The sequence below is a fragment of the Adiantum capillus-veneris genome, chromosome 27, assembly GCF_014529385.1.
Source record: "Adiantum capillus-veneris isolate H3 chromosome 27, ASM1452938v2, whole genome shotgun sequence".
NCBI classification, from domain to species: Eukaryota; Viridiplantae; Streptophyta; class Polypodiopsida; order Polypodiales; family Pteridaceae; genus Adiantum; species Adiantum capillus-veneris.
The window spans coordinates 113,275,386-113,347,474 of NC_140957.1; positions in this window are offsets into that span (position 1 = coordinate 113,275,386).

Genomic DNA, 72,089 nt, shown 5'->3' on the forward strand with positions numbered 1-72,089 from the left:
TACAACTAGCTTGCTTGTTGGGTACTTATCTAGCTTAAGCTTCCTCATGCATCTGGGCAAAAGAAATGAAAGAGTACTACCACAATCTATAAGGAAATTAACTTGTTCACCTCTGAGAGATCCTGGCGTATGAATAACTGCGTATTGCTCGCAACCATTGGGATAGTCAATTGCAGCATGTAGGGTTGCTCTCTCCACTGCTTCGTCACCCAAAGTTGGTTGTACCACTACGGCATTCACTCTGGCAATAGCTCCATGCCCTCTCCCTCTGTTCATCCTTCCTCTTCCTCCTCTTCCATTAGCTTGGCCACGCCCACATGTATTCAAGGGTATGGCATTGGTGTTGGTTGCCTGAATGGTCCTGGGACAATTGGATCTGTAATGTCCATGCTCGCCGCAAACATAGCATCGAACATCAGGGAACTCCATGGTTGTAGTGGTAGCCACAATAGGGCGTTGGTTATATGCTTGGTTGGCTGGTCTGTTATCCCAAGCAGTGGTCCTTGCCCTCTTTGCCCAATGATTCCTCCTGTTCTGATTAGCCTTTTGTACTTCGAGAGCTAGAGGTTTGGCCCTTAACAAGGCATCCTGTAGCGTCGTCGGACTGAGATCTTCCAACCGAGTATTCAGGGGATCGATTAGACCTTGGCAGAACCTTGCCACCTATTGTTCCAAGGTCATCTTATTAGCATATCTCCGAAGAGTGACAAACTTTGCATAGTATTCTTCGACAGACGAATTCTGCTGCCGAAGTGAAAAGAAGTCATTCATCCTCAAGGTTCTGTAGGCAGGCGGTAAATAACGCCCCATTATCGCAGCTTTAATGTCTTCCCAGGACTGGGAAGATCCCTTAATGTCCATGTCCTTGCAATGTTGCTTCCACCATATCTTGGCATCACCAGTTAAGCGGAACATCGCAAGCATAGTCTGATTTACGGGTTGGGTCCCCGCAGCTTCAAAGTAATTGTCCATGGCTTCCATCCATACTTCCGCATCTCTCTCCACATTTGCCCCCTCGCCCTTAAAGATCGGAGGTTGGGCTTGCTTAAGGAGGAGCTTCTTCTCTTGCGATGCCGAGTACAAAGCAACAGGCAGTACCTACATGGGTTATACGAATTCTTGATACATTACTTGGATAGACACGAGACTTTAAATAAAATTCAAGATTCTACTTTATCAAGAGACAGAGATTCAGAGACAAAAAGCACTTTATTGATGAAAATTTATTAGAATTGAAACCCCTCAAGCTTTAGGATAACTGATGATCAACTTATTACATGGCTTTATGGATTGCGTATAAAATACGCCTAGGAGATGGTATTCACGAGATGCACTACTTCATTCATGTAATAGTTTCTATACTCATTCTTAAGTGGATAATAAACTAAGATATCAAGCCGGAGTTCTGCCTTCAGTAATCCAAAGGTTTTGACTCGGTTCGCTGGGATCACATTGGTGACCTTCTCCAAGAGCCAATCGTTGATGGTTTGATTGGAGTTGTCTGAAACAGTCTGGTCCAATCGTGTAGGCACCAAGTAGAATATCTCTATTACTCTCAACTCTTCTCCCCAACGTATCTTCTTCAAGTCGGTAGCCAGGCATCCTAGCTTCCGAGCGTTGATGTAGTAAACCCCTCCTGGAAATGTCCAATCAAGTTTCCATCCTCTATCAATGCGAGTGGAGTGTGGCGTATAAGCCTTCAACAGTATCTCCATGACATCTCGCCTGAACTGGTAAATTGGGGATCTTCGAGCTTGCTCATAAATAAGCTCAAACACTTGGAACTTCCGATATTCGAGCACGGGGTCTTCCTGCAACACCAATGCAAGGAATTCGGATCAACAACCTATATACTTTCAGTTCCTTTTAAATGTTCAAACAATACGACTTTATTTCCCAGCCTAACCTAGGCTTAGCTCTGATACCATGTGTGAGGTCCCCACCCAGTCGTTTAAACAACGGATCTGATGGTAAACCTAGTGGCCACTAGATCTATAGCGGAAGCAAACAAAGTGGTCTGGGTTCATCTAGCGGACGATCTCTCATCACAAAGTGAATTGAGTTCGAGCCTACTAGCAAGGAGATCTAGCTCCACCTCACAGGGGAAGTGTGATTTAATCTATGTAGCGATCCTAAGACCCACCTTCCAAAAGGAGAGAAACCTCGAGTGCCTTTTTCCCCATGTTTCGAGGCACGTACTCTTGAGATTTCACCACTCTAGGGGCAATGAGTATTACTAATATCGAAGTAAGCACAATGGGGACAGAGAGTTCCCGACCAATTGGGACCACCCATCTCGTAGGCATTGGCAACCTGAGCCAAGCCCCCACTTTCCACCCCCACACTCACACTTCCTTGTGTGACCTAATTACTACCACAAAGATTGTTCAACAAACATATTCCTTGTTTAATTCCGAATCACATTGTTCGTTAAGAAAGCCCTTCAACCAGTATTGCAAACAGCACCAAGACATAATTCTAGTAAAAATTCTACTCAAACTTATTCATAAAAGTTCCAATGTTCTGGAGGTACAACATCCCCCCTCCAGCGAGAGTTCACTCCTCCCGTTGTCGCCTAGCTGCCCATACAACTAGGTATGTCCACTGCATAGAAAGCACATCATGGACACACCCACCACATAGAAAGCAAGACGTGGGTTCCCACCGCATAGAAAGCAAGTCGTGGGTATCCACCGCATAGAAAGCAAGTCGTGGATTCAAGAGCCCTTAACGAGGAACTCTGCCCCCTGTGATCAGTAGGGGGGTCAGGACTGATTCAACATTGAAATTAAAATGAACATGTCGAGCTAAATTTACCCTAGCAGACATTCTTTCCTATTGCAAACAGCATACCCATCAAACATTACCTTCCTACTTTAGAACTTAATGTACAATGATTTCAATGCCGAGGTTTCCGTCGGATTTCTCCAACATGTTTGGGGATATGAGAATTCCTAACTAGCGTATGCAATGTTAATTTAAACAACTGAATAAAAATATGATCTACCTCTTCCACTTCTTCATCGATGGCCCGTATTTGTTCCTCCATAGGAGCTTTCCCCTTTCCGTTGACATTACTCCTTCCTGCCTCGCGATCATGGGCACCACCGAAGCGTGTCCTCTTAACCGGGGCCATTTCTCACTACTTTAAATGATTAGCTTGGAGAAAGAGCTAAGGTTCGCAAGCATCATAACAGTCCAATGGGTAGATTAGTGACATCAATTAATTTCTCCTATATGAGAGATCTAGATTTCTTTCATAAAGCAATCATTAAGGATGGCACATAATCCTATGGGAACCGGCTCTAAGATAATTATTCGGCTTACATGATTAAGAATAATTAGGATTTCACTATTGGAATTACCAGAGAATTGAATTAAGTATGATTAAACTATTTCCTGGCAAATAGACGATGCAAATTTACCTTAGGCATATGTGTGAGGAAAACCAATTCTTAGAATCTTAATGACAGATTAATTCCTCCTTAATTACATCTTAATGCATAAGAGAATGAATTTAATTAAGCTTCATTGTTAATGAGTGATTAAAAGGGTGATTCTCTTCAATCTACACAATTACTAGCTTACCGATTAATTACTATGCTACCTAGAGAGAGAAAATTCTGATAATTATGTTCTAATCATTAATCGAGAGTGATGAATGGCTGATAATTCAGCTATGGAATGATGATTACATAATAGAATATGGATAAGGAGAATTTAGAGAGTAATCATAGAGAATTACGACTAGGAATAAGCATAATAGACGAGAAATTTAGATGGTAATGAAAAAGGATTTGCAGAAAGCATTAATTAAACCGTGGTTACCGTGATTAAGGGCTGATAATCCTCTCAATTCTCTGATCTAATCGAGCTTCTTGAGGCGAGAATTTGACAGCACCTCCCTCCTTGCTTCCCCTTCAAAAGGTGTGTGTTCCGGCAGCACCGTCCCAGAGTGTGTGTAGGTGTGTGAGTGTGTGCACTGTGTGTGTGAGCATATGTGTGTGTGTGTTTGTAGGTCTTTAAATAGGCCTCCTCAAGCTGAAAATCGATCTGGGTTGCTAAATGCATCTGGGAGCTTCTCCAATTAAGCATGGCAAGTCCAATTCCCTGCCCACCAAGTGTCAGGTTGGCTTGGTTAACTGGTTCTGAGACTGAGCTGCTGGCTTGGAAACTCTCCTAGGACTCCCACACAGCAAGAGGGTGCCCCCTAGTTGCTAAAGCTGATCTAGAGTGGGTTGGAACCTGTTCCCACACAGTCCCGGCCCCCCGGTACCTCCCTGGGCAATTTTGAGAAAATTTGATTTTAGGCTAAAATGGGTCATACGAGTCGGATTTTGATGCCGAAAATTGCTATAGCAAGCTCTAACTAAGGCGTACTGGCCCGAGTACCTGCCATATTTAGCAGCCCCCGGGGTCCGAAAATGCATTTTTTTTCAAATTTGGGGTACGAGTGCAGTTTTTCGAGACGATCAAAACTGGACGGGTCGGGTGACCAAAAACTTATTATTTTTGGAAATTTTTTACAAAAATTATTTTAATTCACATTTCAAAGCTTTAAAACATTCTAAACATCATGGCACTGACAAAATTTGGAAAACTGCTAAAAATAGTAACTTATTTCATTATTTTCATTTCAAGATACAATGGTGTTGTTTTGGATCGGGATCGGAGACCATACACCCTTATAGTAATTGTAGCCTCAACAAATCTATACTTAGTAGCCGAAAATTTTTGGCCACTAAAGTTTCTCCTAATTCTATGTGCTCAAAATGGTATAACAAACGGGTGTGACTAGTACCTAAGGACTCTATCACAACACATCACTAGGAAACAGGTGCCAGTGTTAGTCGCAGAGACTCATATTCTCCACATGCAGAATATGTCTCATAAAATGATGTCAAAAAAATTGACATCGGCAAGTACGAGATGTACTTGTTTGTAGAGGTAATTGTAAACACTCAGTGACATGAGTGAGAGGGACCCTCGTTATCCTTACTCCAGACTCGCTAAACTGAACTCCTTAAGTTCCTAGACCATGTATCACACCTTGTGACTATCAAGATGTGCCAAAACAACACCTTACCATATAGGCCTATCATTGCAAAGTGCAAAACTTTCCTGGTACAATACTTTTTTAAAGTGTTTTGCTCCAACATGACCTTGTCATGTGTCTGCTGAGCAAAATATGGAAGTAGCATATACATGCCATTCTGGGAATACTTAATCAAAGCATATACAAACAATAAAAAACAAACAAAGTACATAGTGAGATTAAGTTAGAAACATATCGTGCAGTACCAAAGCCCTGCTTCAAGGGGCTTAGTAGTGACATAACATGTCCACTAAACATTGAAGAGAAATTAGTGAATAGACACAGACAACTACCTGATGATTATTGCCCTCGTCTTGCAATTTGAAACCCTTGGCAGATTCCAAATGATACGGCAATTACCCCTTGGTAGATGAGAAAATATTTCTTAAAAGTACAAGTGTGAAGGTTCCAAGAAATTGACCATCAACACTTAGTGAGTGATTTAGTAATTGAGAGCCGGGTCTTACCCAAAAATTGTCCTCCTATAGACACTCTCAATGCTATAGACAAAGTAGGAGATCCACAGAATTTGGAATAATATTCACAACTAGATCTTTGGTAGACTTGAAAGTCCATAGCCTTGGGTTCTTTATGGATAGTCGTGTTGCCTTGAATACTGGCTTCATCTATACACCTTGGTAGAGATAATCCTTTATGAGTTTAAGACTTTCAAAAACTCAACTTGGTCTTCACACTAAAAGTATGTAGTACTAAAGTAAGAACCAGAATATCATTAATGGCAAGGCTCTTACTTGTCTGTTAACATTGGTGGGTACTCCACTAGGTATATCTGAATGATCTTAAGAACAATCACCCATGGACTAAAAATATTCGGCTCTTAGTCCATTGAAAACAGATGGCTCTTAGCCTTTGTGCCTCTTAGCTTTTATGCCAATTTGAAATTAGTATTTAGTCTACTGACCATTGAATAATTATTTTTGTGGTATCATTTCCACTTTCTTGGTGAGAATCAGAGCACCCTGGCTCATGACTATACACAACCAAAACATGTATCAAAATCCTACTTAGAAGGTTATCATTAGTCCTTGAGAGAAATAGAAAAGATAAAGAGAATGTTGAGATGAGTAGCATTCCTTAAGTTACTATAGTGTGTACCCTTTTCATATGATGTTGTGCATCATATTCCTGGCTGGTAGATTATTTTATAAGCATACAATAGTTTGCTTGTATGATGCTCTCGTAGAGAGAGGTAGCATAAGACACATCTTGAAGATCAAAACATAGAAAAAAAAAAGAAATTGTCGTTCTGTTGTAGCCAATTGTCTTGAAATTTTGAATGAAGAACTTGCTCAAAGCTAGATCATAGCCATATCTGTTGCATGAGAGAGAGTTGTTGTATGCACCATATACGCCATCTTGGCACGTAATGAAATAGCCTGCATAGACATTGCCAAGTTCTCCCCAAGTTTGTATGCTCATAGCATATTCCAAACGTGGGAAGTCTCAATGCAAGATGCCTAAATTGAATCCTTGCTTCACATAAGTACTTTTGTGCTTATAGCCAATGGATGCTATTGTCAACATATAGATATCATGGAAAAAGAGAATCGACCGTGTCAAACCCTTTCAATTAAAACTGGCTAATAGTGCCACATGGTAAGTATTCTCTATCGGCTTCTAGAAGCGGTGACAAGTAGGCGGCCATGCTGAGAAACTTTTCACCCTTCATCAAGTCTAGAAATAGGTCGTGCCAATCTCCTTGAGATGCTTAGTATGTTACCTTTGCAAACTAATCATTGGTCCTTTGTCAACAATGTATGAAAAAAAAATTAATTCTTATGATAACTGTCATAAGTCGTGCTTGTGCTTGGAGTGCTTAAAGTGTACTCACCTCTGTTGCATGACACGGCTATGGAGCATGTTTTGAAAAACTTGTCAAACAAACCAAAAATTTATGCATACCTTATTAATCACTCAACTTGATTCACCGTATCAATCTCCTATAATCCTATCTTTGCCTTTGCAAGCCCCAAGGCTTACATACAGAGACTTTTCCAAACATGCCTCATGATTTCTTTCCATCACCGGGTCTTGTATGTATTCAACATGGATTATGTAATTGTCGTCCAATTTTTTGCTTGCTTCAAGTTTCGCCATCCTTAAGAGATTGTCCATACATGGTGGTGCTTTTTGAACATGTTTACAATCCATTGTCACCACAAGTGGAGCCAAGACCAAGGCACTGTCTTTACATGATCTCGGAGTTCTGTACAACATGTCAAAATTTTCAAAATTGCAAAGATTTTGTACTACAAAGAGGTATGTTCTTGGTATGTTTTCCTTTATTGCCTCAATTGTTGATGCTTGCATGCTTTCCATGTGCTTTGACAATCGTCACCCTCCTCACATGGCTCCTTGCCTTAGCCAAATTTTCCAACTCTGCAGACTTGGACCGTATACATCCCTTTGCCAAATTCTACTATGCTGCCGACCCGCCCTTGTGCCAAATCGACCCCCTTGCTGACTGTGACAGTGGGCGACTACCCTTAGTTGGGCAGGGTGACCAACTTAGGGCACCCACTAGTTGCTAAAAAAAATAACAATTTCATCACATGTAGCGATGTAGCTGTCGACTATGTGAGCATAGAACCTTACCTCCACATCCCATTTACAAGCCTCTAGCTATACATGGTGATGATGAAACATGTTGTCCATCCTAGGGTGATCCCATCAAGCCCATCCTCACTTGATTTTATGCAGGCCAAAAACAAGGCTCTTTACATGTAGGATATCGTTCCCACGGCCCGCCTTGGCCTACCCAAGGGACCATGCCCATGGCCTTCATGTCGTATCTCAGGCTTCTTTGCAAGAACTTGCCCACAGCCTCACGACTCCAACTCAAATCTAAGTTTACAATCCAAGCCCACCAAGATATATATATATATATATATATTTGTATATGTGGTTGGGAGGTGAGCCCATTACGTGTCTATGAGTGAGTTCGGCTTGCGGCATGCCCTGTGTGTAGGATTTTCCTGGTTTTATAATTGCAAATATTGTTGAGGATATCAATTCCAAATAAGGAAGAAGCAATACGTCCCTAGAAATTAGGATGGTGCATGCAGTATGCCCGGTCAGGGTGACCCTATAAGTAAGACTTGTGTCTCATTTATGATCCTAGACATTAGTATGGGTGCATGCAGTATGCCTGGTCAGGGTGACCCTATAAGTAAGACTTGTGTCTCATTTTCAATTGTCTTGTGTGATCGCCACACTTGGAATCTACATCGATGGTGGATCTGCCTGCACACCCATACCGGTGTGGAATCGTTGGTATAAGACACCGGATCTTGTGGTAGAGGCTAGCCCACTAGCTATAGGCCCTCAAGCTTGGGGGTGAGCCCATATTGTCTCTATGGTTGGGAGGTGAGCCTGATGTCCATCCATTACATGTCTAGGAGTGAGTTCAGCTTGCGTCATGGCATGTGTGTAGGATTTTCCCGGTTTTATAACCATGAACATTGTCGAGGACATCAATTGAAAATAAGAGGATAAATGTGACATTCCTAGACATCAGGATGGGTGCCTACAATATTTCTAGTCAATAGTGTGACCCTATAAGTAAGACTTGTGTCCCATTTGTGATTGTATTGTGTGGTCACCACACTTGGACTCTACACCGATGGCGGATCTACCTGCACACACGTACTAGTGTGGGCTTGTTGGTATGGGACATTGGTTCTTGCGGCACAGGCTATCCCACTGACTGCAAGCCCTCACGCTCAGGGGTGAGCCCATATTGACTCTATGGTTGGGAGGTGAGCCTGATGTCCGTCCATTACTTGTCTAGGAGTGAGTTCGTCTTGTGGTATGCCATGAGTGCAGGATTTTCCCGATTTTATAATCGTGAATACTATTGAGGATAGCAATTCAAAATAAGGGGAGAAGTGTTACATCCCCAAACCTGAGGATGGGTGCCTGCTGTATGTCCAATCAACAATGTGACCCTATAAGTAAGATTTGAGTCTCATTTGCGCTCGTCTTGTGTGATCACCACACTTGGACTCTACACCAATGGAGGCTCTACCCGCACACCCATACTGGTGTGGGCTCGTTGGTATGGGACATTGGCTCTTGTGGTAAAGGCTAGCCCTATGGCTGTAGGCTCTTAGGCTTGGGGGTGAGCCCATATTGGCTCTCTGGTTGGGAGGTGAACATGATGTCCACTCATTACGTGTCTAGGAATGAGTTCGGCTTGCGACATGCCATGTGTGCAAGATTTTCCAAAATATAAAACCATGAATATTGTTGAGGACAGCAATTCAAAATAAGGGGAGAAGCATTATGTCCCTAGACATTAGGGTGGGTGCCTGCAGTATGTCCTATACATGGAAGTGCACTTCATTGTGTTTCTCACCCGGTAGGTTGGTATGAGGTGGGCACCCATTCCTAGGGTTACTGGTGTGAAAGTCTCTATCTCTCTATAGTTCTGCTACTAGGTATGCATCAAAGGTCTCTTTCAATGAGTTTACATATTTATTGGAGTTTGGGACATTTCTCTCTCTCTAGCATTTTTTGTTGTGCTAGTGTTTTGCATGCTCCAGCGTTTTCCCTCTATATTGACCTTGACGGATAGGAGATCCGATCAACGTGATAGATACGAGATCTATTGGCTACCCATTACGTAGACTTGCTCATGGTTGTAGACTAGTTTCTCATCCAATTCACCCCTTTTTGTTGCACCTTTGACATGGTATCAAAGCCACAACCTACTCTTGAATTGGATTGGTGATTTGGGCGAGATTGTGGCGCTGAATTTTCATGACAAAAAGAGATGGTTTGATTTTTTTTTGTGCATTTTTCACTCTTTTGGGGTTGATTTTGGCTGTAGTGGACATATTTGTAGTTGGCTAAAACTCTCTCTCTCTCTCTCTCTCTCTCTCTCTCTCTCTCTCTCTCTCTCTCTCTCTCTCTCTCTCTCTCTCTCTCTCTCTCCGAGGGATATTGACACTATGATCCAGAGAAGAGGGATGTTGCACTCATCCATGATGTTATCTTCGACGAGATTTTACCTTCAGAGGGGGCTTCCACTCCCAAGTCTTTCACAATGACTCTCGACTTACCGATACTTAGAGACACTAGCTTTGATTTTCCTCTTGATGATAGTGATTCTCATCATAGTGCTGAGGTAGAACCCGATATACCAGTAGCGCCTCCCACGGGGATCAAGTCAGACAAGTTCCCCAAGTGGATATTGGAGACTTTCCAAGATTCAGCAAACTCAAATTTTCCACCCGATTAGTCTGAAACCCATACTACACGATGCTCTCAATGACTTCATATTTCTCAGGAAGATGGGACTTTTGCACTGACCGCACGTATCATGACCATTTGGATTGTTTTTGCCCTTGATTTTTAGATGGTTGTTGTTTTGGCTCTCTCTCTCTCTCTCTCTCTCTCTCTCTCTCTCTCTCTCTCTCTCTCTCTCTCTCTCTCTCTCTCTCTCTCTCTCTCTCTCTCTCTCTCTCTCTCTCATTCATTGCATTTGCAGCTAGGGAGATCAAGATGCCCACAATTGAGGAGAGGAGTTTCACAACATCAACGGAGACTACAACAGAGGATTCGAGCCATACTATCTTGACATCCAAAGTACATATGACGGTATATTCATCGCCCATCTTATCTCTCTCTTGTATTGGGAACCCATTGAATTAGTGATCGCACATAGCCAACACAGTTCTAGCTAGTAACACTTCTAGATTCAATTTAGTATCTCTTTTTTGTACTAAGATATGGTATTAGATTCAGTAATTTGTGACAGATTGGTCTCATAGGTCACTTTGGCCTTTTGAAGACGTAAATATATCATTTCATTTCTCTCATGGCTTCATTATAGAATTAGGACTATGTGACAACATGGGAGATGCCTAGTATGACTATTTACAGAGGTGGATATTGATGAAGCTCTTCAATGACCGATGCATTACTTTCTCATACAACAATCAATGACAAGCATCCTTGGGAATTGACGAGGATAATGCTGATGATTTTAGTTTTTCACGTTACTTCATTTCTTTTCTTTGTACCCAGACATTGTATTAGATCCACCAAGATTGTATCAGTTTGGTCTCATAGGTCATTTTGGCCTTTTAAAGATGTTCGATAGAACATTTCATCTCTCTCTCTCTCTCTCTCTCTCTATATATATATATATATATATATATATATATAAAGCTAATTATTATCTATGGATTGTCTCATCTGTGTTGTAATAGCTTGGCCATTTGTTGCTTGACTTTTTTTGGCCCCATCCCTTTCCAAACTTGCATTGTAGCTGAGCAATCACAAACTTTTTGTCGATATCTAGCTGATCTTTGGATTACAAGAAGATAGATTAGAATAAGTGAATAGTTATAAAACATTTAAAACAACACATAAATATGTATTACCAAAGTATGTGGAGTCGAGGCATGTACAGCTCCAACAGCTACCCTATGTGCTACCAAAACTGCCCGCGTCCATCCACGTCAATGTTGCAAAGGTGACATCATAAGAGCCGACACAAGTCCAAAATGATCCCTAGTGTGTCTCAGAACTAGGTTCTGGCAAGGGCGTGGCAAACGGGTGGGACCCCAACCAAGAGGGTGTCCGTGTCGATGTTGGGATTCGACAAGGTCTTGAGGTACGTCTTTGGACTCATTGAGAAGGGACACTACACGCATAAATTAACAAAAAGGTAATTAGATCAATGTGTATGGAAATATTATACTTCTATAATTGAATACGAAACTAATAACATGTGTCGTAGTTCTACTGTGTGACCTCGTCATCGTGAGTAGTCTGTAGTGGAGGTTGAGCAGTGGTAGCTAGCTCTAGAAGAGGGGTTCTGCTATTATCACGAATGTATCATGTTTTGGTGAGACAAAATGATATACTTAGGTGTACAATATATATATACATACAAACATACTTTATATAAAAAGAGATTCAACAGGTGTGCTACTCTTGCTAAAGGGTCTTGAGAAGAGCACTCGTCTTGACGTACAAGTCTCAAGACCTCCTATAGCTGGCTTATTGTTGCCTCCAACTCCTCCTCGTCGGGGAGTTTCTCGTACTCTATGATGTCCTCTTCTATCTTCTCCCTTAGAACTTTGGCAGCTCATAACATGCTCTTCAGTGCCATTAGTAACCCCACTCGACCTGAGGTGGGAGCCATCGAAATGATCTATTTGAAAATTTTAGGTTTTAGTCAAAGGTAAAACAATCCATAGAGCTTCTCTAAAGACATTTTTTCTCTTATCAAAGAAAAAGAGAGAGGCTTTACAATTCCACAAATCTTTACTTCTTTCCTTGATTCAATGATTGGTTTTAGCATGAATGATGGTTCCTTTTACTTTTTGTGAAGAGAGGGAATGAGAAAGAGCGATAGAGATTTGTAGAGGGAGAGAGAGAGAGAGAGAGAGAGAGAGAGAGAGAGAGAGAGAGAGAGAGAGAGAGAGAGAGAGAGAGAGAGAGAGAGAGAGAGAAGAGGAGAATGACACTCAATGGGGTCTCAACCAACCCTCTCAAGGACTCCCCACACCATTTATGATATGGTATTTTATTTTGATTGCATAAATGGAATGTCGTTTTGGTAACTCCCCACAAATAGGCACCTCCGGGCTGTTTTGATGCACCGTTGGATCCATCTCAATGTGGGATTGTTGATGGTCAGCAAGGAGTAGATCTAGGTTTGCGTGTTTTCCATGAGGTCCTGCCCTCGGACGTAGAGGTACCCAAAGAGTTGATTTGGGGGATCATAGCTCTATACAAGTTAATGGTGGGGAATGTACACACTCTAGAGGGGATTTTCGATTTGGTTTGGGCCATGAGCTACTCAACAACTCCCTCATCACTCCTCTTGTATAACCTAAAAATGTTTGGGCCGGGAGATATAGAGGCCTTTTACAACCAAATGCCCCCATGCTGTGTCATTTGGAGGTTTTCAAGTGCTCCCTAGACATCTCGTCTGCGTCGTTTGGAGGTTTTCTAGCATACAACAAAATGCTCCTCAGACATCTTGTCTTTGTCATTTGGAGGTTTTCAAGCATACAATGAAACAATTCCCAAATATCCTATCTGTGTCATTCCAAGGTTTAGACAATACCAAAACAACATTTCTCACTACTCCACTTTGGAGTAAATCATCAAGCATTGAAACCAATATTAAAACCAGAGTCAAACAATTCAAATTGGCACTAAGGCAGCTTTAAAACAGATACCATCCATTTGAAACAAATTCCAAACAGGATCACCAAACAAGTTCTCAAACAAAATTCAAAAAACTTCTAAATCAAGCTGAAAAAGAATTCTCGACATCATTCGAGCTCAAATATTGGCAGGGCTTCTACATGTACCAAAATTGGGGTTCCATTTCTTCCATAAATTTGTAGCCGATTGTAGCATGGTCCATAAGCTCTTGAATAGTCAAAAAAAGCCTCAACAGATAGTGTAAATTTTATCGAAATGATGGTAGCCCCAAGACATAGCAATCACACTAGATGGGTATGATTTCAGAAAAGCACACGCCTAAAGCTTTGATACCACTGTCACGGGGATGGGCACCACGTGCCAACAAAAAAGAACAGATTGAACAACTTTAAGCACTTCAAATAACAACGGAATTGAAAGCGATAGACACTCGAGACAGGGAGTGGCAGAGTTCCACCCCCAGAGAGCACCGGTCCCAAACATTGGTGCCCCTTTTGGTATTTTTTTATATTTCTTGAACTGAGTACATTGCCAATACTCCTTCCTCTGCACCTCCACATAAGAGAGTGCCAAAGAATGAGCCCTTGGCTCATACTTAAAGGCCCTTTGCCTCTCATAAGCAGTTACATGGAAAGCTTCAAGTTCTAAACGCATCTCATCCCAAACCAGCACAAAGCATGGAAAATCCATACACCATGCCACATCATCAAGAAAAATGCAAAAGTCCGTACATGCTACCACATCATCACCACAGATCATGAGTGTTCGTACAACTACCACATCATCAATTTTTTATGTAGGTTTGTGTGTGTGAAGTCCTGCTTTATTTTATTGTCTTTAGGTCCCTTGGAACCCATTAGATGGGGTCCCATAATTTGGTGGGAATTACTCTTTAAAAATAGGCCACTCGGCAAGACTTTGTAAGTTGGTAAAACTTCTTGTGGTGCTTCTACTTCTTCAACTGATTCTTCTTAGGGTTTAGGCCCCTCGATCGGGATTTGCATGTTGGTCCGTTCTTTAATGGCTTGACATGTCAGTAGTTTGTGACAGATAGATATGCTCAGCTAGCCCTTGAGTCATCTCAACAGCTAGCACCACAGGGAGGGACACATCGCATCTTCTCCAACTACTAGAAGATGGATATGTCATCGGACTGGCCTATATGGACACTCATTTATCTTATGGGATACAATGTGCTATTAGTCAGATGCACACATCCTTGCATCAGCTAGAGATTGAGACTCACAGATTTATGAGAGTACCAGCAAAGGACAGGATATGCCAGTTGTGTCATATATAGCCAAAGATAGAGTTACATCACATCTGTCATTATCTGTCGCTTTCACTATCTATTCAGAAAGGGCTTTGGACCATTGGCTAGAGTCAAGAGATATCAAGATCAAAGATGACTCAAGTTGTTTTTGATAGTGCTACGTAGACACAGGGAGAGTTTCTTGAGGAGATCAAACAATGGGTGACATTCAAAGAGGGAGATTACTGATTTCTTTAGAGCAAGGACTCAGTAGTCAGCTGAGCCTGCTTCACAGCAAACTTCAAAGTGCACTTATACCAAAGGTATATTAGTTGACAGAGCCATTGAGCTTGGGAGAGCTAGACGTCACGTTACAAGGGTAACCACAACATCGATGGAGGCTCCATCAAAGGATCGGGACTATTCTAGCACAACATGGGAGACTCCCAGTATAATTTTTTACAAAGGCAGACATTCACAAAGCTCTTCAACAACCGATGCACTAATTTCTTGAACAACACCAAATGTCGGGCATCCTTGGGCACAGATGATGATGATGATGATGATGATGATGATTTTAGTATTTCACTTTACTTCACTTCATTGTTTTTATTTTTGTACCCAGACATTGCATTAGATCCACCAAGATTGTGTCAGTTTGGTCTCATATGTCATTTTGACCTTTTGAAGACGTTTACCATAACATTTCATTTCATTTCTCTCTCTCTCTCTCTCTCTCTCTCTCTCTCTCTCTCTCTCTCTCTCTCTCTCTCTTTGTGCATTTAGGATTTCAAAGTAGGACCAAGACTGGTGGGTGTAGTAGTGGATCATGCTCTCTTGACTCTTTTCCTCTCCTTTCAATATACTGCAACCCTAGTGTCAAGAGGGAGGACACATATATGCTATACATTTACACAAGAGACTGACTCTGTTTATGCAGAGGAGATCTATAGTCATCTATGTACAACAGCCAGACCAAGAATCTCAATGAAGGAGACACCACTTTACTGATTGAGACATTGCATGATGCAGTAGCAGAGGCTTACCCACACACCCAATCTAATCGGAGATGTCATTGTGGGACCATGCCTCAAAACAGTTGGTATGATGAGGAGTGTAGAGAGATGAGAGCACAGCTTTGGAGGGATCTTCTCCTAGAAGTCATCAATCAAAAATAGTTGGATAGCCTTCAAGTGCCTTGGGTGACAGAAGAAGCAAACACTCCTAGCTCAAATGGAACAAGACTTATACCAGTTTTTCTTGAGTAGAGACTCAAGAGAGGCATCGTGTTTCTTTCATGAGCACTCCCCTCCTCTAGTGATTACTTCTCCTAATGTGTGGGTAAGTATGAAACATCCGTATATAGGCTCCTTGTACAAACACCCCTTCCAGATCCTCCTAAACCATGCCCATTTACGAGTACCTTCTTTACCATTGAGATGGTAAAGATGGCCATTGACAGGACGAAGACCCGGATGGCATATGATCATGATGGTCTAGTAGCATATCACTTTATACATGCTAGAGATATGTTGGTAGAGGTTCTTGTAGTTCTATTCAATCATGTCATGTGTGAGGGTCTACGTGATACTTGGATACTGTCTACTATTGTGCCTATCTTCAAGGCAGGTGATCTTACAAACTTGTGAGGAAACTACCATACATTATGGTTGGACACACGTTGTAATGGTTGTATACATCTATCCGTGAGTAGTAGTTGAGCGGATGGGTAGAGAGTGAGGGCATACGAGCAGCGAGACATGTTGTTTTTAGAAGAGGATTCTCCACTCTTGACCATATTCTGACACTCAGAGCCATCATTGAGGAGGGTAGGGCACATGGGAGATGGATTTATTGTATCTTTGTGGATTGTACAAATTATTTGACATGGTTCCCAAATCTAGATTGATGCACAAACTACAGGAGATGGGAGTGCCCATTGAGTTGATTTGGGGGATCATGGCTCTATACAGATTAGTGATGGGACATGTACGCACTCCAAAGGGGATATCTAATTTAGTTCACTCCATTATTGGAGTGAAACAAGGTTGTCCATTGTTTCCTACTCTTTTTGATATGTATATAGATGAGGTTTTTTATTACATTGACATAGAGGGTGACAAAGGTGCCTAGCTGGTAGGGACATGGATTCGATTGTTGCTACATGATAATGATATTTTTTTGATCTCTAACTCACCGGAGGGTATGCGATGACATTTGGATGAATTACATAGCTTTTCAAAGGACAATGGATTGTCTATAAACCTTGGTAAAACCAATGTTATGGTGTTTAACACCACTCCATAGTGGATCAAGAGATGAGAACCCGCATTCACTTATGGTCAAGAGACTGTGAAGTAAACATATGTATAGACTTATCTTAAGGTAGTCTTCACTAGGCCAAAGTTTTCTTTGAAGAGAGAAAAAAAGGCCAAATTGACTAGAGCGTATGCAGCCTTGGGAGGATTGGAGAGGATGTGTTCATAGGTGAAGTTCCAAGAACCCCGAACAAACCTCTGTCTCTTTGATACCTTGGTAGCTTTAGATATGCTCTATGGGGTTCAGATTTGTGGACCGTCTATGGGTCAGGATGGGTGGAGAGGTACAGAGAGTCCCTTGGTATGTATGATATCTCAATTGATTAGAGCCAAGGCCTCTATGCCACATGAGATCATTAGAGTAGAGCTAGAGTTCCACCCTATGGAGATAGAGGTGCTTACCATATTTGTCTTCTTTATACACAACTTGTGGGATACTACCAAAGATAGATATTCTAGATTGACCCTTGAGTCCTCCAGACAATTAGCTTTATAGGGGGACACATCATGCAAATGATGTGCATATGTCATCATGGTTTCAAATACATGGCTTCCGTATGGATAGCTTGCCTCCCTTCCAGTACTCCCTTGATGAACCATCATTGTCTCTTACACAGGTGGATATTACTAGACGCATTAGTCAAGACTTGACCCAATTGGACACTAGGAGGATATGGATAGAGCCAACACAGGAGTTGGGCACAAAGATGGATTTCTATAGAGATCATCTTCTCCAACTCACATGAGATGGGTTTGTGATTTGACCCACCTACATCGATACACATCTATCTCATGGGTTACGGTGTGCCATTGGTCAGATATACGAACATTTTCACACCAACTTGAGATTGAGATTGTTAGATTCTTGGATTGTATCTACTTGAGTCACATAGACGAAGAGATATTTTATTGAGGAGATCTGGAGAGAGACAATCCCGGAGACAGATTATTGATTTCTTCACACCAGTCACCATTGCAAAGAACAACTCATACTCACACCCACGGTACTCTCATTGATCGAGCATTGGAGATAGGGAGATTGTGATGCGCGCCCACTATTGAGGAGAGGAGCTTCACAGCAACAATGGAGACTACAACAGAGGATTCAAGACATACTATCTCAACATCCAGAGTACAGATGAGGATAGATTCATCACCCATTGTATCTCTCTCTTGTATTGGACACACATTGTATCAATGATCACACATACCCTACAAAGTTCCATCTAGTAATGCTTCTAGATTCAATTGAGTATCTCTTTTTTTGTACTTAGACATGGTACCAAACTCACCAATATGTAACAGATTGGTCTCATAGGTCATTTTGGCCTTTTGAAGATGTTAATATATGATTTGATTTCATTACATTTTCTCTCTCTCTCTCTCTCTATATATATATATATATATATATATATATATATCATGTTGGTATGCACAAATTTCATCATTGTTTCAAATACATGGCTACTTCGAAAGACATTGAGACCATATTGCAGAGACCCATGAGTGAGCTCATGGGATGATCATCATTGTCTACTTCCCCCATTGTGCACCTCATTAGCCCTCATGTATCCACTCCCCATATGTTTTGAGCTGATGTACTATGTGATGGGGACGGATGATGATGAGGATATAGGTTAGGCTTGCATACCTGCCCACTCTAGGTACCCTAATTTATTTTTATCTTTATTTTCCCCTGACATTGTACGAGAGTCACACATGGTTGTAACCTTTTGGTCTAATAGGTCATTTTGGCCTTTTGAAGACCTTTATATTCCATTTCATTTCATCTCTCTCTCTCTCTCTCTCTCTCTCTCTCTCTCTCTCTCTCTCTCTCTCTCTTCAGAGAGATCTTTAAGGTCTCTTAGGATAGTTTCCTATACCGTTTAAATATTCTTCTTCTTCTTCTTCTTCTTCTTCTTCTTCTTCTTCTTCTTCTTCTTCTTCTTCTTCTTCTATGTGTGTGTGTGTGTGTGTGTGTGTGTGTGTGTGTGTGTGTGTGTGTGTGTGTGTGTAGGTGCAAAACAGCCTTTGCTCTATGAGCCAAAGGGCAAGTGTTTAGTGAGTGTGTAGGTGCAAACTATAGGGTATAACAAAGGTGGGAGATGCATGTACAATAGCAGGGTAGATATATATCCGCGATGAGGAGATGGTGCATTTAAACCTCCCTTTGTGGGTATTCCAACGAGTTTAGGTGCCATCCTAAATTCGATTCTATGTGCATGTGGTAGCACTCATATCATTCCCAAAAAATACAACTAAAAATAGAATTACTGGTTGTGATTCACTGTAAAAAAAAAAACCATATATTCTCCATTCAAAATGCACATAAACTACATTGTTGGACACCATAAAATCTTTACCATTATGAGGGAAAAAGGAAGAGGTAAAATGCATTAAAAGCTCAAGGTCTACAAGCCAAAATCTTTAGAATCATACCGTTTTAGGTCCAATTATTTAGAATAAAGAAGGGGGGTTTCGTTACTTTATAGCATGAACACATTCTCTCCACTGGACTGAAAAATTCTCTTACTTTTTCCCCAGAGAAGTAATATTGTTGATGGAGTTTTTACTTATTGAGATCTAGTTTCTCTGCAATATGTATCAGTCAATCAATAGTCTGTGGTGATTACCCCTATAAAAAGAACAGATTTTATTATTGTGTTGTATGGTTTTCATATTCATCGGGGTTTTGTATAAGTGATGGGTCAACCAAAGTAAGAAAAGTGTGTGTGTGTGTGCGCGTGTGTGTTTTAGTTATTTACTTATATTACCCACAGAGAGACATATACACGTTCAAAGACCAAGGTACCCAGATAAATACAAGGTTATTGTACAAAACAAACTTAGATAGTGTTAAGGCGGTTATGCCGCTAGCGGAAGCTAAATAGCGAGAACTCAACCAACAACAGAATTTGTCAGACGAGGACGGAGCTTGACCCGCAGGCGCATGGAAACAACTAGGTGGGTGTCAAATCACCTACTCGACCTTCTAATGACAATCACTACTAAGGAAATCAAATCTAAGTTCTAAAATACGCAAGTGACTGAAATCCTTACTACGAACGAATGCTATACGAAACAGGATCTAGAATCATTGAATCGATCTCAAACTCAAGGGGAAGTCTATACACTAGGTAAGAACAACACCCTAAAGACTTGAACTGCAAAATCAACCTATAACCACTTTGTGCGGCAAACGCGTATGAAGACAGGCCGAAAAATACAGGTGACCGAAACTTGACCCCGATGGTACTAATGCGTAGCTCTACTCGTTGTGGTTCTATAGATATGTTGCACGCTCCATTCCGACACACGAGTTGGAAGAAAACTCACACCGAAGCTCGTAGGAACTTACCACACATAGAAGCCGATAGCGCGCACTCTTGGTATCTGTGCGTAGCTCTCGCCGTTGCTAACACAATGGCGGTGTCGCTTCTCCAATGGCGGCTCCGTAGCTCGCGTAGCAAGTAGATAAGACTCTCTCTCTCTCTCTCTCTCTCTCTCTCTCTCTCTCTCTCTCTCTCTCTCTCTCTCTCAGACACAGTCACGGCGCTCCAAAAACTCACTTTGATTAAAAACTCCCCTTTAGGTTACAAAACTTTGGCTTATATACCTCAGCCTTGGAGGTGAGAACATCTCTAACTAATTACATCAGCAAGTGAAATTACTTCGGAATTACAAGCTGGAAACTCAATTGAGTCCCGTTACTTAATGAATGGCTCCAATCAAAGTCAATGTCGGAAAGACATTTATTACAATCAATGGTTACAAAAATGATGAGTGTGAGCAAAAATGTGGGTGTGATCCTCTGCTAGCTCAACACTCCCCCCCTCTGCGTTCATGTCGTCCCTGACATGACTTTTATGCTTGGTCAATAAAGTCCTGTCGTCTTGAGCATCTGCAAATGTGATTCGTATCGTAGGTTGCCGATGGTCAAGGTTGGGCCGAATATTTTGCTTTCGTGGGTGAAAAAGCCGGTGTAGAAAGCTTCTTCGAATGTTTGCATGTGGAAGCTAGGCAAAAACATAATCCTTTGGTATAGGAGGTGCAACACTTTTGGAGAAGGCTGCAATGAAAGATCATATATCATATCAGTCACTGTGTCGGCCGTCGATAGTAGGCTCGAGGTCGTGGCTTTATCTGGCGCGAACACTTCAATGCAAGCTAAGAGAGTCCTGCAGATTTTCTTGAGCATCTGACACGAAAGGTCAGGAGAGCCAGTAAAGAGCTTGATGGTGCCCGTTAGGGTTTTCACCATGTAGGCTTTACCTATTCTCTCTCCTGCCTTTGGTCCTGGCATCCTGGGATAATTAAGCCAATTTGGCTTCTTTTCTGCAATCTTGCCATGCTCTTTCCAGTTTCTGACTCTTGGCACCGGGCAGAAGGTTGCATTCTCCCGAATCTCCTTTGGTGCCTCCACCAAGTAGATGAGGTAGGCTGGGTATTTGTTCAGCCAACCTTTCCTCCATCTAGGTTGTGAATCTACTATCTTCTTTGACTGTTCCTCCTTTGTGATGTCGCCTTCATAAAGAGCGACATACTGCTCCTCCTCTATTCTCTTTTTCTTCTTTAGCACTTCAAATTTCATCAAAGGAAAAGGCAGGCTGGGTTGCATCCACTCTTCATGGAGCACTTTTGTGTCTAATCCCTGAAGTCTAATGGAGATGAGGAGTCTCCTCTCCCATTCCATTTCCGCCTTGGCACTCTCCTCTGCTGACTTTTCTATTTGGTCATGGAGCCTTTGTTCTTCTTCTTCAGAGATTCCTGAAGTCGAGACCACCTCTTGAGCTGGGGCTGGATCTTCAATTGTGGTTGCCTCTCCAGTTTCTGGTAGCTCTATGGCTGCTCCACCTGATTCTTCGTATGGTGTCTCTGTCTCTCCTCTTTGTTGCTCTTGTAGATCTTGGAGTTGTTTGCGAAGGGCCTCATTCTCTGTCCATAGTGTTTGATTTTCTAATGTGAGCCTCTCCTCTGCGGCCAATGATCCCTCCGCAATGTGCAACCTTTGCACTTGCTCTAATCTCATCTCTCTTTGTAAGCTTCGGATCTGGTCTTCTAAAGCTAGTATGAGAGTTCCTTCTTGTTCGGTTCCTGCTCTGCTAGCTCTAGGGGTAGTCCTAAGTCTAGTGATTGTTCTTTCTTGGAGCTCGACTCTTTCCCTTAGCTCAATGAGCTCATCCTTGGCTGCCTCCAACTCATCTTCTATCCGCTCCTTTGCTTCCTGTGCACTTGTTAAGTCTCTTGAAGCCTCGGCTAGCTGGAGTATCAAGCCGTCTCTCTCGTTTTCCGCATCATAGAGTGATGCTTTATGACTTTCAGATTCAGTCATAGCATTCTCTAATTTCCTCTGCAACTCCGCTTCCCTTTGTTTGGCTGTCTCAATCTCTACTTCCTTTGCCCTAGATCTTTCTTTGATCTTGCCTAGCAGTTCATGCACCATGTGCATGTCCTTTTCATCTTCATCTGTCAACTCTAAAGCTCTTTCTGCCACCACCTCCACTGGCTTCGGCTCTTCTAGTACGTTCTGTTCGTCCAGTTTCTCTTCACTTTCTTTTGTACTCTTTGTTTTTTCCTCCGTCCCTCTCCGATCATCTTGTTTTTGTAGGGTGATCCCATAAACTGCCTCAAGGGCCTCTGCTTCAGTGTATCCTATCGCTACCAGATCCTCATAATCATTTCTCTTTTGCTGAACTGGATCTATCTCCTTTTCTTTGGTCTCGGCCTTCGACTTTTCCAAATCATCTGTGTCCATCTCTATTGTGGTCTCTTCCACGATATTTTTCGTCTTCTTCGGGCTTGGTACATCAGTCATAGAGGGGTATCTGTCCTCAACTTCCTTGGCTTTGCCCTTGTCGGCTTGCCCGTCTTTCTCTTGAGATTTAGTAGACTCATCTACTTTCCCTTTGTCGTCCTTTTTCACCACAGCTTTTAAAAGCTGTACCTCCTCTTCAGTGTATGGCTCGACAGGTTGCTGCTCCAGTATAGCCTCTGACTCCTCATAAGATTTAATATATTGATCGTATTGATCAACATGTGGCCTGGCTGAGCTAGTTCCAACTTTGGTGGGGTCTGGCACCCACTTTTCTTCAAAGTCACCCTTTAGAGCTCTTTCTGCTCTAAACTGCTCCACTAGTCTTTCCATTCTTGCCACTTTCTGACTTTTGGTTTGCTTGGGAGAAACCTTCTTCTTTACTTTCTTCATAAGCGGCTCGTCCACCTCCTCTTCAGGTTCTGAAACTATTTCTAGTTTCCGGCGTGCTCTTGTGGACGCCCTCTTGGATACTTCGGGCTGTTCTTCCTCCTCGTCGGCTTCTCTAAGCCACTCATTCTGGGAGGGAACCTTTGGCCACTGATCTCTAGCTCCAATAGCTTCATAAGCTATTCTTGTCAGAATTTCCGCTCCTCCTATGTACTTTGGCTTCTCGTTGTGCATGGCAATTACTTGCTCGTGGATGTGTTGAGCGTAATTCACCTCTTTTGGCATATTGCTCTTTAATGCCCATGTGATGGTGGTCGCAATGGCATGGGGCGGTGTCGTATACTTTTGCGGTCTTTTACTGCAAACATGGAGAAACTGGTTGTACAGTCGGCAAAGGGTTGCCGCTCTTTGGTCCGCCATATCTCCATAGGTTGCATTCTGTTTCTTGGATCCATAGACCTCTATGGCCTCCCTTCTTTCCCTGACAGAGCTCCCTTTGCTATGCAACTTCAATGCGTCTGCAATGAGCTGTGGAGTGATCTGTACTTCTACTTTCTCTCCATCCATGGCTGTCAATGTGGCTTTCCCATCCTTCTGAATGGATGTTGCCAACTCGTACACTCTTCTTGTATCCACACCTGATGGTCTCGAGGTGAAGAAACTATGCAAGTCTGCCCTTTCCAGGTACCTGCTGATGTCTTCTGACCTGCTATAATCTACCAATTCCTGTGGGATCATCGGTACATCCACCGCTTGCCCTTGAGGATCTCTGAAAGTCCCCTGGTAGATCTTTATTCCCTCTTTCTCCAATACTGCTTCCTCCACCCAAGTTTTGGTTGGCTTGAGGGTTTCTACTGGAATTTCAAAGGGTTCCGCTTCTGCAAGAGCATCTTTGATTGTCGGTCTTTTTCTCTTCGTTGCCGATAACTTGGTGGAATCCATGGATCCTGTAACTCTAATTTCAGAAGTTAGCGTCTTTTTAGTACTGAAAGCCGAAATGAAGCTTTTAACTATCCAAATGACTTGAAAATTGAAACATGAGCTATTCAGGGCCTAAGGATGCAAGGTAGGTGAAAAAATATGCAAAATGGGCTCAAAATCATGCTGGAGACATCATACGTGTATGATGTCTTTTGTGTCAAAATGACTTCATATTGGTTGTGCTTGTAGCTGATAGTGTATACATGATTATCATATGCTTGGATTTGAGTTTGGATCCCATTTGGTCAAGTTTTGGGCAGTTTAGTCCAGTTCTGACTCTTGGCAAAATTTTGAAAGGGAATTGGATTTTATGATCCAAATTGGATAAAACTTGGTGGTTCACTTTCAAATGGCATGTAGATCACTTCTGTTTGGTGGTTGAAGCCCTGAGGTGCCAAAATCACATAGTGAGACATCATACGCGTATGATGTCTTTTAGTGTATTTTTCGACCAAATTTCTCTATAAGCTTGGATTTGGCTTTAGATAGGCTTATTCAGTGGATTTATGAAGTTTGGATAGATTTTGGACTAAAAATGGCTCTGGAGACATCATACGCGTATGATGTCTTTTTTCATCAATTTTGCATTGGATTGGTTCTATGGACTCCCCATGTACTAGTGAAGGACTATATCTACTCAAATCTTGGTTTGGACTTGAGTATAATGGATTTGGGCCAAAAATAGGCTTTAGGTGAAAGATTTTCCCTCAATTGGGCTAATGGGGTGATCCTCTTGACCAAATGGTTCCAAATTTCATATGTAGCATGTATTAGATATATATAATGGATGTATGATGACAAATGAGCAGTTTTGGCTCTGTAAGGGCAAATAGACATCATACGCGTATGATGTCTTTTGGGTCAAAATGGTGCTTTTTGGTTCCAGATAGCTTGTAGATGTGTTAATCAACAATCCTACAAAGTTTCAATGAGTTTGGAGTTATTTTGACAAAATTAGGACCAAAAATCAATTTTATGGCCTACTTTGCATCTTTTTGGTTTTCCTTGGGTTTTCTAACTCCAATTCTCATGATACTTGGTTCATAGGATGTGATTAACATGTGGAATGAGGCTATGCACTCAAATGTTGAAATGGATGTGAAATTCATGCTGTGAGACATCATACGCGTATGATGTCTTTTCTTGAAATGTTGGTCTTTTTGTGCAAAGAATGCTTTGTGCTAGTGCCCTAAGCCCTGCTAACTAGTTTTCAACTTAAAAAGTCATTAGTTCAGCTAAAAAGCCCCCTTATAGGCATTTCAGTCTCCGAAGTCGTCTTTTTGCCTTGGAGTTGAATTTCTTCAACTTTTCTTCTCGAGAGTTGCATTTCCAGCTCATTGGATATGTTGTGAAACCATCTATTTGGTTGAACTTGACTTTGGCTTCCCGTTCTCCATCTTTCTCCTTTTGGTTGCCCGAAAGCGTCTTTTTCACCATCGGTAAGTGAATCAGCTTTCTTTTGGGTTTTGCTTGCAAACATAAGTCATCCATGTATATTTGAAGCTGCTTGTGAAGTTTCATTTAATTCGGTCGTCAATTTCAACCGTTATGCCAAAATGACGCTTTGTGTGTCCGCAGCCGAATCGGTTGTTCCGACCTACTTTTGGTGGTCCAAACCTGGAGATACTCCATGGTTGCATTGCCCTCGATGTTGTTAAGCTTCCTGAGAAGTTTTGTGTCGTTTCGACAACTTTTTCCTGTTTGCCTCTTGCAGGCTCTGTTGACCTAGGGTTTTTCTAGTCGTTCTTTCTCGAGCTTTGAGTGTTAGAAACCCATCTTCTATACTAGGGTAACCCACCTATAAGTTCTTGCAAGGTTTGATTAGGCGGTTGTGCCACTACCTAGCATTCTACCGCATTCCCCGTCTGCTCTTGTTTCTTGGTTTTGGTCAGTTTTCGTGACAAAAGTTAATGATAAGCATCAAAATATTATGGCAACGAGTCTACCTCTCATGTCTGGTGTCCTCTGAGCTCTCGTAGCAGTCGTAGAAGGCTGTAGAAGGTTGGATGCTCCTGCGTGCTCTTTGCTCTCTCCAAGAAGGTAATAGTGGAAATGAGCTTGAAAGTGAAGTGAAAAATACTTAACTTCGGACTTCCTGGATCACTTGTTACCAAATTTGACATGTGCTCCTATCTCGTCGTGAAATGCACTTTAGGATTTGAAATTTCTCAATTTGGACTCCGTTTGACCTGTTTCTGAGAAATCTGTCCGCTTTGCCAAAATTCTGTCATTTCGGGCTTTCCGCAACTTCTCCCGAATTGTACTCAATTTTTACCATGGGTTGCCCTTGTCATTAGGATCATCACCATCTATTCTTTTCTTTTTTTTGATCTCATTTCACCTGCTTTTTTATTTTTCTTTTACTTTTATTAAGAAAATCATAAAAAATAAAGAAAAATAGCAAATTGAAGCCAAAAATTTCCAAACATACACAATAAATAGCTGGTAACCCTGTGTATATGAATATACACTTATTTGTGATTTCTGGACTTGGATTACCACTTTTTAGCTCCAAACACACTCTTATTTAGTGATATTTACACGTCTAGAGACCCAAATTCATCATTTGATCTCTTCTTGTTGCAAAACAAGGTATATAAGGGCATAAATATTATCAATATCCGCAATCAAACATAAAAATTGCAAAATCATGTAAGACACTGCCCTTGTAATATAATTTTTGTTTTTCTTTGTTTTTGGCGCTTGTAGCTGCTTTGTAAATCCTGTATACCTGTATACCTCCCCCCCTCCTAGTCTGAGTCCTCCCGGACGACTATGAAGTGTCTGTGGGCGAAGCATTGTAGTTGTTTTGGTCATAAGTTCCCAATGCAATTGTAGAGCGATGATACAACAGTCTTTCCAATAAAGCTGCTCTTTGTTTGATTGAAGGATTGGTGGTCGGGTTTTGGGTTGGTTTTGGCACTTCGGTAGTAGAATCAGTAGATGGATTCTTCTTTGCTTTGTTGTTCTTTTTTACAATCCAAATCTGCTTCCGCTTCACTTGTGCTTGCCACAAACTCTTTGCGACCCAAACCTGCTTTGTTCTTTCTGTTGATTTCCTCGACTTGAAATACCTAGGAGTTTCCGTTGATTGTACTGAAGGGAGTTCCTGTTTACAAATCTTTGGGATCCAAATTTGCTTGCTATAGCTTTGTGCCGTCATGAACTTCTTTGGAATCCAGATCTGTTTCACTGTCCTTGATTTTTTGGAATCACTCTGTTGTCTGGTATTGAAGACTCTGTTTTCCACCTTTGTGTTCTCTGGCACAACCTTTTTTGGTCTCCATACCAACTTTGACTCCGTTTTTTCCCAAGGTTGAGCTGTTATATTATTGCTTGTCTTCTTTATCCACTGTTGAGAATTCCTCGTCGAAGAGTAATCCGGTTGTACAGAAACTTTTGGTTGCCATTGCTTCTTCTTTTTCTCTGGTTGTTGTTTACCTTTGCCTTTGGATTCGTCCTTTGGAGTTGGCTCTTCTCCTTTGGTGAACTTAACTGATTGACTTTCACCTTTGTATTTGATAAGCACTGATTTAGAACTCCAGTCAATCATTGCATTGTATTGCTTCTGCCATGGTTGCCCTAGCAATAATGGATGTTGTGTAGCTTGGTCTTCAACCACGTAAAACATATGAGGATACACATACTGGTTAATCTGTATATGTAAAACTGTGCATCCGACAGTTTTGATTGAATTCTCAGAGTAACTCTTTAACTCTTGCTTGGCAGTTTGTAGTTTAGTGTCATTTGTCAATTGTCTATACAAACTGAGTGAAAGTAGGTTAGTTTGAGCTCCTGAATCCAATAGTGCTCTGGCTTTGATTTGTTTGGTTCCTACTTTGCATTCAATGATGGGTTCTTCTTTGTCATTATCCATTTCTGTTATACAGGCTGCGTTTATTCGTATTGCTCCTTCATTGCGCTGTTTCTCACGCAGTAGTCTTCTTTTCTCCATTCTTTCCTTCGCCTCGGCTTGCGCTTCCTCCACAATCTTTTTCTTTTTCTGGACACGCAGCTTTTCTTGATGTATTTTGAGAAGCATGTCTTGGGTTAGCGGCAAAAGATACTTTTTCACTCTGCATCCACTAATCCAATTGGGCATTTCTTCTCCGTCTAATGTAGCAAGCTTGACGGCTCCACTTGGTGATAGATCTTTAATCACCAGAGGTCCCATCCCTCGCTTTTTAAGCTTCTTAGCATGCTGTTTCAGAGTGTAAACTAGGACATAGTCCCCAACCTTAAACTCTTTAGTCCGCACATGCTTATCAAAAAATTCCTTTTGTCGCCTTTTTTGAGCATAGATAGAAGCTACTGCTTTTAGGCGAAGCTCGTCTAGCTTTTCCAGGTCATCTATTCTATCAGAAAGCTCGTGCCCTATCCACTCTAGATCCTTAGCCACCCTTAAGGTTGAAATCAAGAATTCTATTGGTAAGATAGCATTTAGCCCAAAAACCATGTTATATGGGGTCGTTCCTATTGATGTTTTATATGCTACCCTATATGCCCATAATGTTGAATGCAACTTCTGGTCCCAGTCAGTTCTCGACTCAGATACAATCTTCGTAAGGACCGTGCATATGGTTTTGTTTGTTGCTTCAGCTTGTCCGTTTGCTTGTGGATGATACGGGGCTGATTTCCTATGGATTACCATGAATTCATCTAGAAGGATCTTTATCACTTCATTTATAAAATGTGTGCCTCGATCACTCACAATTTCTATTGGCAGTCCATATCGTACAAAGATGTATTCATATAGAAATTGTGTCGTGGTCCTGGCATCCGCTTTTTGAGTTGCCTTTGCTTCGACCCACTTTGTTAGATAGTCTGTAGCCACAACGATGTATTGTGCATGAGTCTTATATGCAGGAGATGAAATGGGTCCGACATAATCAATCCCCCATTTTGCAAAATCTCTTGCCCCCATCATTGGTCTAAGCGGCATATCATCTCTTTTAAGTGGTACTTTGGTCCGCTGACAGTCATCACACCGTTTAACGTATTCCTCAGCGTCCATATGTAATGTTGGCCACCATATTCCTGCGGCTAAGACAAGTTTTTTTGTCTTATCACCTGAGAAATGGCCTCCACCTACTCCTCCATGAGCTTGCTCCAGGATTATCATATACTCAGACTCTGATGCGCAAATCTAAGCTGGTTGTCTTTACCTCTCTTATAGAGTTGATCTCCTATTAAAGCGTAATCTCTAGCTTCTGTCTCTACAGATTTCTGACGAGCTTTTGACGTTCCTTATGGGAAAGTTCTATTTGTGAGATATTCAACAATATACTGACTCCATTCCGGAGCTATCATTATCTGATATAATGTCGAATACTCTGCTGGCGGTTTTGATGAACATACAATACATACAGTGACATATTCATGTACGCTTTCTTTCATTCCTGGCCAATAGACTCCCAATTGTAACAAATTCCTATATGTGTTCCTTCTTGAACAATGAAATGCACATTCCTGAACATGTGCTTCGTGCAGATATATATTATATTCCTCAGGATTGATGCATAGTCGTAAAACATGATCATTTCCCAATTGATACAACCTTCCTGCAACCAATTGAAGATTCTTGGATTGCTGAATAGCAATATGTTTCTGGTTGTATTCTCTTCTATCAAACTATCCTCCATAGGTTAATACGCTAACGACATTTTGAGACCACTTCGGTATCATTTCTATGTTGAACAAGTACGCGTCTGGCATGTCGTCATCTACTCCTATAGGGTCTTCCCCATTCGTCAATCGCAAAAGATGATCAGCTCTAAGATGCGTTTTTCCTTTCTTTACTACTACTGTGAAGTCGAATTCGAGTAAGATAATTAACAATCTCACTATTCTCCCAGTATTGCATGGTTTATTCACTAGGTAGAGCAAGGCTTGGTGATCCGTAAAAAACACAAACTTGTTGGCTAGAAGATAATGCCGAAATTTCTTCACAGCATATATCATTCCTAACCCTTCTCGCTCTGTTGTGGTGTTATTCTTCTCTGCATTGTTGAGCTGTCGACTGGCGTAACAGATAGGAAAATCCATGTTTCCTTCTTCTGGCTGAGCCAGAATGCATCCTATTGCATATGCCGAAGCATCTATATGCACATGGAATATCTTCTCCCAATCTGATGATTTCAAGATTGGAGCAGTAATGAGAGCCTCTTTTAATTTCTTGAACGATTCCTCACACTCCTCTGTCCATTCAAAGTTCACTATTAGCTTGTAAAGTGGTTGGCCTATTATAGCGTACATGTAAATGAATCGTCTATAATGTCCGCAATGTCCCATAAAGCTCTGTACTTGTTTCGCATTGGTTGGTCTAGGCATATCCACTATAACTTTTATCTTCTCTAAATCCGTGGATATTCCGTTTTGTGAGACAATATGTCCCAGAATTCTGCCCTGTCGGACCATAAACACACATTTCTCAGGATTGAGACAAATGCGATATGTCCTACATTTCTCAAATACTTTTCTTAGGTATTCTAGATGCTCATCTCTCAGAAGAGAATGTACACATAAGTCATCCATGTATATTTCTAGAAACAACCTTAAGTATTCTTTGAAAGCATGTGTCATCAGCCTCTGGAAGGTTGCGGGAGCATTGGTTAGACCAAAAGGCATAACCCGATAAGCATAAATTCCCCACTCCGTTGCAAAAGTTGTTTTATGTTGATCTTCCAATGCTATGGCTAGCTGGTTATATCCTGAAAAACCATCAAGAAAAGAGTATGCTGTTTTCCCTGATACACGCTCTAGAACACGATCAGTTATCGGCAGGGGATAATTGTCCCTGATTGTTGCAACATTCACTTTCTTTAAGTTGACACACACTCGGAGTTTTCCGTTCTTTTTGGGTACTACCACAATCGGAGATACCCAATCGGTCTGTTCGATCTCGTATATGAATTCAGCTTCCATTAGCTTATCTATCTCTTCTTTGATTCGCTTAGCAAATGTATCATTATATCTGTATGGTCTCTGTCTGCTAGGCTTTGCATCTTGTTTTAGTGGGATTGTGTGTTGGCATATCGATGGGTCAACTCCCTTTAAGTCCTTATAAGACCATGCAAACACATCCCTATACTCTCTGAGAAGACTCAAAAGTCTCTCTTCCTCGCCTGGAGACAAATCTGTGGCTATGTACACCGGTCTAGGTGTCTCACCTGGAGCTGCTAAATCAACTTTTTTTGCATCCTCCGGTCCGTCATAAGATTCGTTCTCCCTTCTCTCTCGAATAGGTTGGGTTAATACCACCTTCCTATCCTCTATTGTGAATTTCCTATAGTGAGAGGGAACATCCATGTTTTCCTTGATTTTGGCGTTTTCGTCCTCTCCACTCTCAAATTCTGTCATCCAAAATTCTTTCAGAGTTTTTTTGAGCTCTCTGTACTTGTTTCTACGTTCTAACTTGGACTCCGTGTGTTCTCTGCTGCGCTTGTTCTTTTCTGATTTTTCTGTTTCTGTTTTCATTCCATTCCTTTGAACTTGATTTCTTGAGCCTCTTTTGTCTTTTCGTAAGCTCTTTTGATCATTGCCTCTCATTCTTCCAGAAATCTTGTCCTTAACACATTCTTCCGCCTTTACTAGCATTAGGAATTGATTTTTTTCTCTTATTCTAGGCATCGGATTGGTTCTAACCCCCTTTGTTTTTCTCTTTGCTCTATAGCGTTTCTGGCGTTGTTTAGTTTGGTTCGGAAAATCATAAAATCGGACATCCGTTATAGTTTCTTCGTTTCCGCTTGAATTGTCCGTTGACTCGTTGTCTGCTTCATTTCCCCACTCAGGATGATCGGGAATGTCGTGAAACACCTCCTCTTCATCTTCCTTTTCTAGTGTATCGTTCTTTTCAGTTTCTTTTTCGAGTACAGTTCTCAACATGAAGTACGGAACCACGTCGTACTCGTCCTTGTCGCAAAATTTCGTTGTGGGACCATCCGGAATTGCACAAACATCTAGGGTTGCTAGAATGTGTGTCCATTTTAATGGTTCAAGCGTGTCCTTTGGAAAGGGTTCTCCTATATAAGCTTCGTCTTCGATAGCCCTTTCTAAAACACATTCTTCTCGCCTCAGACTTCCACATTTCGAGGCTCCACACATCCATAACTCCTTGGGCTTACCTAACCAGGCCGGAAATTTGGATCCCGCCAAAGTAGTTGAATCAAACTCCTCTACCGGTGTTCGGTTCACATCTTTGTAGCTATGGTCTTTCAGGTTCACACGTGTAGTGGTTTCCATATTTCTCAGGTATATGTGATCGTAGCCCCAATCCTGGACCATTTTCAAATGTCCCATGAATGGTCTTCCCACTATGATATCATAGTTATTCTCCTTGCCAAAATCGACAATAGCAAAAGTATGTTCGTATTCAATGCCGCAAGAAGTCACTACGAATTTCTCTAATAACCCCATAGGTTTCTCCATGTGTCCATCTACTAATTGGAGTTTCAACCTAGTCTTCCTTATTGCTGGTTTCCCCCATTTTTTCCAGATTTCTTTTGTAGCAATGGCTACCCCAGCTCTCCTGTCTAGTATTGCCATTGTGTTCACTCCTTGGAATTCAACTGGTAAGGTTGTATTCCCCTCTTCACCTTCGCAATACTCTCCGACCTTGTTTAAGGGTACAGGCTTAGCGTTCTTTTGTGGTTTGCTCAGCTCTTGTATTCCCTCTTGCAGTCTCGTTAGCACACCATTTCAGTGGTTTTGGCAATGGTTTTTGGTATGGTGCCATCCTTTTTAGAGCCTCTTCTATCATTTGCTCTACATTTGGCATGGTTGTTGTTTGAACATTCTTTTTAGTGGTGGTCTCGCTCACTACGGAGGAAGAGCTACTGGATACAAAATCTGTATCCGCTGACACCTCTCCATAAACCGTACAGTTATCCACTAAGTACAATGCTTCTCTCGTTACTTGCTCGAAACTTGTACAAGCTTTCAAGTGCAAGTCCTTCTTGAGAGTGTCGTTTCTCAGTCCCTCAATAAAGAGAACGGATAGTCTGTCATCTTGTGGTCGTTCACGTACTGGACATCTCTCAATGTATTGTTTGAAGCGAAGTGAAACTTCCTTCACTTTTTCGTGTTCTCTCTGTTTAAAAGCATATATTTGTGAGACCGTATTGTGCTTAATCCCTCGTTTTGAGAATTCCTCAGCAAACTCTCTTAGCAAATGGTCAATGTCATGGAATCCCCCTATGTTCAGTGGTTGAAACCATGTCAATGCCGTACCTTCTAGAGTAAGACCAAATTCCTCGTATTGTGTATGGAAATCTATTATCTGCTCAGCTCTTAAGACTTGCTTAAAGAGTGACACATGTGCATACGGATCTCCTGAACCACCATACTTCTTTGGCATACACTTGGCTACTTGAGATGGTCTCATACATCTATGGTCTGCTACCAATCTCATTGCTCCTGTGTCCCGGCTAAAGCTTTCTCTAGCATCATGGACTTCATGGGTTACCCTTGTCAGTTCCCCTGCCCCGAATCTACTACTAGGAGGTAAATGTGATGGTTCCGCTTCAAACCTTGGACCTGGAGTGGTATATGTGGGGATTGGAACTGTACTACCTCGATTCGTATCCATTGACTCTCTGGAATGTAATGATCCCATTGGTCCGGGCTTCCAGTACTGAGGTTGACTGAAAGAGTCAGCAACCTGAGTTCTTTGTCCTCCTGTTGTCATTGGGTTTTGCACTCCATTTGTTGGTGCTGGTCTTTGTGACCTAGAAGTAACATAATACTGATGTAGTGGTCCCCCAAAGTATGTATATCCTTCTAATTCTTTCTTGCCCATTGTTGAGTATTGTCTCCCATACTTGTCGTAAGCGGCAATTTTCACTTCCGATCCCTCTGTGTAGGTAAAGACATAAAGTCTTTTTTGGTCTGTCAACTCTCCGGTGTAGGGTTCTTCACATCTATAATAGAGATCTTGCTCCCCATTATTATATGTGTATAGCCCCACATAGATGTTATCAGTGTTGATCCTTGTAGTTTCATTCTCTCTTCTTAACCTCGCATCAGGTAAGTTCATTATTGGTGCTTTCTCCTCAAGTTCTTCATCTACTTTGGCTTTGGTGCCCATCAATCTCCACTTGTCCACAATGTTAGGGTTTAGGACTACCAAGTACATGGTACCCTCGTCATCTAGATATCTATCTCCGCTATAGCTCACAGGCACTAAGTCCTTGAACTCACTAGGTCTCTCTTCTATCTTTACACAATAGCGGTCCATTCCATCTTTGTAGATCTTGGCCCCTTGCTCATTGTCGTACTGGTATTTTATGAACAATAGCTTCATTGTGGCGGAAGGGTTTGATGATCCTGCTGCCATATTTTCTCTGTTGTTCAGGTTCAAGTGTTCCAAGTGTTCGGTGAAAATCTCGTAAGATCTCTCCGAAGAAGTATCAGAAACACTTCCTTCAAAGATCGGCCCTAATGGTTGCACCCAACTTTGGTTTACACTTCCCTCGGTTGATATGACACTTGCTTGTTCCCTTTGTTTTGGTTGGTTATTCTGGAGATTCCTGCCCGATCTCAAATTCATCAATTCCCCTAAAAGACTTTAACTTCTCCGTCTTGGCAATTTGTTTTCCCAAGTTTTTGTGGTCAGAATTGATCCAAATTGATTGATACTTGGTCAATTGTTTAATCTTGTCAGTTGGACAACTTCTGTTTCATCAGGTGAGAATTTTGTTGCAGTTATGCTGAAAAAGACATTATACACGTATGATGTCTTTTTTCACAGATTTGGACTATTTTGGTTATGCTCACTCTCAGTAGCCCCCTTATGCTCTGTCCACTCACAAAATTCAGTTTGAACTCTGTTTGAGCAAGTTATGGCTAATTTAGGCTTTTCTTGGCAATTTTCTGCTTTTGACTTGTTTTGGGTCAATTGTGATCCAAATGGGATGAAACTTGAAATATAACCTCTAGACAGCTATTACAATGGATCTGTGTTGGCAAAGTATCAAAATATGTCCAAAATTAGGTCAAAGACATCATACGCGTATGATGTCTTTTTCCTCAATTTGGGTCAAGACTTGATATTTATGCTTTCTACAGTGTTTGTAACAATCTTGTCAGGTCAGATATCAAAATTAAGCAGTGGATGTGCTAAAAGACATTATACGCGTATGATGTCTTTTGTCCCAGATTTTGACTATTTTTGGTTTTAAGCCTTCTCCAATGTTTATAATTGAGTTTCAAGTGTTTTTGTCAGGTTTGAATGTAAAAACAAGATATGAATCCAAAATTTCCTATTCTTTGCGTTTCTTGGACTTCGACTTGTCTTTTTGGGTTTCTTTGAGTGTTAATGCTCTTGTTTTAAGTTGAAATTAGGGTATAACTCCCCTTTTGAACACTCTGGTAAAGTCAAAATTTTTGTTTTGGTCTCTGTTTGGTCATTTAGACATCATACGCGTATGATGTCTAAAGTTGCAGATTTCCAGTTTTTTGGCACAGAATCCTTCCTAAAGCTTTCTCAAGTGCTCAGCAACTCCCAGATACACAGAAAATTTCTCTGAATTTTGTTTATTGCAAGTTTCACTACTAACTCGACGGTTTAGTGATCTAACATGCAATCAACCATATCAAGCAAATACTCCAATGATTACTAGCTCTAGATTAGGATCAAATGAAGTCCTACCTAAGCTATTCCTAATCATAAAATGGGTTTGGTAATTGTAATTTTAAGGAGATCCACTGCCACTCACGAACTAGCAAATTCTTCTTCTATCAACAACTACTCAACACCAACAAAACAACAAACAAATCTAAGCTAATCTAAAAATATTGTCAACACGGAAGACCCAGGAATACCCCACTTCCTAGTATCTCTCGAGATCTTCGGAGTCCACCACTCCTAGATCTTTTCTAACTAAAGTATACAAAGTAGTTTATACGACTCACCTCGTAGGATTAGTCTAAGGTCACCTACTTAGGGCTCTCGTCCCCGGCAGCGGCGCCAAATGTTAAGGCGGTTATGCCGCTAGCGGAAGCTAAATAGCGAGAACTCAACCAACAACAGAATTTGTCAGACGAGGACAGAGCTTGACCCGCAGGCGCATGGAAACAACTAGGTGGGTGTCAAATCACCTACTCGACCTTCTAATGACAATCACTACTAAGGAAATCAAATCTAAGTTCTAAAATACGCAAGTGACTGAAATCCTTACTACGAACGAATGCTGTACGAAACAGGATCTAGAATCATTGAATCGATCTCAAACTCAAGGGGAAGTCTATACACTAGCTAAGAACAACACCCTAAAGACTTGAACTGCAAAATCAACCTATAACCACTCCGTGCGGCAAACGCGTATGAAGACAGGCCGAAAAATACAGGTGACGGAAACTTGACCCCGATGGTACTAATGCGTAGCTCTACTCGTTGTGGTTCTATAGATATGCTGCACGCTCCATTCCGACACACGAGTTGGAAGAAAACTCACACCGAAGCTCGTAGGAACTTACCACACATAGAAGCCGATAGCGTGCACTCTTGGTATCTGTGCGTAGCTCTCGCCGTTGCTAACACAATGGCGGTGTCGTTTCTCCAGTGGCGGCTCCGTAGCTCGCGTAGCAAGTAGATAAGACTCTCTCTCTCTCTCTCTCTCTCTCTCTCTCTCTCTCAGACACAGTCACGGCGCTCCAAAAACTCACTTTGATTAAAAACTCCCCTTTAGGTTACAAAACTTTGGCTTATATACCTCAGCCTTAGAGGTGAGAACATCTCTAACTAATTACATCAGCAAGTGAAATTACTTCGGAATTACAAGCTGGAAACTCAATTGAGTCCCGTTACTTAATGAATGGCTCCAATCAAAGTCAATGTCGGAAAGACATTTATTATAATCAATGGTTACAAAAATGATGAGTGTAAGCAAAAATGTGGGTGTGATCCTCTACTGGCTCAACAGATAGCAAGATTTTGTACAAATGAATAACATCAGGTTGGTACAAGTCACCATCCTAAAAAGGTAGAAAATTGTTCACAAACTTTGAACCAGCAGCCAATCTTCTAAACAGTAAAGCAATCAAAAAGCTAAACCAAAGAGAGTAGCCCTCACCTGCACCCAAAGAAACAACACAACATTCTATTAGCATTGGCTTTGTATGCAGGTGATGCATGGGCATCCTAGTTGTTATCCATGTCACAAAGGTACAACTTTTTTGTGAAAGTAAACTATCATTGAAAGAGAAATTTCAAGAGACTTTGGTAGCCAATTACACCATCATAGACAAAACTTCAACAACCTATTGATGCATACTTACATACAAACTGCCAATGATTAGCATTAGAAGTAATCTTTGCTAAATTTCTTTATAATTTATCTCCAGATTCTTGCAAGTCATATTAGGAAAGGCTCTCTTCCTAGTACACGCCATGTTCTTCGCCACAAAAGAGGCCACATAATCTACCCTAGCCACTTTAAGCTTTGCCAAGATCTGTGCACTCTTGATAGGATCGGCTACAGTACTCATCCGAGCAGTCAGCTTATACATTGGTATATCCTGGTAAAAATAGACAAATCATTTTTTCTTTATTACTATTGAAACCCTCATATACACACTCTTGTATACAAGAAAAACCGTGACAATTTTTGCCTATAATCGTGAGCAACACCAGCAAGTAAATGGATGGATTCCAACAAACCTCCAAGGAGCCCAAGATTCTCACTAATCAGAAGCTATACGTAGTAATCATATAAGCTAAGGTATGATGTAACATGCAGAGACAATAAAGAACCAACCAAACCGGTTTTTCAGGTCCTACAAAAGTGACTCCCTCTTACTTCTTGTAGTAGTAAAGGATACCAGGAGACAAGGCAAACCTTCAAACACCCAGATCATGTCCATGTTCCTAGACATAATGATCGTGTCAAAAATAACTAGATAATGTAATAAACCAGGCGTTTTTAGGGAATAATCCTCCAAGAAAAAATAGCCCAGATAATTTCTAAAAAACTCTTGTCAGATAATACCTACATATCTAAGAAAACATGCATAGATTATCCTTATAAGATATTGTAACCATACCCCATCTTTTGTCAAGAATTCATCTAAACTAGCTGAACTGGATCTGTTCTCTACCAAAGTCATCACATTGGTTGGACATCTGCATTTTTTCCCCAAAGGAGGTTATATTCGGAAATAGGTATTTCTATAGAGTCTTGCAAAGAACATGTAACCCTATCAACCCAGCCATGCCTTCCACTATTTTGAGGAGTCATTAGTTAGCAGAATTTCATCAATCATTCGTAAACAAGAACATAAGAAACCATTCATGCTAAGGTATACACCATCAGCCAAGAGAACCAAATGTTGAGTTATATCTGCTAAACTAGAAGGCTAAACACCATGCTATTAGTACTAACCAAAGGTGGCTCCATATCAGCAGCATAATTGGTAGAGGTACCTTATACCAGGTTAATTGAGCCTTAGGTCGTATCCCAAATGGAGAAAAGGAGTTTATTGTAAAACCCATGCCAGCCCAAGAGGAAGCCAAAAGAGTGGTCACAGCAGCATACCATCCAAAAGTACTCATCTGAAACGGAACAACTCAGCATATCAGCCCAAGGTATCCCTCAAAAAAACAACTCAGGCAACTTTGATTAGACCAGCATATGTACATGAAGCCAGGTTTTTATAACATATTCCTTCATGCATGATATCAAACAAACCAGTGAGAAGTTTTTCCATACTAAGCAACCCACCAACCAATTCTCAATAAATTGTCTTCAATTGATATAAGCTCTAGCCCCTTAAGGTAGTTACACACATCCATATTCACTTTATCTTGAAAAAACATAACTAGACCAGAGTCGCCCAACAACACCACAAGCAAACCCATGCCATAAGCATATCTCCACACATTTAGAATTGTCGGGTTATGCTCTCAATTATCAATCAAAGAGGTATTAACTTCAAAACTTAACCCATCAAGCCAAACAACTCCACTGAGAAGAAGAATTCAGAGAATGCAGCTCCAAAGCTTGTTGCTTATCTTTCCCTTTATACATAGCGTAACACACACAAAGTAATGTCACTCAAACAAGGCTACCTCACCACATCAACTACTAACAAAATGTACATAAGCCTGTTAAGTGAGGGAAAAATCTCATCTTTAAATAGGGTTGAATGATCAAAGATGAGGGTAAACCACAACTCCTTCATGCGAATGCACGTCCACCGCACCTCCACGACCAACCACCAGTTGGATGGCATTTTGCATTGAATGGGGCCATGTGCAATGCTAGCAAAAGCACTCCAGAATAGGGAAGAATCAACCCACTTGTAGATCCAGCTCGTCACGCATAATTATGGAGGCAAGAAAAAACAACCAGTTTTGAAAATCATACTCTACTTTAACTAAGAGTCAGAAGTTAAAAACCATTAAGTGAGGTCAAAATAATGTATACCCAAAAAGGACCCATACCCATGTGGCCATGAAAAAGGTCTAGGGCCGGCCAAAAACTCAATGTAAGTACAAGTTGCAAAAGGTGTGAGCTAAGCAAGCCCATGACTTGGGTTTATTAATAAGAGAAGCTCCCATGTGTCCTAGCATTGCGTTCAAAATGTAGCAAAACATCATTTTTTTATAGTAAGTGAGTGTACCTGGTCTTTAGAATTTGAGTATTCAAGTGCTGTAGGAGTATCTCCATAGTTTCTTACTTGTAGATGCCATACTGCTTGGTGTGTGTGTGTAATCTTCTTCAATTGTTCCTTACTTTTTGGGGGGTTTGAGTAAGGTTTTGATTGTGTTAAATACTGGTGTATTGTGCAGCTTTTGAAGGAGTGAAGTCCCTCGTGTGTATAGGACCAGTCCTTTGACTGCTTCCAGCATGTGCTCATGAAAATGATTGTGCGCATCTGTCACACGTGTCAAAGAAAGGGACTTGCCGTACACTGCGTGCGAGCGGCAAATGGCTACAAGCATACAACCAATTAATCTAGCAATCTCAAGAGAGCGAGGGTGTGTCACTCACCACCCTACGCTTGCCTTTGTGGAGGATTCCTCGTCGCGAAAAAGAGGGAGCTATCGCCATGCCACGCTCAACTACCCGCCGCCATGCCATCGCAATGCTAGATCTCTCTCTCTCTCTCTCTCTCTCTCTCTCTCTCTCTCTCTCTCTCTTATACACACACACACACAAGGAGATGAAGAAGAAGATGGAGATGGAGCAAGAGCACTCTTCAATTGCACAAATGAGAGAATGAGTGATTTTTAGGTTTAGGTGACCTCTATATGAGCTCGCCTATTCACACTTGGGCGCCCACGCTTATCCAACTAACCCTTGAATGTTCCAGTTAGAGTGCATCTCTCATCACTGATCACTCTTACCCTTTTCCTATTGGACCAACAAGCACGGCCCATGACTACTAGAAGTGGACACCGGTGGATAACATGCCCCCCTTCCTGATGTAGATTCTGCCCTCGGAATATAACAGTGCAGCATTGGGATTGAAAGCTCAAAGGCAGCATGTGCATGCATGCAATAAGTGAGATGCATACATAATATTCTAGGAAATGCCAAAAAAAAATCATGAATTGTAACATTGCCAACTAGAAAAAGCGTAGTACCTCAATAAAATACAATTGAGTTAAGGCTTGTTAGATTGACTCTAAGAGAAGTACACAAGAGATCGGGCTAAAATAAGTACTAGATTGACCAACGTTAATTAAAAAAATGTCAACTAAAGAGTAGTTAACCCTAAATGCTCGTTGGGGTCTTAAGACTAGTGACCTTGTCACTTATACCACTTAAGTGTGATCAACATAGAATACAAGGATGTTTGTGCTATTTTCTTTCTCTTTTCTCTTTTTTTAAATTTTATTTTTTTTGTTGTCATAGTTGCTACAAGTAGCTGGGGGACTTGAGGTCTAAAATACCAGCAGTTGGGAGACTTGAGGTCTCAAATACCAACTTGAGCATAAACTAACCGGGAGACTCGAGGTCTCAAATACCAGCTTAACACATGGACTTCCACAATACAAGTCACTCTTAGGTGGAATAAGGTAGAGAGAATCATATCCTCATAGCCTAAAACATTACTAAAGTTACTACAATTAATGAACTATTTAGGAATTAAAGTCAGCAATTAAGTGGCCTAGTTTAGCCTAAGGTCCTCATACCTACTTAAAGCCAACTAATACACGAAACTCAAAGAGATAAACAAGGTACTAGAAGTTTAAAATAATTATAGCATTTAAATTGGCAATGTCACAACTTCATAAATTTTATGCATTGTTAGAAACTCAAATGACAAGATGCAAACATGTAACTATGGAAAGCATAGGTAAAAGGAAGTAGTAGACCTGATATAATGGAGAACATCCGTTGTAACATGTAAACATCCATTATCGTTGTCCTTCAAAGGCATCTATATGTAGTCACAAACTGCACAATAGTCACCACCAAACATCCACCTTCTAGAGGCACATCACTGGGAAAAAAGAACTTTGCTAATCACTAAACTCTAAAATAGAAACACTCCTATTGTACTAATCCTACCTACCCTCCATCACTTGAGTGATGAGGATCAAAGTAAACGGAGGTTGGAGAGCTCGATCGGTAGCTCTAAGGCTAAACCGCCATCCTCATCATCAAGCTCGGGGGGTTCACTATGTGTAAAACTACCATATCACGTGCGTTTAAGACATGCTTATAAAACCCATTATATGTTAAATTTGTTAGGAATATAATGTACCCTTTTCTTTTAAAATCTGTAAGTTTTTTTAAAATTTTAAAAAAATAATGCTCTTCTGTATATATATTTATGTAAGTTTCAAGATCTTTAAATACCCTTCTGTTGAACTCACGTGATAGGCTACATTTTTTTTAGGTGACCTCCCCGGGCCATCAAGGTAGGTGTAATCCTCTTCGGTACGGCCGTGTGTCTTGTATCTCCAATCACCATTATCGTCCTCATCCTCTTTCGTGCAGAATAGTATTATGAATTTCATGATGCATGCATACTCAACCTGGGCAAAACGATAAACTTGGGCAATTGAGAAAACTTTCTAAATAGAATAGGGATCCATTGTAGTCAAGAGGTGGACCAGCCACTCTAACTCCTCAACATTTCTCTCACAAGTGAGTGTTTCAACCAAATCCTATTCAAAGGAAGTATGAGGATAACATAAATGCATTACTTGGAATAGGTTAAAAGAATATTCGTAAGAATCAACCATATCTATGAACACAAATAGAGGATGGTTAGGTGTTTGATGACATAGGTTTCTGTTTCAGTGTACCTGATGTGACATGTGTAGGTCTGGGTCAGTTATTTTGACTAGTATTGTGCACACTTGTTTGCTAATTGCTCTTGCTCTTTACTTTCTTTTTTAAAACTAGGGTGGTTAGTTACTATATATATATATATATATATATATATATATATATATATATATATATATATATATATATATATATATATATATATATATATATATATATATAATCCCTAAAATCAAAAAGCTCAAGGGTCAAGCAAAGAAGGGTAAGAGGGAAATAATTCAATAGGCTCATGTGAATGAAGACTCCCCCCTTCCTTGGGTAGATCATACTTTAAAAGGATGTCATCACCTTTTGGAACCAATTATTCTAATTGGTAATAGGTGAGGATTTTAGCCAATAGTTCTCTATTACCTTGGGTGCCTTATCAAGTTACAAGGGTAGTAAGGTACTCTTCCATGAAGGAACTTGAAGTAGTGCATCAAGTAATAATTGAACAATGGGAGGTGTTGAATCTTTTGTTGCTTCATGGAGGTTGCCTATGGTAGGTGGAAGTTGTGTAGAAGCTTTTACCTCTATGGATGCATTACATAAGGAGCTGGAAGCTTCATGGAACTCCCCCTTTCCTGAGCTACACTGAATAGATTGGTTTTGCCTTGGAACCCAAACTAGCTCTGGAATAGGTGTGTAGCATTCTGTGATCTTTCCCTTCCCACGGTCTTCCATCGGCTTTGGAATCACAAGGTTTGACTCACATGGTTTTGTAGTGGATAGGGAAGGACACGATTTATGTTTAGGTACCCAAATTCGATCATTTCTATCATAGTAGCCTTGGGCTTCTACTAGTTGTTTGGGAATCCAGCATGATTTGATTTTCACCTTCTTAACCTGAGTGGACGCCTTCCTTTGAGGTTTCCTTTATGAATTAACTTGAACCATAGGGGGGGTTCGATAACGATGCCTTGGGGACCCACTGATATGTATCCTTGGTCAGATCACATGGAGCCTTTGATGTAGCATTATCTATCGTAGCCATGGAAGTTGAAGCTTTAAGTGCTACGGGCAAGGATGTTGTGACTTTTTGGATTGCCAATATTTTGTTGTTTTTTGTGTTATGAAGAGGTGAGATTTCAGGTTTTATTCCTTGAGCCGTAGGGCCATGAGTTGGTTTCTGCATTGTGATACTCCTAGTCTCCCAATCAATATTACATTTGACTACAAACATCCATTTGCGCCCCAAGTTTATATTACCCTCCATAGTCCAAAAAGCTTTGAACCACGGTTCCATTGTCATAAATAACAGGCGTGCGTAGGATTCCAAAAACAGTGATCTTCTTCTTATTGACACCCTTGACTTGGATGGTGCTTGTGGATAGGGGTGGTTTTCCTAGATGATGCCAAACTCCATAGGATAACAAATTATGTTGAGCTCCTGTATCCAATAATGCGTTATATAGTACTCTCCCATAGAGGGTATTTAGTTCAATTGGATATCATAGAGGTGGCTCAGATTCCAATGAATCACCATCAGTGTCTTTAAAAAATGCTTCCGTGATTCCCAAATTAGCCTCTCGTTGGTGTCTAAGACGTTGATGTATTTCTCAAGCCTCAACTCTTGCTTGGATCTTTTTAATCTATGCATGTTCTTTGGCTGCTTTCTTTTTATGGATGGCTTGTAACTCTTCCTGGCTTGGAGGATCATAATACCTTTTGAATTTACTCCCATTGAGGAATCCAATGGTTTCAACTCCATCTAGAGTCTCCACACGAATGGGACCTTGTCGGGTAATTCACACACTCGATATGGTCCTTTTCTCGCATATTTCAACTTTTTCTTTTTGTTACGCACTCCATACATAAGGACTTTATCACCAACATTGATATCTTTGTTCTTTAGATGACGGTCAAATCATTTCTTTCTTCTATCTTTCTTCACAAGTGCATTTTGCACAGCCAATTGTCCTTCTTCATCTAACCTCTAAAGGATGTATAAGCGCTCAACTAAAGGGTTATCATCCCAACCTTCTTCTGAAGCTACGTGCAGACTAGGAATTACAAAATCCCATGGCATAACTGCTTCTTGGCCATATACCATTTTGAATGGTGTTCAATTAATAGCCACTTTTTAAGAAGTACAATAAGCCCATAGAGCTGATGTAAGCTTTAAATCCCAATCTGTACGATGAGTCTCAACTGTCTCTGTCAAAATGGAGATGAGATTTTTGTTGGTACTCTTAGCTTGGACATTTGCTTGTGGATATTAAGGTGTAGACTTGTGGTAGGATATCATGAAGTCTGATGTGAGTTCTTTTATCACTTCATTTATAAAATGAGTTCCATTGTCACTCACAAGTTCAAAGGGGCATCCAAAACGTGTGATAATGTTCTCAAAGAGAAACTTAGTTGTCGTCTTTGCATTAGCTTTTTGTGTTGCTTTTGCTTCAGCCCATTTGGTCACATAGTCGGTAGCTACAATAATATATCGTGATTGAGTGTTATGCACAGCCGGACTAATCGGACCTACAAATTCTAAGCCCCACTTTTCAAATGGTTGGGCTACCTTGATGGGAAGTAGAGGCATCTTATCCTTCCTTTGTGGCTTCTTAAAGCGTTGGCATTCATCACATCCCTTCATAAAAATTGATGCATCCTTGAATAAGGTAGGCCACCAATAGCCTGATTGCAACACCTTTCTAGTTGTTAGTTCCCCTGAGAAATGTCCTCCAACTATACCCATGTGGGCTTCTTGTAGTATGTATAAATACTCATCCTCACGGGCGCAACGTCTAAGAATATCGTCCTTCCCTAGCCTTTAGAGTGTTCCTGCAATGAGAGAATAAGGTTCACATTCTTTTAAAAGTTTTCGAGCTATGTCCTTATGAAGCTCTTTGGGTGGAAAACCACTAACTAAAAAGTTCACAATCTTCTCACTCCATTCAGGCATGGTCTTGACTAGAAATAAGGAAGTATCGGGAAATTCATCATTGACTCCAGTAGGGGCTTCACCATTGGGTATGCAAGACAAATGATCCGCCACGACATGTCTTTTACCAGGTCTCTCCACAACTGTAAAATCAAACTCAAGAAAAATTAATAACCATCGTATAATTCTTCCCGTGGAACAAGGTTTATTTACTAGATACAACAAGGCTTCATGACCCACATAGAAAACAAACTTGTTGGCAAGAAGGCAGTAGAGAAATTGCTTCACTGTGTAAATCATACCTAAACCTTCCCGCTCTGTAGTGGTGTAGTTTCTCTCGGCATCATTCGATTGACGACTTGCAAATCTAATTGGAGTAGTCCAATTTATGTTCTCTTGGTTGAGCTAAAACACACCCAATAGCAAAGTTTGATGCATCAATATGCACATGGAATAGTATATTCCAATTGGGCACTCGTAGAATGGGAGTGCTTGTCAAGGTCTTTTTCAATGACTCATAAGCATGGTCACACACCGCGGTCCAGTGGAACTCAATAAGAAGCTTGTACAAAGGGCGAGCTATCTTGGTAAAGTTTAAAATAAACCGTCGGTAATAACCAACATGGCCCATGAACCTTTGAACTCCTTGATAGTTTGTAGGTGGTGGCAATTCAACAATGGCTTTAATTTTGCTCTCATCTATGGAAATCTAATTTTTGCTCTCATCTATGGAAATCCCATTTTTGGACACTATATGCCCTAAAATGACTCCATGTTTAACCCAAAATTGGCATTTGAAAAGGTTTAAGGAGATGCGATACAATCTGCACTTCTCAAACACTTTTCGTAAGCATGATAGATGTTCTTTCCAAGAGGAATAAACACAACGGTCATCTAAGAAAGCTTCGCAAAAGTCCCTCAAATATTCTCTAAAAGCAGTGTTTATTAATCTTTGAAAGGTAGCAGGGGCATTTGTTAAGCCAAAAGCCATAACACAAAATGCGAACACTGCAAATTTGGTTATAAAAGACGTTTTAGCTTGGTTCTCTAGTGCAATTGTGATTTGATTGTATCCAGAGTACCCATCTAAAAAGCTATAAGCTTCCTTTCCTGCAACTCTTTCAAGCACATGTTCTGAATAGACAAGGGGTAATGGTCCCTCCAAATGGCGGCATTGAACTTCTTGAGATCCACGCACACTCTGAGTTTCCCATTCTTTTTTGGCACAATCACTATCAGAGAAACCTATTCTGAGTACTCAATAGGGTATATGAATCCGCATTTCACAAGCTTTTCAATCTCTTCTTGAACGATCTTTGCATATTTAGGATTCATTGGGTAGGGTCGTTGCTAAACTGGTTTAGCCATGCTGTTCATGGGGATTGTGTGTTGCACCACGGAAGGTGGAACACCTTTCATATCATGATATGTCCAAGCAAATATATCCCTGAATTCCTTGAGAAGTTCTTTAAGTACACACTCCTCAGTCTCTGTCAGATCTTGGGCAATGAAAATAGGTTTGGACTCTTCTCCTGGGTCTACTAGCTCTATTTCCTTAACTATCACTGGACCATCCTAAACTCCATTGCTTCCATCGATAGGTCTTATTTGAGCCTTTGTATACACTGTTAAAGAATATGTCCATTGTGCTATGGGCGGCTAGACACTGACTATACTATGTTGTAAATATACTTTGGATAATAGTTCAAAAAAGAAGAAGAGAAGAGCAGCTCGTTGAATGGCTGCTGCAGGGTAACGATTGTGTGTGTGTGTCTCGATGTGTGTTGGTGTGTGTGTGTGTATTCTTCTTTCCTACCTTCTCCATCATCTGCGCACTCTACAAAGTGGTATCAGAGCTCAGTTTAAGGAGCTACAGTCAATACACAGGTTTTCGCAGCTCTGGAAAACAGCAAAAAAGAGAGGTTTTTTGGTCATAACTCCCTCACCCGAACTTGGAATACAGTGATCCAGGAGTCTATCTTTATGTTTTTGGGCGTTCCGGACGCATTGGCATACTCATATTTGCCAAAATCTGTAATTTTTTGCAACAAAAAGCCAGCTCACACAAGCATAGGAGATGTCCAGTTTTGCACTCGGCAGTAGATTTACAGGTTACAGGTGAAGAATTCAGCATTTACACAGGTTTTGGAGAGCGACATAGAGCTTTTTCATCATGATATTGTGTTATCAAAGATTATGTTTGGTTGTTGTGGGTCCGTTATGGACAACCGCCTATGTAAGAAAGGTTGTGGGAAGAAGTTGAGGCGGTTATATTGTCAGATTGAGTACTTTGTGGTTATGTATGGATATGCAGTCAATGTATTTTGGAAAACTGCAGCCTTTGTGAGAGTCGAGTGAGGTTTTTTGAAGCCTTGCCTTGGGAGCTTTGGTACCTTGGCAAGGTGGATTAGGTACTGGAGCGAACCCCCGACTAGCCCCGCGAAAGACCTCATATGTCATTTACGACTATGGGAAGAAGGTGGATGTATGGATATGTGGTACAGGACAGCGTATGGATTGCATTTGCATACAGGTCCATGTGGACATTGTTTTAGAGTATTTATGCATAGTACTGAGTCAGTCTGTGGCAAAGTGAGTCAGTGGATTTTCCCTTGGCAGTGAGAGATTTTTTGTCAGTGTTTATGAGCACTTTGGTTGAGATTGTCACTTGAGATATTGTCCAAATACAAACGAAACTCTGCCGAAATTTTATCAAAATCCTTTGAAAGAAATTGAGAGAGTGAAGATGGCAGGAAGTTCAACTCAAGTCACACAGATTGTTGGAGAGAAGCTGACCAGAGAGAACTACAACATATGTTCTTACAGGATGGAGAACTTTATCATGGGCAAAGGTTTATGGGATTATATTACAGGTGAACAAGAGTGTCCTGAGGTTGGTTTGGAACCAAATAGAGAGAATTTTGAAGCACATAAAACATGGCAAGCAGGAGTAGAAGCTTACAAGAAGTGGATCGAGAATTCAAAGAAAGCGATGCATTGGATTTCACTATGCATTAGTGACTTCTTTATACCACATGTGAAGAAGGCTCCATCTCCAAAGGAAGCATGGGAGATACTAGCAAGAATGAACATCTCCAATACAGAACCACGAAAAGCTCACTTGAAGCAAAGGTTACATTGTGTATGGCGAGGAAATAGATCCATATCAGATTATGTGACAGAGATAAAGCAAATACAGGAAGATCTTGCGAGCATTAATGTTGAAGTTCCAGATGATGACTTAGTTTCAGTGACATTGAATGGTTTGGGACCGGAATACAAGTCATTAGATACATCTATATCTGTTCGAGGACACATGCCTGATTTTGAAGAGTTAGTAAACCTTTGTTTGCAAGAAGAGGTGAAGTTAAGCAAGTCAGGTCCTTCTACATCAAATAACAATGCTAGAGATCAAGTTTTTTACTCTAGAGGTCGTGGAAACAATAGAGGTGGAAGAGGAAACTATGGTCGTGGAAACAATGTTGGAAGAGGTCAATGGAAAAACCAACAAAGTCAAAGTTACAATGATTATAGCCAAAGAGGCAGGGGGAGAGCCCGAACTCGTGGACGTGGAGGTGGACAATTTGTACATCCTCAAAGAGATGGATATTGTAACAGATGTGGCATTTATGGTCACTTTGAAAGAGAATGTTACACAAGGCTAAATCAAAATCGTGATCGTGGTGGAAGAGGCCGAGGTTACGGCAGACATGGAGGAAACTTTGTTGGATACAATCCTCATGATCAAAATATATATGACAATAGGTTGAGTGGACATTTATTTCCTATGGAGCATGTTGTTGGAAGCATGGTGGAGCCACATCATACAGATGATTGGTATTTAGATAGTGGTGCCACAAATCATATGACATATCATGGTGAATGGTTTGACAGAAAAGAGAAGTTAGAAGAGGATGAGTTTGTCGCTACAGGTGATGATACTATGCATCGGATTACACATGTTGGTGCAGTTCCATTGCTAGAAAAAGACGGGACATACAACACATTGGGAGATGTTCTATATTTTCCTTCAATCACAAAGAATTTAGCATCAATTGGACAGATGACAGATCAAGGGTTGCAAGTCCGTTTTAATCGTTATGGATGCTTCATAGAGGAGTTTCACAAAGGCAGACCAGGCAAGATAATGGCACGTGGAATAAAGAAAGGTCGCTTGTTCTCATTGGAAGCTGGAGATCCATGTTTACACAGTGGTATGTATGCAAACAAATCAGCCACTCAAGATGATTGGGCAGAGTTATGGCATAAGAGGATTGGTCATGTCAATTTTAGAAGATTAAAGCATATGCAATCAAATCAAATTGTACGTGGATTACCAAAGTTTGGCAGATTGAATTTTGATCATGTTTGTGAAGCTTGTCAATTTGGAAAGCAATCTCGTTTACCATTTCCAAAGAGGGGGAGAATTAGCCAGAGTCCTTTGGAAATTGTTCATTCAGATATTTGGGGACCTTGTGATCATGCTATGCCGAATGGTTGTCGATATTTTATCACATTTACGGATGATTACAGCAGAATGACATGGGTTTACTTTCTAAAGGCAAATTTAGAGGCATTTGAAGTATTTTTGGAGTTCAAAGTTATGGTTGAGAAAGAGAATGGTTGTCAAATTAAATGCCTACATACAGATGGAGGGGGAGAGTACATGTCACACAGTTTTGATGATTACTTAAGTGAACAAGGCATAAGAAGACAGATTACTTGCAGATACACACCACAACAAAATGGAGTTGCTGAGAGAAAGAATAGAGTCATAGCAGAGATTGCAAGAGCCATGATGAATGAGATGAATATGCCATTAACATATTGGGCTGAAGCAGTTCATACAGCAGTACACATTATGAATCGAACACCAACAGCTGCCATTCATGAAATTTCACCTTATGAGAGACTTTATGGGATCAAGCCAACAGTTTCCTACATGAAAGTTTTTGGATGTGTTTGCTATGTTCATGTGCCAAATGAAGCAAGAAAGAAGATGGAGCCAAAGGTAGTGAAGTGTATATTCTTGGGCTATCCACTTGAAAATAAAGGTTACAAGTGCTATGATCCTACGACAAGAAAAGTTTATGTCAGTAGAGATGTCAGATTTTGTGAGCATGAACCATGGTATAAACCAAAGCCAGTGATGATAGAAGATGAGTATGAAGAGCAAGAGAATGTGCATCATGTTTTTGATAAGCCAGGACCATCAACAAGAACTATTTCAGGACCACATATGGCAGAGGAAAGTACAGGAAGTGTCAACCCATGGAGCGGTCGTTTGCGAGATAAGAAGCAAGACGAGAAAGGCAAGAAGAAAATGGTTGAAGAGAGTTCTGGAGATGAAAGCCTCAATGAAGATCATGATTTACCACATTTGAGGACACCTGGCAGTAAGCATATTGAGAAATATGTACCCCCATATGCAAGAGTTGAAGAGAAGAGTGCACCACAGTTGAGAAGATCAGAGAGGGTGTGTTATCCAGTTGATAGATTGACATACAACGGTTACATGCGTACACATTATGCATACATGGTTTCACGTGTGCAACATAAAGAGCCTACATGTTTTCAAGAGGCAATTGGAAAATCAGAATGGGAGTCAGCTATGGATGATGAGATGGATGCTCTTGTGAAGAATGACACTTGGGATTTGGTTCGCTTGCCAAGTGGAAAGAAAGCAATTGGTTCAAAATGGGTATACAAAGTCAAGTGCAAGTCAGATGGTAGTGTGGAAAGATACAAAGCGAGGCTTGTTGCTAAAGGTTATGTACAAACTAAAGGTCTTGATTATGATGAGACATTTAGTCCAGTTGCAAAGATGACAACAGTCAGATTGGTGATAGCAATGGCAAGTATGTTCGGTTGGAAGTTACGGCAAATGGATGTGGATAATGCATTCTTGAATGGTGACTTGGAAGAAGAAGTTTATATCATACAGCCAGAGGGTTATCAACATCCAGAGTTTCCATATTATGTGTGTAAGTTGAAGAAAGCATTGTATGGTTTGAAGCAAGCATCTAGAGCTTGGTGTGAAAAGATAACCAGATTCTTGCAGAAGATTGGATTTAAACAATCTACTGCTGATCACTCATTATTTTTGAAGCATGTTGATGGAGAGATCGTCGTTATTGTTATCTATGTTGATGACTTGATTCTCACTGGAAGTCATGTTGAGCAAATTTTTCATGTCAAGAAGAGTTTGTTGAGAGAATTCAACATGAAGGACCTTGGTGAGTTGAGATATTTCTTGGGAATTGAAATTGTCAATACTTTATACGGAATTTGGATGATACAAAGACAATACCGTTGGATATGCTTGAGAAGTATGGAATGACAGCGTGCAAACCGGTTGATACACCTCTTGATCAAAATGTGAAGTTGTTTAATGATGGACATTACATTGAGGATGTCACTATGTATCGCAAGATGGTTGGAAGCCTTATTTACTTGACAATAACAAGGCCAGATTTGAGTTATGCACTGGGTGTTGTGAGTCAATTCATGCAAAATCCATGTAAAAGTCATCTTGATGCAGTGAGACGGATTATGAGATATGTGAAAGCCACTGTCAGTTATGGAATGTTTTATGAAAAGAATGGGAAGCTTTGTCTTTATGGTTACACAGATGCAGATTGGGCACGAGATTTTATGGATAAAAGATCTACAAGTGGTTATGCATTTTCCATTGGCAATGGCATGATAATTTGGAGTAGCAAGAAGCAATCAACTGTAGCATTATCAAGTACAGAAGCTGAATATCGTGGAGCAGCTTTGGCAGCATGTGAAGAGTCATGGTTGAGAGTGCTTATGGTAGAATTTGGTTTTGACTATCTTGACAGTGTCATTATATATTGTGACAATATTAGCAACATCATGTTGGCAAAGAATCCAGTCTACCATGCTCGTACTAAACACATTGAGGTACATTATCACTTCATTAGAGAAAAAGTTTTGGAAAATGAGATTGATTTGGTGTATGTGAAGACAAATGATCAAGTTGCGGATATATTCACAAAAGCTCTTGGAAAGGAGAAGTTTTGTTACTTTCGTGAAGCATAGGGAATCCATCATATGCAAGCTCACTCTGAGCTTGAGGGGGAGTGTTAAAGAATATGATGTTAAAGAATATGTCCATTGTGCTATGGGCGGCTGGACACTGACTATACTATGTTGTAAATATACTTTGGATAATAGTTCAAAAGAGAAGAAGAGAAGAGCAGCTCGTTGAATGGCTACTGCAGGGTAACGATTGTGTGTGTGTGTCTGGATGTGTGTTGGTGTGTGTGTGTAGTCTTCTTTCCTACCTTCTCCATCATCTACGCACTTTAATACCACTTTGTAGAGTGCGCAAGTGATGGAGAAGGTAGGAAAGAATACTACACACACACACCAACACACATCAAGACACACACACACACACACACAATCGTTACCCTGCAACAGCCATTCAACGAGCTGCTCTTCTCTTCTTCTCTTTTGAACTATTATCCAAAGTATATTTACAACATAGTATAGTCAGTGTCCAGCCGCCCATAGCACAATGGACATATTCTTTAACATCATATTCTTTAACATACACAACCTTACATTCCTCTGTGGTGTAGGATTTGAAATGTTCAGGTGCAGGGTGTAAGTCTGTGGGGTCCTGTTGTTCTGTGGACTGTGATTTCACTTCCGATTCCTTTTGTTGTTGAGCTAACTCTCGATTTTGTCATTTCCTTATGGTACAACTCAACTTTGGCTTCTCTATAGCCTCTAGTTGTGCGATTTCAATGGGTTGTGGACTACTCCACATAACGCTTTGAAGGTATTCACCCTAGTTATCTAATACACCACATAACGCTTTGAAGGCATTCATCCCAGTTATCTACTAACCTCCGATGAGCATCACATGCCCCTATATAATTAATCCATTTTGTGGTAGATTTCTTTTCATTTATTCTAGCACGCACATTTGCTCGATATCGTCGCCTCTTATATCTCTTACTCTTCTTGTCTAATTTTTTATTACGGCCAATCTCTAGTGAAGAGTCACTTGGATAGATTGTCATCTAGGGTACCACTGGTCCATGAATGGTTTGTCCCCACACTAATATTTAACCGAGATTCTTTGTACTCAGAGTCAATTTCAATTGATGATTCTGACCCCAAATCGTGTGGGCTATAGTCTTGTGAGACGCTACTGGATCCAATTCCAATCAAACCTTCATCTTGTAGGTCATCATAAGTTATATGCATTGCTTCTAGCATATTTAAGGGTACGAGTGGTGGCATTTCATCCCCCTCAGGTGTTACCCAAGTCATCCCCCTGTTTCCCCAAGTGTCTATGGTTGCTTCTAAGTGGACCCAATCCGCATTGTCTGACTCAGTCATCCTAGGTAGTACATCCATATAAGGAGAATCTTCCCCAACATCAGTGTCCAATTTACATGTGTAACAATACTGCAATGGGGTCAAGTGAACTGTGGATTCACATCTATGATCAATTATAAACTTGTTTCCTAGAGGATGTGCTCGACCAGTTACAAGATCCACTTGAATGACAAAATATTGGAACTGCAAGTAGACATGGTTTTTAGACTAGTCATGCACCAATTTTTCTTCCCTTATGAAAGGACGTCCTAAGATCATCTCAGAAGCCATAGTCTGCTTGGAGAAATCTATAACAATGAAGGTATTTCTTATTTTATGTCCAAAGACCTTGATCTTGAGATCTTCTAGCATCCCAATAGGTTTAACAATAGACCCATTGTCCATCTTTACTACTATGGTTGTGGTCCCAAGGTGAGGTCTTCCCATAGTTTCCCAACAATTTTTAGTTACAATGCTAACCCTAGCACCACCATCAAGGATTCCCTTCACAGTTAATCACGTGGTAGTGATTGGCATGGTTGCATTGGATTCATCACCCTCAAAGTATTGTCCCAACTTGTTAGCAAGTATTTCTACAACAGGATTCCCATCTAGGTTGGGTTTTGGATTTAAGTGTTCCTCCTCTATTGGCATCTTCCTAGCTCCATCCATTTGTGCGAATTGTGGTAGCCCAGCCTTTAGTTCTCCATTGAGGAAAGCTCAAAGAGCTAAGAGTAGCTCAAGGTCTCCATATAGTTTGGACATGATGGTGGTTCTGACTTCTAAAGCCATGAAATCCATCAATTTGGCAATGTTTAACGGCACCTTTTGGGCTTCAGTCCCTTGACGTGGGGAAGATGGGATCTCCATTTCCTCGATAGGGTCAGGTAGTCCCTCTGTAAACATTCTTTCCAATAAGAAGTGAGTACGCCCACTTTCCCATTACGTTAAGTCTCTTTTCTTGGATGACACTAGGTATGTCTAGGGGTCTATGGACTTTGTGAGGTTGTTGTTGCATAGGGAACACTGTGTTTGTAATCTGGATCTGCCTAGGTGTTGGTTCTAGATCCCTTGGGTATCTTCTACCGAGCTCCTTAATTGCTTGACTCGCTCGATCTCCTCTGTAGGTTTTGGATAAGTTCCTATCTTCTTCTTGGATCGTGGCCATTTTGACTCATGACAATCTTCCTTGTTGGTTTCTTTCTTAGTAGTCATTTTGGTCTCCATGGTTTCACCTGAATCATAATCCTCTTCAACATCATTCATATACACAGGGTCATCACCAGTCCCTATGTTGGTCTTTGAACTGGGGTCTGACTTCGCTGCTTTTTGCGATCTCTTCCTTCGTGTTTTCTTCTTCTTTTGAGATTGGGCAATTGATGCCGTGTATCTTTCTTTAAGAATATAATTTTGTTTTTGGAGCATCGATCATGTGAGTACGTTTACTAGTACCACAAGTGTACTTTGTGATGGCTCCTTGGTAACCTTAATCAAGTTTAATGGTGTGATCTTTGGTGCATTAGGATTATTCGGACATTGGGCAATCAAATGATCTATGCCACATTGATTACACATGAGTATCGACATTGTAGACTTGCTCGCTTGATTGGTTTGCATTAGTGTGGCGTTCTTTTGTAGCCTAATAGGACACTTGGCCACACGATGTGGACCTCCACACTCATAGCATTGAAGAGGTGGTCTCTTGACAATGTAATTGATATTTTGGCCTCTTACAGCAAGAGCAGCTACTTGATAGACAGGTTTGACTTGTCCCCAATAGTCCTCCATGTAGTATTGTGGATTTTCTTCAAGTGCATCAATCCCATAGGCAATATTAAGGTCTATATCTTTCTCACAGTCTTCCAAACAAGCAATAGATGACTCAGAACCCACTTGATTCACAAAAGTCATTCTTGAATGTGGTGTTTGCGATCCTAGCACTAGAGGTGGTAAGGGTGTTGTTTGAACAACATTTTGGGCCCTAGGGACCATGTGTTGTGATGTTTGTTCACGAGGTGGGGCCGGCATCAATGCATGCACTCGAGGTGTATTTGTCCATGCTAAGGTTGGTCTATTGGCCATCACGCACTTAAATACTATGCAATCCTTAGCTTGATGACCATACCTCTCACAGGCATTGCAATTCCCATTTAATTTTACTCTAAAAGTAAAGCATTCACTGGTACTATGCGGACCATAGCATACTGAGCACCATTGTTGCTCCCTTCTTGGATACATATGATTGTTTTTAGGAGCATGGTTGTCTTTAAGACTCTCTTGAATGGCCTTGGTGAGATCTGCTAAAGTCTTCTTAGATATCTTTGGATCCTTAGCAATAGGCTTTAGGGTCATTGGCTGATGCGTCGATGCTTGCGAGCTAGTAGATTTAGGCTCAACATACACTCTTTCTCCTTGAATCATTAAATTATCCTCGAATTGGATCTCATTGGTGGTGACTGCTTCCCAAGTGGTGATACCTCTAATGACTAGGGCATTGTAGATATCCTCATGTCGTAATCCCCTAATGAATCTAGCAAGCAATTGATTATTATTGAAGCTCTCATTTGGATTACAACAAGAATTCAAATGCTTCAAGCGACTAATAAAGTCTCTCACTGACTCTCCTTCCTCTCGTTGGGCTTTCTAGAGCTGAGAGGCTACACCCCAAAGCACTCCCTCGCGTATGTATTCTTTCAAGAACAGTCTCCTAAGAGTAGGGTAAATTGCTTTTTCTTCCACCCATAGGGTTCTACCTAATCCCCAGCCTTCCTACTTAAGGTTAGGCTTAAAGCATTACTCTTATGCAGGTCATTGTGTTCTCCTAGAGAATCGCATAATTGTTCAAACACTTTGATATGCTTTCTCACATCCCCGTCTCCACTAAATTTTTGTGTGAGCTTGGCTATTTGTACTGCCTTACTTTTAGGCTCTCTATCAGGCGTGTTACACGTATTCTCAACAATAGATCGACCGATGGTTTGAGCAAATGTAGCCAAATCTCCTAAATAAGCAGGTTTAGTGGCCACAGTTGCAATCGCTCTTGGAACTACATGTGGGATGGGAGTTGGCCTTGGCCTTGGCATACGTGCAGCCCTCGGGTCCCATACCTTGTATGGTGGTGTACCACGTAATGGTCCAAAGTTCATAGGTGTGGCCCTAGGCATAGCCGGTGTCGGATACGACATGTTATTGCTAAATGGTATGGCCCCACTTGAATAAGAGCTCGGATAATGCCATTGTGGAGTGTGAGTCCTTGGCATAATTGGGGTGTGGGAGCTATGTGGGCATGAGGTGCGACAGGTACATAGGCTTGATGCACACCTGTAGCTATTGTTGTGCTACTAGGTAGCAGTGCAGTGCTAAAAAACGAGGTCCAAGGTGTACTTTTTGTACTCATCACCAGAGTAGGTATCATAGTCGTAGTGTCTCTGAGAGACAGATGATCCAGGTTTGGAAAAGTAAAACTACTACTTGTGGGTTCAGACTGTATCGAAACTCCAGGCGGCACAATATATGAAGGGTCCATTGGACTCACTGAAGGAGTTTCCATCTGTGATAGTGTCGGTTGTCTGGCCTTGCCCGTATCCAAGAATCTCATAAGGCCCATTGAAGGAATGTTAATCCCTCGGTTTTGCCTCTCCGATTGGGAGTCTTACCATACCCCGAGCAATCTTTTCCGAGCAAGCCCAAATCCGAGCAAAGAATGTGGGTTCGAGTGTACATGTAATCTATGTCTTAGATAACAAGGAAATAGAAAAATTAGCTTACATAACCAACACATCTAATACATAGTATAATGGAGAAAGCAATTCAGGTTGCCACGTGGTACCAATTTCTTCTTCTTCTATATTTTGTGCTACAAGTGCTGCCAGTTCTGCGTGGTGGGCATTGCCAGCAGTGTACACGTTGCCAATTGGTGCCTAAGCTAAAATATGCCGATTATATTTCTTTTAACGTAAACTCAATAGAAGCACTCAATTTTCAAAAAATAAAAGGAAAGGGAGAATCTTTGGAGATACCTCTGAAGTCTATAGTTATAAATAAAGTTTTAGTGCACTAATTTTAGAGGCACAGCATCAATTTTTTAGTGCACTAATTTTAGAAGCACAACATCAATTTTTTAGTGCACTAATTTTAGAAGCAAGGCATCAATTTTTTCGGTGTTTTTTTTTTTGGAGAGAGTCTCTTTCGCTCTCTGTCACGAGTGGCCTCATCCTTTTCAATTAAGGTGTCATAGATGGGAGTGGCCATGGTGGATGGAGGTGCCTGTGTGTGTGTGTGTGTGTGTGTGTGGAGGCCTGACTTGGACAACGTTCCATGTGTATGTGTGAGTGTGTGAGCGTGAGTGCAAGAGAGAAGAGTGGGATTATCATGCTTTGCAGCTAAAATGGGAGAGAGAACGAAGCCGTTGATTTGCGTGTAGTCTTGCATATGTACCACTACACCCCCCCGTTTTTTTAAATCATAGTCGCGATTAACTTAAAGATTTGTTTGTCTATATTTATGACAATGGTGGATATTTTTGCAGCGCTTTAGTGAATATAGATTGTCATCGTCCCTTCCTCTCCCTGTATTGTCCCTTCCTCCCCGTGTACCTGGGCTACAGTGTTGTTGCCAGCGTTGCCATGGCAGAACACCATGCCTTGCTTGGGGTCAAATTTTATAATATTTAGTGTAAATACGAACAAAAGCTTCAAATTTTGACCTAAAAACCGATCAGCTTTCAACTTTGCGCTTATTTCCTTTGGTTAGTAAAAATGTTTTTTTAAAGCCCTAAGGTGCTCCTCTTGAACCTCTTGTAGGTATGCACGTCAACACGCATACCTACAAGAGGGTCAAGAGGAGCACCTTAGGGCTTTAAAAAACCATTTTTCCTAACCAAAGGAAATAAGGGCAAAGTTGGAAGGTAACCTCTTGACCCTCTTGTAGGTATGCACGTTGACTTAGGGATTACAAAAACCATTTTTCCTAACCAAAGGAAATAAGGGCAAAGTTGAAAGTTGACCTCATACCTACAAGAGGTCAACTTTCAACTTTGCCCTTATTTCCTTTGGTTAGGAAAAATGTTTTTTTTAAGCCCTAAGGTGCTCCTCTTGACCCTCTTGTAGGTATGCGTGCAGATACCTGCACGCATACCTACAAGAGGGTCAAGAGGAGCACCTTAGGGCTTAAAAAAACATTTTTCCTAACCAAAGGAAATAAGGGCAAAGTTGAAAGTTGATCGGTTTTTAGGTCAAAATCTGAAGCTTTTGCCGGTATGTACACTAAATATTGTAAAATTTGACCTATTTTTTCCAAGGCAAGCTCAAAACTTAGCCGGGATTTTGCAACCTTAGCCAATTAAAAATACACTAAATCTCGATTTTTTTCGAACACCGCTCAGCACCTCTCAAAAGTAGGTATGAGGAATTTCAAGAGGAGGCACCCTCTTGCAAAGTATGGCTGTTTCAACGAGCATGTTTAGAGAATCATTCTGTAGGAATGCACATCGACGTGCATACCTACAGACAATAAGCCAACATGAGAAAGACATTTAGTTTGTGGGGCCATTTGTCTTTGAGCATGTCTAAATATGTATGTAGGTATTTTTTGCACATACTATTCACTAAACATGCTAATTGCTTCTTGAGAAACAACCATACTTTGAAGGAGGGTGGCTCTTCTTGAAAGTTGCCAGACCTACTACTTTTGAGAGGTGCTCCTCTTGACTCTTTTTTCTGAGAGGTGGGTTGGACTTCTTTGCCAACGTACATGCATGAAACAAGGATTGAATTAGTGCAAGATGATGCATGTCCAGTGTTTGGAAAGCAGACCCTCATACCTGTTGCGTTTGCTGGCCATGGTCATTGAGACCTTCAAGAGGTCGCGTATATTCAAGACGGACGAGGCAAGGCATGGCAGAGAGGGGATGGGTAGGAGAGGAGGGGATGTGTCGGGGAATCCTAGTTAAGGAATCTAGCTGATATTTGAAATTTTTTAGGCTTGTGGGCAAGCCTCTCCCTAAACATAAACATAGCACAAAACACTTCACGCCGGCGTGCAGTGTTTGTGGCAAGAGGCTAATAATTAATTGAGAAGCTAAACACTAAGGTGAGATTGCTATTTCTATGGACGCGCTCAGGCGTGCATGGATTTTGGAGATAGACCAAGCTTGTGAAGATCGCAATCGCAAATTGTACGTAGAGATGATGCAAAGAACCTGTGACTTATCGAAGAAATTGGAGGGAGAGCACAAAATTCGGACGCACATGGGAGATTCTGAAGGATATCCATACCCACCCACACCCTTGTCTGGCGCTCAACTCCATGTCTGTAGATAGCTAGTGCGCTCTCTCTCTCTCTCTCTCTCTCTCTCTCTCTCTCTCTCTCTCTCTCTCTCTCTCTCTCTCTCTCTCTCTCTCTCTCTCTCTCTCTCTCTCTCCGCTTAGTGGACGCTCATGGAGCTCAAATCGAACCAAAGCCTCTGCTCGCACCGCCTTCACATGCTGGAGCGTATGAATACTTGCAGCCTCTGAAGGTGGAGTCTAGCCTTTACATACATGCATGCCAGCGTTCATTGAATTTGTGGGAGAGATAGAGTGTGCGAGAAGCAAAACGTGCTCACGCTGACCTGCGTACCTTTCAAGACTGACAATTCATACATATCATCTACATTAGGAGTCATATTTTGCTTCAAAATTCAAAGATTTTTAGGGTAAAGAAGCCAGTTTAGAGATGCCCAAGGTAGACGAGCACTTGCGACGACATATTACACCACTATGAAAGCCCTCGACAAGGAGAATCTGCAAAATAAATTTCAGGTCAAATCGAGTTAGGTAGGGCAAATATTGTGGTTGATTTCTAATTCATGTGTAAAAAAGTGGGTGCCAATGGAGAACCTCTCAAGGGGGTATGTAAAAACAAATGTGCCAACAAGGTAAATATCATGGATCCAATGGTTAATATCAAATCTAAAGTGAACTATCAAGCCCAACACTCACCCAACCTTGACTTTAAATTGGCGCAAAGTGTAATTGAACTAGGCAAGACTTGTCTCTAACTTGTGTCCCTAAATTGGTGACTGGTTTTTTATTGGCTCCTATAGATTATAGCTAGCTTGAGAGAGAGAGAGAGAGAGAGAGAGAGAGAGAGAGAGAGAGAGAGAATATTAAAAGGTGCAAAAAATTCTCTAAAGAAAGTTCTATATGCCAATTTGTCCATAGAAGACAAATTGTCTGATGATGCTTTAATTAGGTTTTGATAAAAGAATGTTGCAAAATATTATTAATTAGGGCTTTCGATAGTTTGGTCTGAGTCTAATACTCCCTTCCCATGGATGTATGTAATACTTTGTGTTCTTTCTTAATACATTCACGCGTTCAATTGACAAAAAAAATGAAAATATTGTTAATATCTTTGTAATTGTCTGCTCGCTTTAGCACTCGCTTAGATTTGCTCGCTCGAAGAGCGGGATTCTTCTTCGATTGGATGATGCTATGGATGACATTGCAGACGATCTGTTGTCGATCCTCTAGACTTGTGACGCTAGAAGTAGATTGTACAACTTCTAAGCAACCTATATGCTATGTGTAACCCGTGTACAGGTCAGTCAAGGTTTGAGTTTGTACGTCATATTCCCAAGTTTTGTTTAGAAATAACCCTTCTAGGCCCGACGTACTAGAGGTTTCCCTTGAGGTGGAAGCATTGTTGTTCCCCACAGTTTGATGGTTGACCCACATTGCCTACTAACTCAGGAGCACTCAATTTCTTGATTGCTATGCCTATTGTCCCAGGGGTCTTTCTCTTCATGGCTCGGCATTGTTCTAGGAAACTCTCCATTTCCCTCTCCCTAGCCGCTTGTATATAGCGCTCAACTTCTTTCACATCTGCAAGGCTCCTACCATCGTGTAATAGAACTTCAGGGGGTGATTGCTTTGCAGGGTCTTCCATGAAAGCAGGGGGCATGATATTTATGTGGACACTCTTGGGGAGTATAGGCTCCCCCTAAGATACCAAAGGTGAATCTACCTCTCCCTCACCTTCGATAACTTCACTAGCCGCAGGTTCAGAGCGAGTAGCTCTACTAAAGGTTTCTATAAAACGACTAAACACAATATATCAAGGCTGTGGGGCCCAAACAGGTACGTTTTTTTTAACTTGCTTGGGGTTTGGTGTAGGATGCCCTTCCATAATATCGTAGTCAGATGAAGAGTCACTAGCCGCTATGTTTGGGTCTTGGGTTGTACTACCTTGGGTCCCCGCCGAGGGCTCGGAACCTAAGGTAGGTGGGTATTGAGAACCAGTGTAAGTCAAAGTGATCGCTAGTTTCTCGAACTCTAGCACACAACCAGAGCACAGATGCATGTGCCTTTGGCACCCTACAAGCTTCGGCAAATACCCTTGAAGGTTAACCACTTGATTTTTTGGGCGTTTTGCACCCCGTTTTCACTCGTTTTTTGATGTTTTTAATGTCTTTTTACGATCAGTTTTTGGATTAGAGCGTGTGATAGCTTAGAACAAGCATATCACTCAAGGGATCGTGGAGTGCTTTACAGCACAACGTTTGGTTACGCGAAAGTCTAATGGTCCTCAAAAGGGTCGATTTTTACTTAGACCTGAGGCTATAATAAGTAAGTCCAAAGGGTGACTGAGGCCTGAGCCTAGGCTTGGGCTTGGGGAATGTTCCCGATCCCGGTCCTTCCTTTTAAATAATAATTTATTTATTATTTATTTTTTTAAATTTTTTTGGAGGATAAGGTCGCCTCGGTCGCGCTACGCGCCCGCACACACACCCAGCCTATCTACTTGCAACTAATAGAGCTACTGTTTAACATAGTACTACATCAACTAATTAACTACCAAATGTACTTACTGTACCTTATAGATCTAACATTTAGATCTAATACCTTAAATTTAACACCTTATCAACGGAAAACAATACATTGCAGCAAAAATCTAACACCTTATTAACAAAAAATAGTACACTGCATCAAAAACAAAGTTCACAAATCCTTCTCAATAGCCACACACCTTCTTTCTCTACCTTTCCTACATCTCACATTGTACCACAAAGCAGCATAGAGTGCTATTCGAGCTTAGCGTAGGGCATCTCCCCGGCAACTGCGCCAAAGATGTTTGCATCTATTGCACGTGTCAAAGCAAGGAACTTGTTGTACACTGTGTGAGAGCCATACATAGCTACAGACACACAACCAGATTAATCTAGCAAGCTCAAGCGAGCAAGGGTGTGTCACTCACCACCCTACACTCGCCTCCACACTTGCCTCACCGCTATCATGCCGTTGCAATGCTTGATATCTCTCTCTCTCTCCCTCTCTCTCTCTCTCTCTCTCTCTCTCTCTCTCGCATACACACACACAAGGAGATGAAGAAGAAGATGGAGATGGAGCAAGAGCACTCTTCAATTGCACAAAGGAGAGAATGAGTGATTTTTAGGTTTAGGTGAGTTTTATAAGAGCTCCCCCATTCACACTTGGGCACCCATGCTTAGCCAACTAACCCTTGAATGTTCCAGTTAGAGTGGGCCTCTCATCGGCAATCACTCTTACCCTTTTCCTATTGGACCGACAAGCCGGGCCCATGACTACTAGAAGTGGACGTCGATGGTTAACAATGATAATAAATGATCACTGCATGCCTCAATTCTGTAGGGAATGAGGCTATCCAAGCTATAAATGCATAGACTTGTGCTGGCCCTGATGAAAATTGAAAGAACCTTCGTAAATTCTGGAACACGTACCAGAGAAATTGGTCAAACCAAATGATTGAATAAGCACAACTTGAATTAGGATCCACCCTTTTCCATTGGCATTTAAGGAATGGTCTATAAGAGTTCCAACAGTTCCTTAGAAACCGTTTTTTATCTTTAGATCTGTCCATAAGAGAGAGTCCTTTGGTGTAAGCAAAAATTGAAAAACTGGGACATTTTTTACCGTCCACATCAAACAGTTTGATCTTCTTGATCTCGAAGAATATCCTGGGATAAGAGATGTTTGGAATGTAGAGCCACGGTTTTACAGTGTTCAACAAATCACTGGGAATGCTGCAAAGTAACCCTAGAGAAGTTATAGTAAATGGTGCATGGTGAGTCAATATTTCATAGTCCCAGAGACTATGTTTGAGTTGAGTTGCGTCTAATTCAACTTGTCTGGGTGGTAAGAGGGGGATCGCTTTTGAAAAAAGTTTAGAAACGGCTCTTTCTGGGGGTATACTATTAGAATCAAATAAAAAGTTGAGGGCTTCCTTCTCTTCTTCTTCAAGAAGGTCCAGATCTAGAAGAGGATTAATAACCCTTTTGGGATGTTTAATTTCTATAGGGACGACAGGGAGGTTATTGATGAAATAGAACTTGTTAACAATAGTGGGTAAAGAAGTGAAATAAAAATCAAGATCCACATTATCTTGTGCGTCAATAATGGGTAGTTTGGAAAGGAAGGCACTAAACGCTTCTATAAGATTTTCCTTCTCTTTCCTAGATAGAATAAGCAAAGAGAGCCAGATATTGACAGAAGTTGTGTTCAAAACAGAGAGAAAGTGGGTAAGCTTACTTCTCAAAATCAAGCAGCTTTTTGTGGAATTCCACACCTTTGAAACAAGAAATTATACATTGAGTACCAATCTGTGGAATAGGAATTTCTTTTTCTACTCCATGCCCCAAACGGGTGAGGGATGGAATCCAAAACCTAAATCAATCACCATATAAATAATAAGTAGAACAGTAGTGATTATATTATCACCATACCAATACTAATTTTTCTCAGTATATGATGGATACCCGTGACCAAAGGTATCCTTGGAAAATTTGTGTGTGTGTGAATTTAAAATCCCATCATTCAAAATCATATACTAAGAGACTTAAATACTGTTTGAAAAACATATTGTATAAATAACAACATTCCAAAAAAAATTGGTGAATTTCTTGATACATAAACAATCCATTACATGATACTTTGATACATGACTGAGTAGGAGTTTTAGCATGAACTCCTATCACATGAACGCGGGGATATTTACCTGCCAACCAACCACCAGTACAATTTAATTAGAACTAATTTTTACTAAATGATTGACAGGTATCCAAGCAAACCCCACTGCTTGTTATCGTTGTGACATCCCAGAACCCAACTACACTCCTAAATAGATTATGTTTTGTTTAGCTCGTCTATGCAAGTAGGGTCTACTATGGTCTTTGAAAAGTTTGATGGGTTTGCATGGTTTGGAGATAGGGTCTTTGATTGCTATTGGCTTGGTTTTCTTTTGCCTACTATGTGCATCCATAAGCTTGTCCCAAATATGTTGTAACTTAAATGTGTCCCAAAATGCTCATCCGAGTTGTCTGTCTGTAACCCTGTTTATAAAAAAGAATTAAAAACATTTGGTTAATACCTATATAAGAGCCCCATGTTTTTTTCCCCAATTTATAATCACATGTGAGTATATCCATATTTTTTTATAAGTCAACCAAATGTTACATACTATGGTATATATATACGCAATTATCTATTATCACCTTGATACACAACCAAAGTGATAATTACTTGTGATCATTTCTCTACATTATAGATATGTTTCCTAAATTTTGGAAATCTCGACAACATTTTCTTTGTAACTTCTCTCGTTTCTCCAAAAAAAAAAACCAAAAGTACTCACTGAATTTTACCCCCACATGAGGTTATCATAACAAAGGAGCCATACTTTTACCAACGCCCATATTCATGTCTTATAACTATTAGAGATCGTATGGTTTTTTTTTGGAGTTTTAATCTTTCTGGAGGAAAACAATTTATACAAAAAGAACCTATTTTTTTATACGATCCATTTAGGTAATTGATCCAAAACGACAAAAAACTTGTGTATGTACCCAACACATATGTAACCTGGTACTTGATTAGTAGTTGTTGTTGTCATTTGTGTAAGTGTTATCTCCTTCATAAATGCTTATTGCCAAAGATTCTGCAACTCTGTTATTGCATAAACTTTCAAATGGTATTTACACAATTGTCATTAGGCTTAGGATGATGACCAACATTATGTTTTAACATTGTTAATACATATGTCATACATTAATGATACTACATGAGTATGATTGTATGCATATTTACATTTGTGTGTGTGTATATGCTTATGTGTTAACTGTTTGAGATCATTTCCATGTCTGTGTGTGTTGTGCAGATCTGTGTGTGCATGCATGTGTGTATGTGTACATGTGAGTGTGTGGAATCCGAAAATTGCCATAGAGTAATTAAAAAACCTTTTTATGCATGCAACTATGCATCTGTGTGTGTGTGTGTGTATGTATGTGTGTACGTTTTTGTTGTTTGTATGACCAATGTGTCGTTATGGCAACATACATTATACATAGACCGTTTGATACCACATAAGTGTGTGTGTGTGTGTGTGTATGTAACTGCCATTCCATTTTCATCATTTGCTTCCTTTTCACCTATGTATATATGCGCATTCAATTTTTAGAGCTAGATGCGTTAAAGCCACAATTTACCTTTGGTGTTATGCAAAGGATCCATCCAATGTCTGCCTGATTGCAGTTGGCGGTTACTGAGTAGAGGTTATTCTTCATACTTTCAGTCATTGCCGCAAAGGTGTGTGTGTGCACATGTTGTAGCCCAAGGAGCCAATATGGTGTGTGTGTGTGTGTGTGTGTGTGTGTGTGTGTGTGTGAGTACTTATTACTAGCACTAGGTGCTGAGAAATTGTGCATGTGTATGTGCTCCAGAGCAAAGGCCTCATCGTGTGCGTGTGTGATTCTATGACTCTAGATGTGAGTTGCAATCTCAGCGTAAGGTGTTTTATAAGCGTGGATATTGAGCCACACTACCATGTGGTGCACTTAATGTACCACAGCGGGGTTTTTTCCTTTTCTGGGAAAGTCCAACCACCTAACGTATGTTGCTTAAAAACCACTTGCCAGTATGAATTATCACTTATCACATATATTAAATTACAATTATAATGGTATTATCCTTGACATACTGGGGAATTCCTCATTTATTTAAAGGTTTTTTAAATATTTTGTGAAGAGCTTCACAAATAAAGGAAAAAATTGTTGCATTTCGGAAATCATTACAAAAGGCCATATGGCTTGTTTATTTTATCAAAAAAACTCCTTAGAATCCGAGTAGAGCCTGCTTTTGTCTTTTATACATTCCTTCATTCGTCTCCTAATGATGTAGTTGCATGTTTCATGGTAAAAATTAGTATATTTCTAGTGGCATGGTGTCTCTTTTCATTGTTCTATATTTTATTGAAAAATGTTCGCCCAAATGTGAAGTATTTTCCGGGTGGACATGCCAATGGTATGTATGCCATATATATATATATATATATATATATATATATATATATATATATATATATATATATATATATATATATATATATAGTGTGTGTGTGTGTGTGTAGCTGTTAAATCTTAAATAATAAGACATAATTGAACTTTTACATTCAAAAGACAGCTGGCAATGGAACAAAGAATAGATAAGTACAAACAATTAGAATCATTTAAGTACAATGTTTGTAGGAAAGAGATTCCCTTTCAGTATGAAAATAGTAAAAGAACTTCCCAAATCATAAGTGAGTGTTCCATCTAGTGTAGGATGGCTTGCCAAAGTCAAAAAAACCTTCCAAGATAAGATAGAGTCCTTACCTGCATCCATCCAAACAAGACAACAATTTAGTTAGCCTTGGATTTGTATTACAGGTATCGATGGACTATACTAGTTGTTATCCATGTCCATCTTCCAAACTTTTTAAAACATTCACAAGCTTAGTCCAAAAAATTGTGATTTCTCTTATTTTTAAAAAACCCCAAAGAATTTAGAAAAGAAGTATCATTTTGATTAGAAGGCCATCACCCCTTCTAATCCAAGTGTCATAATCCCCCCTTCATTTATTTTCAACAGTTTTATCAATTCTGAAAGCTTCACCAAATGAAGTTTTTAATAAAATTTTCCAATTACACTTTTTATAAAAAGACAAGCTCATTAAAGCTTGTTTTTAGGTTAGAAACCGATGGATTCCAAACCATCCATCTTTAACCATATACATCTCTTTTAAGCAGCCCAAGTAACAACGAGTGCTGCTAAAAAAGACAAGCCATACTCCGTACCTTGAAGTTTTTTTAAAAAAAGTTTAAACTATGTTTAAAGTGCTAGTTCCATAATAATATCCAAAGCTATCATATGAGCAACATCCTCCTGAGTACATGCAAAAATAATTGTAATGTATATCCCATCCTTTCTAAAAAAAGACCATGAACAACCATAGTGTGTAACCTGGAAACCCAAAAGAAGCAGAACCTTCCAACACCCATAGGGTGAATTTCTTATCTTTTTGAATTTACACAACAAGATGCTAATGCAAAAAACAGTAAATCAGCCCGAGTTAGGGAACAATCACAAAAAGTCATAACCCAATGCCTTTTTGGCAGCTTTCCTTACCAAGGTGAAGCCAAAGTAATAACCCCATTTTTGTTTTTTTAAAAACCAGACACCAAATCGCATAATGCAGAACCCCATAGTGTTAAGCCCTCAGCGAGAATGATATGCAACCAGAAAATACCAATGAAAAATATGATATGCAACCAAAAAGCCTTTCATTCAAATAGTAACCTCCATTTTTCCATAGCCACTGAGTCATGTTATGTTGCGCCATTACGGCCATTTAATATAAGCCAGGTACCGGAATCGTGACAGTAAGCAATTCGGCAAGAACCAACAATAAGCTGGTGTGTGGAGGGTAGAGCACCACACACCCCCTCTTTTTCTCAACATTAAGAGTTTTTTATGTAAAAACCCGGCACAGAGTAATAATCATTCAAGGCACAAAACCACCCACCATCCTGCAACAAAGATTAGTAAGCAAGACAAGAAAATAACCCAATTTGTTTCGGTTACCACGGTAGTAAAAAAAACACCCCTCATCATCCATATGCTCTGACCACCGGCCATAGAGTGGATTTTTTTAACCATAAGCAGTTATCTTAATGCACCATTTGGTAGTCATAAAATGCAAAATAACCCCCATGCCTGGGTTTATAAAGATTGTAGGAGGAGACCACCATATTTTTCAACAAAACATCCTCTTTACAGAGTGTTAACCCATGCATAAAGAATCCTAAGTATGCAGTAAGTAAAGCAAGAAATAAAAGTGATCGACCTGAGTAACTTGAGTAGAGAGCTCCATGCTTTGTATCAGAAACGTAGTAACTAGTTTCAAGCAATCAAGCAGAGTACAACCAAAACTAAGTGAGGGGCAGAGATGCACCCTCACCTTTAAATAGAGCAGGGAGGGAGGTTGCCATAACTCCAAATCGCTCAGATATCCAAGCATTAGTGGGATCTCCAGCAGAGCAAATGAAGCCTCTTGCACGGTGCCATGAGGAGGTAACCCATTCACGACAGGGTTTCACCCAAGGTAAAAGATACTCAAGTGTTGCGACGGGCTATACCCGGTATCAGTATCCATAGGAGGTGGATACTGATACCCGGTATCAGTATCCATAGGAGGTGGTTTTAAAAAACCTAGGAGGTAAGTGAGTTTGGGAACTCCCTCAAGTGAGGTGGAGTGTGTGTAGTCCTTCTAGCCAATGCCTTATCAGGCTTTTTATTTTTTTAACAAAGGGTTTTTTAATCTCATAGAGGAGGCTCAAAAAATATTATGAAGCTCTCTTTTTATAAGAGAAAATAGTCCAAGAACTAGTAAAGTAACCCAGTGTGTGTGTATGTGTGTAATTATAAAAAAAACCAACCCCAAAAAGTCCCGATCCAAGGGCTAGGTTTATGTGTGGCCCCCCCTTTTTTTAAAGCTAAAAAAAGACCAAGAGTACTAAAGTAACACAGTGTGTGTGTGTGTGTGTGTGTGTACCCGCCCCAACCCAGGTGCCATACACAATGGGTTGGTAGTAGGCCCATTGTGTATGGGCCTACTACCTAATTAGAGAATTGAGATTCTCTTGTTTAAAGTGTAACCCAGGCCAACTATGCTGGATGAGAGCCTGTGTAATAGTGTTACAGATCTAGTTTCTATAAACCCATTAAGGCAATACTTTTTGATTAGTAAATAAACCTCCTCCCATGCAAGAAAAGAGTTAGAGGAAGAATAGTAGATTAAGTGTAGTAGGCTAATACATGAGCTAATAGTAGCCTTGTGAGGCCTATTGCTATTCTTTTTTATGAATTCTACAAGTGGTAGTTTCAGGAGATCCCTTTTCCAAACAAACCTTAGGTCATAACCACCGACAAATAGGATATGAAGGGAGATAGAAAGGTTAAGGAATTGGACTAATGTGCAAAAAGCCCCATTGGGTGTGATGATCTTATGGAGAGAAGTGGGTTCAATTTTAAGGCAGTGAGGATAAATCAGATAAATTTCTTTAAGGAAGTCTCTATTGTTGACACTAAGTAAGTCATCCATATATCTATAGGTATGTCTGAACTATGAACGCTTATTTTTGTGTGACTCCATGGTTTTGAGACACCACTTGTATTCAAAATAAGCAAGGTAAATATTACACATAAGTGGAGAGCATGAGAATCCCATGGGGATGCCTAGGCTTGGTTAAAGCAAACACCGCCTCAAACTATAGTGCAGTTACACAGCAGCCAAGAGATGTAAAAGCAAAGCTTAGCTTCATTAAAGTGTAAGGAGTGAGATACTTTAATCCACCTAGGTTTATTGGAAAGAGAGATGTAAAAAAGTTTCTTTTTTCTAGCATTGGAGAAATCCATTTTAATCACCTTGGCAAGAATAGTCTTAAGGCCAAGATCCCCTTCAAGGGGAATGTTTTCGTAACATTGTGTAATGTCAGCAGTAAAAATGTGGAAATTTTTTTGAGGAAGATTAAACGAGACTTCTGTAGAGTTTTTTGTAAGGCCAAAGGGATTATATTAAATATGTAAGAAGTCCTGGCAGATTTTCTGTGTAGTGGCACAAATAAGCTCAAATTCGGATAGTATAAGGTCAAGACATAAAGCAATATTCTTGGTGATATCAGTAAAAATACTATTGGAGGCATCAGATATCCATCTGAACTTATGCTTATGAAATTTATAAGTGGGAAATAAAACAGGTAACTTAGTGTTTAGAATAGAGTAGCCTAAATTTCCTAAGTGTTTAACAATTTGATTAGTAACCGTTTGTAATGGAGATTTAATATTACAGAATTCCTTACCAGATACTCGATTAAGTGGCCTTCCAAGCAAGGTTTTTGCATACAATAGTGGGACAGTTAGAGCTTTTGTCAAGCCCAACAACAAACCATTTATCACATATTTTTTGAAAATCAAACGTTAGCTGAGATTTAAGCTAGGAGTCATCAGAGGATAACCATTTTTTAGGTAGTTGTGATACTTTTTGAAGGAAGCATTCCTTCACAACTTCCCTTAAGTCCGGTAGGACTGTCATCTCCAGTTGGAGAGCACTGACAAGGTCAGTGAGGCAGCTTAGTATAGCTGATAGAGCAAGGTAGGGGTTTTTAGGAAAGTTAGGTATATGATTGAGCCCTTTGGCCAAAATTCTACGTACTTTAGTATTTTCAATAATGCTAAGATCACAGGTGCAAATATGGTTACCATAAGCCTCAAGATTCCTGCAAAAGGTGGTAAACTGAAAGCATGTACAATGGGAAACAGAATCGTGTCGAAGAAAGTCATTACTATAAATTAACTTCTTTATGGGATGTTGATACTTTCATCCTATGAGAATATTGTCAAGTAATTTGTGATTGCCAAAAAACAGATCAAAGCACTCACAAAAAAGATTTTTTGGTTGAATCCAATTGAGGAGTACATTGTGAAAGAGACAGTGTATGTAGATGAATCCATTGTCCGGATCCACTTTGTTGAGAGTTCTTCTTCTGCGAGGGCTTGTAGTAACCTGCAATATCACGAAGGTTTAAAATTCAGGGAAGTTCCTGATGGGGGGAGACCTACCTCTTCCCCTTGTATAGCTACGAAATTTTCCCTGGTTAGAGGATAAGCTAGGTGTTAGAAAGGAAGTGAAGGAGTTGGGGGTAATCAAAGAGTTGGATCTTTTGAGATCAGGGGAGTCATCCTCATCAATACAAGGTTTAAGTAAACTAGTGATGATCTTAACACCTTTAAAGTTCGCATAAGTAGTCAAATAAATTCTGAGTTCATCAGATTTTAACTCCTTCAAGATATCCAGCATTAGACCACGGAAGATGTTAAAGGCAATTTGTGCAATAACAATTTGCTTACCTTGGCCGCCTAACCAAGAGCAAATGAGGGAGAGGTGAAAATCCACAGCTTTTTTTGGGAAGAGTAAGTCCAGATGGTTGAGAATAAACCAAATGGTGTGATTGAACCACATGATGGTCGATTCACAAGAGGCTTTAGGGTCAAGAAATCTGCAAGCACATTTTACATAAGGTCGAAAGACATTCCAAATGGATTCAGTGTAAAAATCTGGATTACTCTTGGCAAATTCCATGTTTCCTTTGGTACGGATGTAGAGGCCAGTATTGGAGGGGCA